The sequence below is a fragment of the Diadema antillarum genome, unplaced genomic scaffold, assembly GCF_040938485.1.
Source record: "Diadema antillarum isolate AM-2024a unplaced genomic scaffold, OU_Dant_1.0 seq00001910_RagTag, whole genome shotgun sequence".
Taxonomy (NCBI): Eukaryota; Metazoa; Echinodermata; class Echinoidea; order Diadematoida; family Diadematidae; genus Diadema; species Diadema antillarum.
Window position 1 is genome coordinate 202,957 of NW_027272575.1, and position 72,089 is coordinate 275,045.

Genomic DNA, 72,089 nt, shown 5'->3' on the forward strand with positions numbered 1-72,089 from the left:
ATAAAAATGTACAATTTAGGCCCCATTAGGACCCCTCCTCACCCCCCTCCCCTGGGTCACAAGGGGGGCACCCCTGATTCTGCAATGAACAAACTTGAAACTACAGTCATCAATGTACTAACTCATAGTATTAACTTAGCTCTATCACTTCTGGTTCTAGAGAAGAAGATTTTCACAGATTCCTTCATTTTGGGGGATTTGGGCCCCCTAGGGGCCCCCTGGGTGGGCACGGTGCCCATTTTAACAAATTGAGTTCCTAACCCCCTAGGGATGCTACCTGCCAAGTTTGGTGAAAATGGGTCATGGGGTTCTCAAGAAGAAGATGAAAATGTACAATTTAGGCCCCATTAGAACCCCTCCCCACCCCTGGGTCCCAAGGGGGGCACCCTGATTCTGCCATGAACAAACTTGAACTACAGTCATCAATGTACTAACTCATAGTATTAACTTAATAGCTCTATCACTTCTGGTTCTAGAGAAGAAGATTTTACAGATTCCTTAATTTTGGGGGGTTTGGGCCCCCCTGGGGGCCCCCTGGGTGGGGCATGGTGCCCATTTTAACAAATTGAGTTCCTAACCCCCTAGTGATGCTACCTGCCCAGTTTGATGAAAATCGGCCTTGGGGTTTTTAAGAAGAAGATGAAAATGTAAAAAGTTTACGCACGACGCACGACGGACGACGCACGACGCACGACGCACGCCGGACGAAGGGCGATCGCAATAGCTCACTTGAGCCTTTGGCTCAGGTGAGCTAAAAAGGAAAGAAAAAAAAAAAACTATTAAAAGAGTGACTCATCAGCCTAATATGCAATACATTGTAGGTCCAATAACTACAAGAAAAGTACAATAAAAATTCTCAAGGGTAGGTTCTGGCAACTATGCCAGTGGGGAGGAGGGGGACTGTTTCCAAGAATTTTTGTTTCTATCCAAGAAATTTGATTGAATAAGTTTGTGGCTAGACTGTACTGACTATTCACTGTTTGGGTATGAGAGTGATGCAGACAGGGCCAAATGAGAGGGGGGAGGAGAGAGCAGGAGAATGCAGGAGAGAATGAGGGGGGGGGGGGGGAGAGTAAAGGGGGTGGGAGAGGAAGGGGAAAGAGGTTGGTGGGGCTAGGAGCATAAGATGGGTAGGTAGGGGCGAGAGGTCCTGACCTCCACTCCACCATCAGTCATCAAGCACTCCATCCCATAGGAATGAACCAGAGCATGGTAATGGACTGCTACGTGTAGGAATGATACCACAGGAATGTTTGGTATACTGGAAGAATAGAACCTGGGGTTGTTGTTCCATGGAGCTATGTTGTACAGGTTCCATGTGATGCAGCTCCATGGTTGTTCCAGGAACAGAATTGAGTCATAAAGCAAAATAGGAAGCATAATCTCTACATACACATACATACATACACACACACACACACACACACACACACACACACACACACAATACCACCAGCATTTCCCCTTTGCAACTAGTAAGGAGTACCAGGTAATTATTACATTTCCCTAGTCCACACATAGGCCCTACATTATTGTACGTGTACCATCACATACAAGAGCATCCCTTTCTGAACATTGTAACAGTATCCCTACTACATTCCAACATCAACAAATGCAAATATTGCGTTACATGCATAGTATTTATTACCCATAGTACATGTAAAGGTATCTGGTTCCACCTCCCCTCCCAACCCCATCCCCCCCCCCCCCAACACACACACACACACACCTGTAGAGTCATGCTTACCATAGAGCTACAATACATGCTCCATGCTTTTTACCTACCTTGCAGCTGGCAGCCTTGATGAGTATGGCCACTCCCAGGCTTATCCTCCGCCCTACTACCTTGGCTCCGCTCATCTTTAATCAAAGGGAACAAAGAAAGAATTCAGATACAAGAACAATTTTTTTGCTGTCTGTTATATTTTTCCTGTCTTGTTCCTGGGAATCAAGTCACTAGGCTATATTATATCACACACAATGCTGCACATGCTTTGAGACCATGATTTCTTGCATTACACGTTGCCCACTTTCAGATTGTATTTTCATCCATGTTTCTTTTCCGACAGCCTAGAAACAAAGCATTTCATTCACTATACTGTATTCCCTCCCATTAAGTTCCACAGGCAGGAGTTCACATATGATTTGTAGTTGTCGCTAGGTAGGGTAAGCCTTCGACAAGCATTGTGGTTGTTAAAGGTAACATTTGTGAACAAAGCATGCATGAAATCTGAATATTTGTGAATACAGAATAATGGTCTACAGTATAAAGCAGTCTACTCTACATACTGCATGCACCATGCAAAGTGAGTATTATGTAAGTATACATGTATTCTACCTGTACATTTCCAAGACAAACTTGGTATCTAAGGCTGCGTTCACATAGAAGTATTCGGTATTCGCTATTCACTATTCGCTATTCGAGCACCGAATACACCATCACCCGCACCGTCAACTCACCATCCCATGTAGTGAGGATTTCTTCCTCCTACATGTACATCGCAGCAAATCTTATTAACAATTTCTAAACTGCATCAGAATGTCAGTCTACATGCTTATTTTTGCTAACGGGCAAATCCAGACCAAAATTGTAATTATTTCATAAACGAGAGACGGTATACGCTGCAAGAAAATCGAACAAGCTCGATTCCCACTTTGCTATACTTTTCGCAGGTATTCGGTACTTTCGAATAGTGCCCTCTTATGTGAACCGGTGTGAGGAAATCCTATCGTTCGATTCAAGCTATTCGCATGCCCTCGAAAAACGAGCCCGAATACCCGAATAGTATACTTCTATGCGCACGCAGCCTAAGGAAAACAGAGTACAGAAGTGATGATATCACAATCTTTTGTAAATACAATTTGTAGCTTAGGTTAGAACCAGGTGCGCACATACACACTCTGGCCAGTTGAGGTTGCTAAGAACCAGTTTCCATGGCAATGAATGGCTATGACATCATACTTTGGTATTCTATAGGATATTTTCAGACAATATATTAAAAGCACCTGGAGGTTTCACGCAACGACAGCTACAGCTTGTACCACTCACTGAAGAAAACAAGTCTAAGCCTACAATTGTATGTGTAGGCCTACACACTGTTTTTCATGGGAGTAGACAAGATGCATGTGTGCCATCCTGTATGGCAATAAATTTCATTTTGAAGAAAAAAAAAAACAGGAAAGGCTGAAAATTATATGAACCAGGCAGCTAAAAAATGCTTGTTTTAACATGATTCCTCCATACAGTGATACATGTATGTATTTAGAGGGTGGTCACAAGCATCAGAGTGATTTTTCTACAGGGGCAAGTTCTGGGTCTACAAGCTTTTGAATAATAAATGTTATTATAAACATAGAATGGACCATGCTACAGTTTGTATTCATATTCACTATAATAAATGCACATGAGGTTATTAAAGGACAAGTCCACCTTCATATACATAAGGATTGAGAGAATGCAGCAATATTAGTAGAACACATCAGTGAAAGTTTGAGGAAAATGGGACAATCCGTTCAAAAGTTACGAATATTTTAAGTATCTGTGCAGTCACTGCTGGAAGAGAAGACTACTACAGTGCATGATGTCACATGCGTACAACTATATAAGGAAAATAAAAATAGAATTTCACAAAACTTTACTTTTTGAATAAAGTGCACATTTCTTCGACTTGCTACTGACGTATGTTAAGGGTAATATTATTCCCCCTGCCTTCTGAAAGAGAGAAGTCGAGTGTTCTTTAGTTATAATGCAAGAAAAATGGAAATATGTTGAATTTTCTTTATTCTTTCTTTATATTGTTGTACTCATGTGACATCACAAGCTATAGTAGTCTTTTCATCCAGCCGCGACTTAGCAGAAACTTCAAAAATTCATAACTTTTGAACGGATTGTCCGATTTTGCTCATACTCTCACTGATGTGTTCTACTAATATTGCTGCATTCACTCAACCCACATGTCTATGAAGGTTAACTTGTCCTTTAAACAGTGCAAGGAAGGATTTTACACATAATGTATGATAATCACAACAGAGACTATAAAAGAGGTGAGCATTCCCGCGAGGAACTGTAGAATGCGTTGAGTACTGTAATAATTATTCCCTGATAAGGCCTACAAGTCGTACATGTAGGCCTATGTAGGACCTACACACAGTAACAATGGGAGAGCTCGTAGAATGTTAGAGGCAATTAGTAGCAATCACAAACACTCGGGGTGTAAATAAGATTTATCAAAGGATGCATTTTTTTTATTACAATGTACATGGACAGGGTCAGTCAGTTATCATTTTGAAGTTTATGTACTGTACATACAACTTGTAGGCTACATACATTTGTACTGTACTTTCTATTATAACTACATGATGTACATGGTACAATGTATACAGTTGTTTTTTCCTCCCTCGTGTGAAATGTTAAAAAAAATCAAGAATTCCCATAACGAATCATGTACATAAGGTGTACATTTGGTAGGCCTACAGTTTATCACTGAACTCTATATTTAAAGTGATGTAGGCCTACAATGTACACACACAGGCAAAGACTCTCCACTGGCTGTCACAGATGACTGGTGCAGTTATTTGTAGTTTTCAAATACACTACAATGGTCACTCAGGTCAGCACATGAATTGGATGAATCCCCATGCTATCGGGCCTTTACATTACATTGTACATCTTTATTTTATTTTCTTCTCTTTTTTTTTGCTTCCATTTGGTGCCCCTTGACCTTTCATCGCAGTCATTACAGGTGGCAAATTTTAGCCAACTCAATTCTATCCTTACCTACATGTACAATAATATTACAAAGATGGACATTGTACTTGCTGAGATAATGGCTGGAAGATGACATATTGGAGGTGTGTACATAAGATTGCAAGGGAAAACAGAATGATACACCTTTTTTTGATAATAATACAAACAGAAACTGGTGGGGACATCTGAGGCATCAAGTTGTGATGGTGCATTGATGGATGGCAAATAATTTACAATGCTCACATCAGTGTACTGTACCAGCTGCCAAAACCACAGTGGTAAAAGGTAACATACAGTGTACTGTACAGTGTATGCACAAAGTTATACACATAATATTCTACTCTAGCTACATGTACAATGTAGGATTGCACACACACAAATTGCTCAGGGGTAAAACTTTTGGGTGGACCATTAATTTCATATGGGGGGGGGGGGGTGTGGACGGTACTATGATAAGAGTGAGGACACATACACTTGTACGGTACAGTACGTTTCATACCACACAAAGTCAATCATATCATTTGCAATATTGCATCTTTATATCCTTCAGGGAAAAATTAATATGCTCACAGAGTCCCACCACACATCATATCGGACACCCCAAAGACTAAGGTCCTTGCAATACAAATGTCTATAAAGAAAAAAGAAAATTCAAGACAGAAGGGCCCATGCATATAAACATTGATTATTAGTCAATAGCATGCAGGTATAGAATGAGTGGCGAGAATCCTGCGATCTCATTGGTCGAGAACTGTGTGTGGATTTTCTACTGGCCACACACTGCCTCACGGTGGTATGTTATCACGCACTTGTAGCAAGTGTACACACACTTGTAACAAAGGTTCGGGCACTATAAGCAAGTGTTCGCACACCCAGTACAAAATGCCTATATTGGCCGAAAAATCATACATCCAGTACATTTTTTCATGCATCCAGTAATTATTGGATGCATGATTTTCGGGCTTTTGATCATCTATGGCTAGCCACAAGGGCATCCAGTAAATTTGCCATTGGGTAACATGATTGAAGTACAGATTTTTGGCAAAAAAAAATTGTCCCCATTCTATTAAACACAGATGACACACATGTCTTTTCATGCGTCAGTCGGAATAGTGTGCATGAGGTAACTATGGAATTATAGCGTACACCCACTCGGCTTCACCTCGTGGGTTAAGCATTCCATAGTTACCTTTAATATGCACACAATTCCGACTGATGAACTCAGACCTGGGGGGTGTTTCATCAACGTTTGTCAGCTGACCAATTTCAGCAAAATCCTTGGCTTTGATTGGCTGAGATGCTCTGGTCACTGACTGTTACTATGGTGATTCAAGTTGTCAGCGCCGACAAACGTTGCTGAAACACCCCCCAGAGTGTCATTTGTATACTGTCGATAACAGTTGATGATTCAATTTTCTACAGGAACATCATGGCTAGCATGAATTATGTACAGTGTACACACAATGGGTTGTGAATAATACATTGTACAAAGTAGCATCAAATGGAATCATGCTACAGTACGCGCAATAAGAAACGCCTCCGTCAATTTCGTTTTCCAACGAAAGTTCGTTATCGATCCAGCAGCAACGAAATCTGGACGAAATTTGGACGAAAGTTCGTTATCGATCCAGTAGCAACGATTCTGACGCTTTGTGGACGCAATTTCACGCACGACCGCCCGCTCAATTCCGTTCGGAAAAGCGTTGCTTGTTCGGAAAAGGCGTTTATTCGGAGATCGGCAATTTCGTCCAAATTTCGTTAGAAGCGTCCAAGGCGCGCGCGTACGCGCGCGCCGGCCACATCGAGTCGCCTCTTTTGCTCTCCGATCCCCACCGAGTCGCCGCTGCATGCAGAATGATCACTATACATACATGTATGTACATGCATATAACCGGAATGGAAACAGCAGACAGGCGTGGAAGTCACCAGATACACATGATGATTATTAAAATAGTAACATGTAAACATTTAAATCGATGTCAAAGCTATCTCCACTGGGTGATTAACGAGATTAACGAGGTGATACCGATCTAAATTAACAATCACCAGCTAGTTATTTGGAATCACCGCCAAGTCGTCCACTAGACTTGCACCACGGAAAAGGTGATAGCGTGTGATTACAGTCAAATATTAAAAGATGTAGCTACAACTGCTAAGTTTTGGACACATAGTAAGGAAGACGGATAAAAATGCCACAAATTTCATCTCTTCTTAAAATCACAGTTACCTTCATGTTGCTTCTAGGCGCAAATTACTACGCCATGCAGCGAGTGTTCGTGTACGTGTTACGAGGGCGACCATTGCATTACCATAGACTTTACACGTAAAACGTGCATCATTATTATGGACGTGAATATGGGTCTCGCACGGCGCGGCAACGCAACACCCATCAATGAACTTGAAATGACGAAAATAATCATCCCTAGCTATAGAGCCTGGGGGCTGTGTTTTCATTAATGGGGAAAAAAAAACACGTAAATCGCTAACACAAACGGATGAACTATATACCGTAGGTTCTGTAGACGACATTTAACACCGAGCCCAGCACCAATTACCGGAAATACGTCATAATGTTGTGGTCAACTCCCAACACCGACTAAGTTCGGTTTGATTTGCGACTTATGTGAGGTTTTACAGGTCAGTGTATTGTAAAGTAATTGAGCGGTTAGTTTCACAAATTTCATGATTTTGAATAATAATCATTCGTTTCACAGCTGAATATCTTATCCTCGTAATATCCGCACATTATGTTATGAAAATGTTTTATTCTAGTTGAAGTGTAGGAGTGCCATTGTTTGCAGTGTTTTCAAAAATGTGGGGCCCACTTCCGGGTTTCATGAGCTGGCAAGGAAAAAAAAAAAAACTCTGCCCGTCCACTTCCGGGTTTCTTCAGCTGACAAGCAAAATAATAATAATAATAATAATAATAATAATAATAATAATAATAATAATACAGAAAAAAGAGAGAAAAAACATAACCTTACCGCCGCCATACTTCAAGATATTTCTATTTCAGTGCCACTTACATTGTACGTACTTCCGGGTTAAAAAAAAAGTCTGGGGGCCCAAAGTGATGGCACCTTATGTATTCCTTTGTATGGTGCACAAAAAGTGTGGGCTATTTTCATTGATCGTCTCGGTACCAGGCAATGGAAACTCCTCGTACTACACATGTATTCGCTTGTGGTCATGAGAGGCAGATTGATAAGCCGACTTGCGAAGTATCAAATAGGCCTAATATTATCACCATGCGCAGGGTTATGTTCCGTAAAGAAACCATTGCGATTTGAGGATTATTCTTACATGATTTTTCCATAGAGCATCGATTGATTTCGATCAAACAATGAAGATCAATAGTAGCTCTACGGAAAATCATGTATATAGAAAACCTGCGATTAACCGCAATGAAACACGGCTCATTTTATGCAGAGCGTGAGTAACTCCATACCCACCTCAGTCACTTGTTAAAACAAGAGGAAATACATCGATTGTCGCAGAGAGGGATATAATTCTGTATATAATGTTACTCGAATTGTGCTTGCCTGATAATCAAGCAGAAATACAATCCTTGTTGTTCTTTGGCGTAAACGTACTGTGAGGCAATAATCATTCACTGTGCCGAATATGCGAGTCTTATTATTAATAAGTCTTGTGGTTTTGTTTTGTTTTTTTGTTTTGTTTTGTTTTTTTTTTTGGGGGGGGGGGACGACTGCGATAATAATTTAAATCTTCTTTTTTTTTTTTGGTTTGTATTATGGAAGAAAATTCTATGCCATCTGATCCTTCCGCCAAAATGCTTACAACCGATCATCTGCTTAATTTCATTAAGCATTTTGTCCAACAAAGTTGTCAGACAAACTTTTGCTCTCAGCTAATCAAATGCTAGGATTTTCATGGCTTGTAACAGTTTGTAAGAGAATACTAGTATCCGACCAAAACGCTTCATTATGCCCATGCCCCTCTGGTCTCTCGGCCCGATGCGCATGCGTTGGCCGTTGGACAAGTTTCTCAGCAGGGAGGCATGCTTGAATAAAGGGAGGCATGCTTGTGAGCATGCGCTAATTCTTACCTGTAGACCCCTCTGGCGCAAGCGGTTTTAAAAGAGCGTTTAGGGAGATGGTGCACAAAATTCTCTTAAACCGATTGTGTGTCAAAACTCAAAATACGAAGAGAAACTTACAAAAATACATACACACATTAATAATGATAATGTTATACTGATAACATAGCTTTTCACTTGTAGTTTATTATACTGAGACAGAGTATAAAATAAAATAAATAACAAGTATATATGGTGAGGAAACTCGTGTGAGTAAATTCAATGAGTTGTCGATTTCTATATTTGCCTATTGTTTTTTCTTTACAATGAGGAGATCTTCAATTTTTTCTTTTTGACCTGCCGCTGGCAAAAGTGCTTAACGTCCTTCTGCATGCTGCACGTCGCGACGTATGATGGCCCGTATTCTCGAAAGTATCTGTGATCTAAACCATGCATGGTTTACATGAAAAGACCGTCGAATGCCCAATTTTTAGATAAATACTTCTGCGTTAAAACTGATGATCAGGGGAAATCCATTCCATGTTAATTCCCTTGTATTGTGTAGTTGAGTGACCAAGAACAACATCTCCATTATCATTGTCATCTTTATGTAAAGTTTGGATCACTAGTAAGATACTTTCAATGTCGCTAGAATGACCAAGATTGATATAGTACATGTTTTTTTCTTGATCTGAAAAATTTTATGATTAACCCAGGATAAAATAATTCTGGCTGCGAGTTCTGACCTGAAAATAGAGAGGTTGTTCCAAAGTTTTTTGTAATCGTTTTTTTTTTTTTTTAACGAGAGAAGAAACGCTGCTGCCATTCCAATTCATTTTGGAGATTTTAGAGTGATCTATTTAGAATGCGTAATCATGGAAGTGTATGGACGATTTAGCAGGGTTTTTTTGTACCTAGAGGACAACCGAGGTGATCCTGTTTTGATAGTTTGATGAAGGTCAAGTGATATCAAAGCTTTGTGTACACTGAGAAAACTTCCTTGGAAAAAAATAACCAGGACGCGATGTTGCGTGGAGATCAATAGATAATGGCGTTCTTTACTCCGTTACTGGTAAAAATAAATGTGCGAAACCAATGCAATGATTTCCTGGTAATTTTTCCTGGTAAATATTACACAGAAATTTTACCAGGCATATCAACTTTCGTTGTCGGGAACATGCATGTACCAAGCGTTCCACCTTCAGGGTTTGAAATGCTATTTCGACTTCTCTGCATGGAATTAAAACCTCCCTCAATATAGCATTTCAAACCCTTCGGGTGGACCATTCGGTTATGTTCCCTCCCCCGCCAGTCATTGGATGATACATTATTACCTGCGCTTTGGTGGGCATTTTGATGAGTTATTATGTTTAATATACTCATACACATACATAAATGTACATACATAATGAGAGTGGCGGAGAAATGACTACTCGCAGACGTTGCAGTAAGACTATGTTCACTAAGAGCCTTTTATTCTCCCGAGCTTTCGACCGAGTTTCCGGCCTTTTTCAAGGGCTTGCGAAGTAAACATAAAGCAACCAATTTGCATACATTTGAAGAGAATACGGCAGAAAACAAGTCAAAAGAAAACAAAAGAGAGTATATACCTGTATATACTATATACTATATATATATATATATATATATATATATATATATATATATACATATAAGTAAAGTGGGTATGTTACTCCACCACTTTACATAAGTAGTGGAGTAACATATATCCACTTTACTTATAAGTGTAAAAACAGTCTTATAAACACCGCAGGAGCCAAAAAAAAAAAAAAAAAAAGGCTCCTGCGGTGTTTATGACTGTTTTTACACTAACTGATATCTATTTACTACACACCGACGCAGAACTTTCATATTTTGATTATTATGTATATATACATCTCTCTCTCTCTCTCTCTCTCTCTATATATATATATATATATATATAGATGTAAATTTATTACAGAAAGAGAAAAAACAGCGAAATCATTCGCTCGAGCAAACACACGAGCGCCACGATATATACGAATAGGTCCTAGTCTTGTTTCATACAAAAAAAAAAAAAAAAAATCACATTTGTCGCAAGATGGAGTGAGATTTCATGTCGTAGCGTGCGTGGGTACTCCAAAATAGCAATACCTCATTTTCAATTAAATATAAAGTTTCACCATTAAAAAAAAAACAAAAAAAAACAAAAAAAAAAAAAACAAACAAGGTAAAGTAGAACGCAATCTTAGCGTGCGTGTGTGTGTGTGTGCGTGGATGTCGATCTCTCTGTCTGGTTGTGTTATATGGATTTATAACCCTATTGCACTCGAGAGTATAGACATTGTCATAATTATGTTTAATATACACATACAGTGTGAGGCCTTTTTAAAGGCGTGCATACAAATTTTGAGTGAAAGGAAAGTGAGAATCCTAGTACAATTAACGACACTATTATGATCACTTCTGCGACCCTCCCCCCCCCCCATTCCTTTTCGCTTGTGTGGACATGCCCGCCATTCCCTTACGAGGGCTACATGCTGTCCACTCGTCAAGTACGCGGTGTATCATCCATTTCGATTTTAAGTGCGCGCTATGACGTCATGGCCCCTTCCCCTCCAACGGGCCGGCGTTTGGTTGCGCCATGTAATGATGTCATCACGGTAGGAATCCGCCGTGGCCGTGAAAACCCTCGGGCACCCGTTCGTGATTCTGGCGTTTGACGTGCTGGAGAACCTTGAGCATGCGCAGTTCCCTAAAATGACGTCATTTCCTTGAAGGCCACGTCCATGGGGTGAAATCGAGAAGACCCTATTATTACTGGGCATCCATGCGTGCATTAGATTTTCAAGCAGTTCGGTAAGCGCTCGTTTAAAAGACAACATTATTATTAGTCTCGCTACTCGTTCTTTTCACACGTATTCCGAATCATAGCTGATACTTCGAGTCGTACATATAGATCAGTCATGCCGCGTTTGTCCATGCAAGATCGTGACAGAGTTGTGGATCTGTGGAGGCATGGCAAGAGTGTGCGGGAAATCATGACGATGCTTCGTGACTTCACCGTCGAAGTCAACATCTCTACGGTGAGGCGATGTATTCGCCGTTTTCAAGAGACTGGAAGCGTAGCAGATCGACGTCGACCTGGCTATCGTCCTAAGCTTTCAGACGAGCATCTTGCCTTCATATCCGCTCTTCTCGAAGAAGATTGTGAGCTCTCTGCTGTCGAGATACAGAGGCGTCTTGAAGCGAGATACGGCGTACAAGTCTGCGTTCGAACGGTTGGCAATGCACGAAGACGGCTTCGTTGGATCCGAACTGGTACCCGTTACGGCCAGTTGATCAGACATGTCAACAAGGCTGCGCGACTTGCATTTTGTATCCGAATGGTGGAGAGCGGGGAAACGTTCCACGACGCCATCTTCACTGACGAGAGCACCATCTTCGTCGAAGGTGATCGGCCAGCCTCCGGCTTCTACTGGAGGAAGGAGGATGACCCAGCGAGGAAACGACCGAGGCCTAAACATCCGGACAAGGTACACGTGTGGGCCGGCATCAGCAGGCGAGGACGGACAAGACTGGCGATTTTTACTGGAATTATGAGGAAGGAGTTCTTCGCCGACGAGATTCTCCAGAACTACCTCGTCCCGTTCGTCCGCGACGCGTATCCACACGGCGACTGCAGGCTGCTTCAGGACAACGACCCAAAACACAACAGTCACTACGCCCGGGCACTCCTAGAGAGAGAAGGAATCACTTGGTTTCGAACGCCAGCCGAGTCGCCCGATCTTAACCCCATAGAGCATGTGTGGGCACACATGAAGTGGTACATTCGGAGAGTAAGTATAAATGATCGTTTTTTGCTTTCGCCTTTTTTTTTTTAATACTGAAGTATAAAATTATTGTATGGATCAATCAAGATATTTTTTTTATTGTATCAACTCATGTCTTTTTTCCTTCTTCTTTCTTTCAGCACGTGAAACCTCGTACCCGTGCCCAGCTTGTGGAAGGACTGAAGCGCTACTGGACGGAGAGAGTGGACCAAGCATTCATCAATCGCCAGCTTGACAACCTCCAACATGTCATCCCCGCGGTGATTGCAAGCCGAGGCGACGTGACGAAGTACTGACAAAGTCAAAACACAAACGGTCCTTTTCAGGACCACCACAATTCCAAGAAAGAATAACGAGTATACGCTCAATGATGTAATAAAGATTTCCCCCACCCACAACTCTCTCTCACCTCACACAATGTCATAAACGTAAATGTTTAACCAAGTGAATATACTGACATGACGACTGATGAATACAAATAATCGTTTTCGGAACTCTTTGGGTATTATTATCCCGGATCTATGATAATATAAGATCTCTCGAAAAAACAAAACAACAACAAAGAAACAAAAAATTAAGGTTTGACTTGAAATGAAATGTATACAACCTATACTTCCAGTTATAATACTATGACAAAAGTTATTACAATAAAGGGAGGAGTAGAAAAATATTAAATAAACCCCTTCTTTGGATTTATCTGATTTTTTAGTCATTCAAAATAATATTCTGTAAACGAGCATGTGATTTTATATATTTCTTTTCTTATTTTCGTTTCTGTGTTGGGGTTGTTTGAGAAAAATGAAAGAACGTAATATTTACTGCATACAGTCGATGAATATAAACATATAAATAACAATACGCGCTGAAGGAGACAATGAAAGAGGAGAAAAAAGAAACATACAAGATCTGTCATGAGCGCGTGCATTAAGCTTTGTGTGCCTGAATGTTTTCGTATGCGTGACTGTGTCTGCAAATTACATATAAAAATTATCTTAGCTGTGTTTAGATGATACAATTAACATTATTATGCCGACATTAAGACACAACTGACTTACGCGGCTTGAAAATTAATTCAAGTAAATCAATCTCTCCATGAAATGTCATGTTCGCGTATTATTATTCAACAGGTTACTTTTGTGCAGAAATACATGTCTAATTGATTGAGCATGACCACTTCTATTTTTGGGATGTATTAATTTTGATTATCCTCATTCGTGATTCATATATTGATATAGTTGCTATAAAGCAAACACAAGCCATGATTTGCTTAATGATAGAAGCCGCGGTATAAAAAATAAAAAAAAAAAGATCCTTATAATTGCGTGATTCGTCTGTACGATTACAGCTTGAAAAGAATTGAATCTTTCGAGCCATACACGTTTTGCATGCAAAATTTAGACAGGCCAAAGAAACTCGGCCATATTGTGAAGAAAATACATTGTGTTTTTACTGGTGTTCTTGTTTCTTAATCTTCATTATCGATTAGGGAATTAAAAAGGCACTTGGCTAAAAGAGAAACACCTGTTTTCTGCACCATCTTTTAAGTTCTTTCCCCCTTGAATAGTGCGACAGGGTACGTATTCTTTTGCTCATAATAACACCCTGGCCCTCGCATGCGATGCGGTCGCCTTTTATTCTTAACGTTCTTTCTTTTTCTTAAGCTTTGCTCTTTGAAAGCGCTGTTAGTTGCCCCGACTGTGAGCAGAACAAGCAGCAATAATGCATGGACAATAGAATAGAGTCTTTAGTTGTATGATAGAGATAAGTCGGATACCGACACGCGGCATGACACGCGCCGAAAAGACCTTCACTCGTGTATTGTACTTGAACTTCACTTACAAGTAGCTTTTACTTCATAAAATGTTTGTTTCCTGCACACATATAGTTATGTGAACTGAATCATCCCAATAAAGGTTATGGACACACAACCATGTATACAAAAAGAGTGTGCATGCGTTTCGTTTTATTGTGTGACTGTCCTCAACTCTCTCTCTCTCTCTGTTCGTGGGTGCGCGGGGCATATTATAAGTTGACTAAAATACAAAATACTGTTCGTCCACTGTGAAAATGGACAAAATATATATACAATGATTATGATTTCACTCGTATTGACAATATTACTGTCTCCTGGTATACTCCCCTTTCATAAAAGTTGATACGATGACATCTCTTGCTGGAATGGCAATTGTCATGGTAACGACAAGAATCCAGCTTCGTGATTGGCTGTTGCTATTGGAAGTTGCCATTCCAGCAAGAGTTGACATCCTACCATCTTTTTATGAAAACATTCGGGCCCGTAAGATTATAATATAATTAAAAAAAAAAAATAATGGTGATGGCTAGTAACTGATCAGTGGGAATCAGTGGGAATGCTGGGGGATGATTGTTCCAATCCATGTAGGATTCATTTAAGAGTTCATTGAATCTATTGTTGTGTGAAAATTATTTGCTTCAGAATGGTGTCCATATTCAGGTAATGTGCATTTTTGTGTGTCCAGGCGAGCATGCCTATCACTCCGTACACAGTGACGGGGCATCGAACTGCACATTTTATACTTGAATATGAGACCGTTCTGAAGCAAATAATTTTAGTAATCATATGCAACTTTTATCAAGAGTCGTAATTAATAGTGAACACATAGGGCCTACTGTACTCGCAAAATTCATTGAATAAAGCATTTAAGTAACGCCTTCCTCGTTAAAAACTTGCCGCATAACAAATACACACAATATTTGAGCCTCAAATTTCAAAAAGTGTCTTTCAAACTTTTGCGCAGTATTCAAGACAGATTCCACAGTCAGGTTTTAAGCATTTTAAACAATAGTTATTAGAGTGATAATTGTTTAAAATACTTCACACATGCGTGTTAAAATTTCATCCGCTTACATGCAGTTTTTGATGCAAAATATAGGCCTATGGTGAATACTTATTGACCAGTGGGCGGTTCCAGAGGGGGCCGCAACCGGCGCGCGCCCTCGGATCCCCTTTATTTTTCGTGAAAAGCAAAAGAAAAAAAAAAAATGAAATGAAACCCGGAAGTGCCACCAGATATATTAGTCACGCACCCCCCCCCCCCACACACACACACACTTTACAGAAATTCCTGGATCCGCCCCTGTTACAACACTTGATCACTTGTTTATGCCTCCGCCACGAAGTGTCGCCGGTGGCATTATGTTTCCGGGTTGTCCGTCCGTCCGTCCGTCCTTCCGTCCGTCCATCCGTCCGTCCTTCCTTCCTTCCTTCCGTCCGTCCGTCCGTCCGTCCGTAATCAATTTTGTGGACAGCGTATCTAAAAAAACTGTTAGAGGTATCCTAATTCATTGTTGTGTAATCTTTCAAAAAAAGATGTCACAAAACTTCAACGGTTGCAAAATTCTGCTGCCGATTGTTAACTTTTACTAATAAGTTTGATTCCATGTCACCAGTTCTCCGTTCCTTACATTGGTTACCTGTAGAAAAAAGGATTATTTTCAAGATTCTGTTATTAGTACATCATTCAGTTCATTCCTTTTTCCCCAATATACATAAGTAATTCTGTTCAAAAATACATTCCGGCACGAAGGCTACGTTTCATCATCAGATGCATTTTTACTCCAAACACCCAGAGTAAAACATGGGTATGGTGATCGTGCTTTTTCCGTTATGGGACCGAAATTGTGGAATCAGTTACCTCTTCAGTTAAGGGAACTGTCATCCACAGAGTCATTCAAATCCAAACTTAAAACTTATCTGTTCCTTTCATACTGAGGACTGTAATTGCTGTATGTCCATTAATATTAGATCAATATTGTATTTTTAATTGGTTTATGTTTTATTCTTTATTTGGTATATATTTGTTTTTGTTTACCAGTTAAGGGAACTGTCATCCACAGAGTCATTCAAATCCAAACTTAAAACTTATCTTGTTCCTTTCATACTGAGGGACTGTAATTGCTGTATGTCATTAATATTGGATCAATATTGTATTTTTAATTGGTATATGTTTTATTCTATTATTTGTTATGTATTTGTTTTTGGTTTACCATTTTCTTATTTGTTGTATATGCATGTAAATATATGATATCTTTTCATTTTGAAGCGCCATGAGCACTGAAAAGTGGACCTGTGCGCTATACAAGGTAGCCACTATTATTATTAATTATCATTATTAATGAAACTTGGCATGTATATGTATGAGTGGGTGAAGTTGTGCCTATCAACTTTTGGGTGCACATGCTCAAGGTCAAAGGTCAAATGTCAAGGTCAAATGCTCAGAATTATACTATTTCCCCTAATATCTCTGCCAATGCCTGGAGGTATTTTTCTTGAAAACTTGGTGTATACATGAACTACCAAATAAAGATTCCCGAGAGAGAGTTTTTGGGTCATGAGGTCAAAGGTCAAGTGAAAATGTTAAAATTTCACTTTTTTCCCATATCTCACAGATATTTCAAGGTATCTTCATGGCACTTAGTATATATGCATGTACTGACTGGCAGTGATCAAGGGGTCATCGGTCAAGAGTCAGGGGTCAAAGGTCGAGGTCAACTCATCAAAATGCCATTATTTCCCTCTTACCTATGCAATGCCAGCAGGATTTTTTTTCTTGAAAACTTAGTGTATGCATTACCCCAATACAGATTCTCTGGGAAGTTTTCTTGTCAAAAGTCAAGGGCCAAAAGGTCAAAGGTCAAGTGAAAGTGTTAAAATCTTATAAAAGGGTCAAAAGTTTGGGTACAAACCCCCCAAATACCTGCCACTCTTATTAGACAGTGTAGTCATTCATCCAAATAAACCTTGTTCAAGGAAAACAAACATTCAATGCATGTGTGACAAACCTGTCATTTTAATATTTTGCCAGTTATGTGAAACTGTCATCACACATTGTCAAGGCATTGCGCTATAGACCTATTCGGAGAACCATGCATTATGGCGGCGGCATACCAGTCGCCATGTAGCGACATTTCTAGTTCACAAATAAATCATGACAACGTGTTTGTTTTATATACTGCAGCCATCTTCATCTTTTGCTCTCAGCATTTTCATATCCGATGGGGGGCCGGGGGTGGAATGCATAGGCCCTATGGATTAAAAATGTGGTATCCCGGATCCCAGGCAGGGCTTGTTCTCTTCACCCGCTTACGGTATACAATTGTAATTTTCTTTTTCCTTGAAGGCTTGAATGGCGCGGTAGGAAACCCAATGCTTTTGTTTTACCCTGGCCTCGACTGCGATGCGGCCCGCCCTTTTAAGGCTTAATTCTTTAAAAGTTTTCTTTATTTTCGCTTTGCTCTTTGATGATAGCATCAAGTACAAGTGGAACAATAATGCATGAATAGTAGAGACTTTAATACGAGCGATCGATCGATAAGCCGGGGTGCGCGCGCGACATAGAAACGTGTGACACGCGCCGAAGAGACTTGATTTGTACATTTTACTTGTTGCTTGTCTCGCTTGTTCTATATAACGGTTAAATCTAGAGATCGCTGTCTGGTGTATAATTGTAGCGTCATTGTTTCCATGGTATGGCCTCTGCTTGTTTCAATTGGTACTTCTAATTCTGCATCTGTTTTGACATACTCTAAGCAGTGCGGTGCGTGAGCGCTCAGGATCAGCTCTTCGTGTCGATCAGGTCAACGTCCATCATCCTGCGCAATCATGCCGAAGCGTTCCCGACAAGTCCCAGGGTCTTGATCCGCAGAGTGGGAAATGGCTCCGCGCCAACGTGGTGTCCAGAGGAAAGCGACTCAATCACTGTGAAGTAAGTGTATAAATACGACTTAACCCGTTAAGGACGGTTTTGATTTTTGCTAGTGTTACAACACACATTTGCCGTAGACACCTACTACTAGTACCCGAGTACAGTATACTCGGGACTCGTTTTAAGTCAAATGATATTTGATGCTTGTAACGTTAACAAAAATGTTTTAGGCCTAACACTGTAACAGTAGGACCTACTTTTATTAGTCGCTTCCGGGCTAATATAATGTACCGTTAGATTTTTGTGAAATTTGTGAAATAATAACGCCGAATAACGGCAGCCGAACAGGGTTTTTTAAATTGTATTATTAGTTTTGTTTGTTTATACCGGTACGAACTTCAGTGCTTCATGCAGATGCATGCAATGTAACGCGACGCGATGCGATCACATACGCTCGCGTCGTCCTTCTATTTTCTAAAACATGAGCCATCTGAGGTCTAAACCCATAACGTTAGTTGTTGTTTTTACATGTATAAACTCTTAGTTGTGCATGATAAGGCACGGTGTCATTAATTGTAAATAAATTTTTGCATGCCATACTCATCCGTTTATTGAATTTTACGTTCCCCGGTACAAAAAAAAAAAAAAAAAAAAAAAAAAAAAAAAAAACACCGTATAGGTGGTCCGTACCTCGTCATATTCTGGTGAAAAAATTTGATTGTAATGTGCGATACACTTACAGTTTCGTAAACGCTAGAACTTCAGTTTATCATAAAGTATTCCTATTAGTGCTTCCCGATTTATCTTGCAGCTAGCACTAAACTCTAACATTAACGTTTTATAAATCATAGGTCTAGAATAAATCAGTAACTAACCTACCAAGAACAGCGTAGAATTCAACGCTGCCCTGGTGTCCAACTAACTTCACTCACTTTACGTTCATCCTGTCATTTTTGTGAAAATTTGGTAGAATGTGGAGTGTGGACGGTGAAATTCAAGATATATTTAACGTTAAGCGGATACGATACTGCATTAGCGCCTGAATTACGAGATGTTCTTTATTTTGGATATGATAAGTACAAGTAGGCCTACATGTAATGTTACTGCATTTAAAGCGAAGAATTAATAAGAAACAAAAAAATGCAAGCTACGGGCGCGGCGCGGCGCCGCGCGAGAAGCGGCGGGTCACACTTTTGAAAAGAGGCAGCGCAGGGCCGGCCGGCCGGCCTCTAGGGGCGGCGCGGGCCGCGGGGAGCGACACTGTGGTGGTAGACTAGTCGTGTTGCTTCGTGACAGCTTTACAGTATGAGTCTAGGCCAATGACGATGTGAATTCGTCTTTCCTTCCTGTTGGTTTTGTTGGTTTTTTTTCACTATTTCTACCTACATGTATACTTTAGAATAGAATAAATAGGTCTCTATTGCAAATAACCGACTGCAATATCTTTATTACACTGCAACTCTTTTAATAACATTTGGAAAACGACAATGTAGAATTAGAAATAAAAAGGTAGAGGCGTCTTTGGAAGAAATCTAAAAAAGAAAAAGAAAAAAAAAAAAAAGACCTGAGTTAGACTTTATTTGTGCCAGACCAAGCATTGCTATGCCTATTGTAACCACATAATTTTTTTTCCAAAAACTTTTTGAACGACTAATTCCACAATTTCAAGCAATTTTAATCAAATTTGGTATACTTGAGGTATTGGGGTATTTCTAGATAAATGATGTGCAAGTCAGACTCTTGGTTTCAAGGACAAAGCATCGCCATTGTAACTGCAATTTTTCTTTTTTTAAATGACAGGAGTTTGATTGCTGGAGCAGGAGTATAATTCACCTTCAGTGATAGTTTGCAGTGTTCGTGTTGACTATCTACACTGCATTGCCTTTCAGGCTTTTCAACTGAAAAAAAAAACCAAACAAACAACCTTATTCTTTAATGAACATTTTGTGTCACAATTTAGAACTGTTAACAGTACATGCAAAACTTGGAACATTTGTGTTCTTTTCATGCATTCTCAGATGGTTGGGATACACCGCAGCGACAACTCTGTCGAAGGATGAAGTACGTGAAACAGTCCTGAAGCGGTCTCTGCGTCGAGGCTTAAAAACCTCAGACTGGCCTAATTTGGGACATCCCTGGAAACTGCAACGTGGGGACCGAGTAGCCTGGCTGAATCTTGATGGCAGTCGAGGAGACACCTTTGTTGTTGACATCAATGATGAATTCAATTGTTATGTGAGTATACCACTCCCGCTATCAAATGTATTTTTCTTTGAAGTGGAGTAATCTGTAACTAATCATCTGAGATGTTGCCTTGCAGCTATGTCAAGCAGTCTACACGTCATGTCTACTGAACATATTTTTCTATACATAATCATCTACTCATAAAGAGTGGCCCAAGAAGGAACTTAACATCTCTCCTATAAATTTCACCGAGAGCAATCATGTGATATTTGCATGTATTCTTTACTTCATCAAATTAGATTCTCTTTCCATTTTACAATAAGGTTATAATAAACTCTTATAAGTTATAGGGCATTACAGTATGATACTCTGGGATATTTGGGCCCATTTTGTGATTTATAAAATATTCCTAATTTGTTTCTTTTGCACCAGCAATTTATACTGTCTGTGGTTTATGTGGTGATGAATTTCCAACAAATAGAATCACCATCTATTTATAACTTAAAGGTAAAGCAACTTAAGTAATTTCAGCTATTGCTAATTGCTATACTGCCACACCTGTTATACATTGCACCTGTTTGCATTTGGTTTCTTTGACCAAATGAAGCCCGATAATTTACTTTTCCACAACTTTGGACGGTTACAATTGTGCTGCACAGTATCGCTTCAGTTGTGAACCCGTTTTTGTCATTCACTGTGTACATCCAGGGCTACCAAACACTGACCTAACCCTAATCCTACACCTGCTATGTACAGTATATCTCAACTTCTTCTTCTTTTTTTCACCCGGCAGGAGAGAGGCAACAGTTTCAGAACTCAATTTTCAATTAAATACCAGAATCTTTGATAATACTCTAATATTTCAATCTTTAAAAAAAAATATAAAAAAAATCATAATTTCTGCTGAGATTCAAATTTGCCACATCTCAAACGTGGCTGCCCACTGTGTAAAGCACACAGGTAATCTGATTGCACACAGACCTGGCACGTGGAGGTGTTGCTCACATGTTTCGCCAATTTTATGATATCCTGACAGTGGACTCTTTCATGAATATAATCTATGCCTAGAGTCGTCTTGAAATTTAAATTAGGGTTAGGATTAGGTTTTGGAAGAGTAACATGTAGGGTTTGTATTCAGTACCACCTGTGTATAGAATGAATGGTAAAACAGATGGGTGTATATTAGTGTTGTTGTGTTGTAATCATAAAGGCCGCTAAGTCGGTCTCGAGTAGAAAATTACTTATCCTCAGCCTTGGAATCAATCCTGAAAAAAAAAAAAAACAATGTCAGGTCGCGGCGAGGTAAAAGAAATTAAATTTTGTGAGTTTCTCGGGAACAGAATTTTTTGGAAATCATTTCTCAGTGTCGACATGTTCTCCCACCTCTCTGCAAACAAGTATAGTAGAGGCGAAATTTAAGTAGGCCTACAGCATATTCCATACCCAAATGATTTTATGTAATGGCTTTTCGGTTGGGAATTCCTCTTTGCTTGGAACACAACTTTAAACACATTGTTGATATTCCTGCTCCATTCCAATCTACAAATTTGTAGGTACTTAGTGATGATGGCAGAAAACTGGACTATGAACTGATTGCAGAAGAAACCAGGGAGCATAGACTGCTGCAAGAGGCTTTCCAGGTACAACATGGCAACAACTCAACAGAGTCTGAGTCCGAATCTTCTAGCGATGAGGAGACTGAAGAGGTAAGATACATGTACATGTATTTCCAATCCAGCTTTAAGTTAACCCACCGACTCCTGAATCTCATGATATGTGGCTTGATCACATTTATGTCAACTCACGATAGTAGAAAAGTAAAATAAGAAAGTAAAAATAATAGCTTTAAAGGACAAGTTCACCTTTATAAACATAAGGATGGAGAGAATGTAGCAATATTAGTAGAACACATCATTGAAAGTTTGAGGAAAATCAGACAATCCGTTCAAAAGTTATGAATTTTTAAAATTTTTGTGCAGCAACCGCTGGATGAGAAGACTACTGCAGTGTATGAATAACTTGCGTACAACAATATAAGGAAAATATAAAGAGAATTTCACAAAATTCCATCTTTTGAAAAAAGTACACATTCCCCTGACTCGTTACCGACAAATGTTATGGGCAATATTATTCCCCCTGCCTTTAGAAAGAGGCAAGTCAAGAGCTCTTTTATTATGCGAAAAAAGTGAAAATATGTTGAATTTTCTTTTGCATTTTCTTTATACTGTTGTACGCATATGACTCACAAGCTGTAGTAGTCTCCTCATCCAGCGGTTCCAACACAAAAATTTTAAAAATTCATAACTTTTGCATCGATTTTCCTCAAACTTTCACTGATGTGTACTACTAATATTGTTGCATTCTCTCAATCCTTATGTTTATGAAGGTGAACATGTCCTTTAAGGACAAGTTCAGCTTCATATACAATGTACATGTGGATTGAGTGAAGACAACAATGTTAGGAGAACACATCAGTGAAAGTTTAGGGGAAATCCATTCAAAAGTTACGAATTTTTAAAATATCTGTGCAATTACTGCTGGAGGAGAAGACTACTATTGTACAGTGTATGTCACATGCGTACAATGATAATAAGAAAATAAAAAGAGAATTTCACAAAACTTGACTTTTTGAATAAAGTGCACATTTCCTCAACTTGTTACTTATGTTAGGGGTAATATTATTCCTCCTGACTTCTGAAAGAGAGAAGTTTAGTGTTTGTTTATTATGTTATTATACTTCATAAATTCATAAATTTTGAACAGATTGTCAGATTTTCCTCGAAACTCTCATTGATGTGTTCAACTAATATTGCTGCATTCACTCAAGTCAACCCACATGTATATGAAGGTGAGTCTGTCAAGATTTAAAAAGAGAGAGAAAGGAAAAAAAAAAACCTCCTTCAATGTGAGCCTCTATCTTATGTTTATCATGATTCAATGAACAAGTCGATATTATGACTGTGAAAATTACCAAAAAATTCTCAAATTGATGATTCATGTGATTGAATATTTAGTATTTCTAAAGCAAAATGGACATTTTTCCCAATCCTCCTAAAAAAAATAAAAATAAAAATAAGTATTTATGTTCTTGATGTCATTTTATTTGAAATGCATTACACCTCTTTGGAAGTTTCATAAAAAACAAAAACAGAAAAGAAGAGAAATAATGTTGCCAGTTTTGATTCGGAAAATGGACACAATTCTCTATGTAATAAGCCCTTGGAGGTGATGGGTTAATTTCAACAATTCACAGACGCAGGTATGCATATGTGGGAATTTGCATAATTTTGCCAAGGGGCAAACACCAATATTTGATGACATTCTGCCAGTCAGCAGAATGGTTCTGTGATAACACTGCACTTTAGATGGAGAGCAATAAAGGCCGTGGAAAGGTGGACACCATACTTGTTGAGCAAACGCCTAAACAGTGTAGTTTCTCACGGGTAGGTGATGAAGACGCATACAGTAGAGAAAAAAAATGACAAAACTTGGAAAAGGGGGTGCTCTTTTAATGGCAAAATACTTGTTTAGGGTGGAAATAATGTTATATATTTACTTAGGGAGGGAAAATCTAGGGATCATTACTTGTTTAGGATCCATTTTGAAAGTCTATTAATGAGTATAATGGCTTCCACTTTTAAATGTCTGTTGTCACACACATTTTTAGACCAAACTGGCAATGTTCAGACATGTAGTTACAAACATACATACATGTGCACATACAGTACCACTTGTGGAAATCAAGCTATATGTTTTGAATTCATTTGATTATACTTAATAAAGAACATTGTCAGGTAATTAATATTTTCTCTTTGTTTGTTTTTTATTTTCTCTTTTCATTCAGCCTCCAGTGAAAAGACCCAGACCCACGAAGTCCCTGCAAGTGCAAAAGAAGGTAAACCTGAAGTTATGTCCCCTTTACCTCTCCTGAGCCGAGGGCTCAAGTGAGCTATTGCCTTTGTTTTTGTCCGCTTTGAGTCTTGCATACCGCGGTATTTTGTTTTTACAATGTATTTTGTTTTTCTTTTCGCATATTGATCATCTTTTCCACAACCGATGGGCACCAAAAAATATATATATTCTAAATATTTTTTGTTGTATGGTACCGCATTCCTGTTATGTAAGTGTTTACTGTAGGAATCAAAAGGCAAGGTTTCAATATTAGCTGAGTAAGCCGATATCCCACTTCTGCTTTTAATTTTAGGCTTTACTTTACAGTGTGTACATTAGGCCCCCCCCCCCCCAAAAAAAAAAAAAAAAATTGTTGTATTGGCGTAACCCGCCCGACCCTAAAAATTCCGCCGACCCTATGTTTTTTTTATTATTATTATCATTAGTATCATTATTATCATTATTATTATTATTTTTTTTTTTTGCTATCGATATCAAGTATCTTGTTGACTGCGAGCGCAATCGCAAAAAACCCGGAAGTGGAAACGGCTCTGGGGATATCGGATGTACGAGAGAGAGAGAGAGAGATCTCGCTAGCGCCTCACATAGCCTCGCTTGTCAGTACGTCTCTGTTTCCAACACGGAAGCGTACTCTTTATCTTTTAGCATTCAGACTGAAATGTATTGTGCACAGTTTTGCCATAGGTTTCTTATGTGGAGAACTTACACGAATCTGTATATGTGGGACTGTTATAGAGATCGCCGTGTGCGATGAAAAGATCGTACATATGGGTCAATTTGCATCCATCTTAAGTCAAAATAGTAAAATATGAAGTGAAAACATTCAGGATAGGGATTTCAACATCTTTAAATTCTGTGAAGGGGTATAATTCGAGTAATATCGGCCTCATAAATGATTTGTAGAATAGATGAATCGACAGGGTAATCATGTAGAAATGCACACCATGCACACCTACCATTTTCTTCCTTAATTTGTTAATGAAAACTTATTGTAGCCATCAGAAATGTCAAGATGGACCATATCTGACGGTTTCATGAAATTTCATAGTCAATTACAGAAGAAAAGTATCTAATTTTGACTCAAAAGTACGCCGATCGACGGCTGTGTCAGCGTAGCATGATGGATGATCGATTATGTGGAAGAGCGATATAACGGTGATAATCGATCGTTGTAGTCTGTGATACAGCCGCTTGTTTGGTATTTAACCACAATAATTACGTCGGCTCGAGAGTAAAATGTGGAAGAAAGAAAGTGATCTTGATGCGTCTGGTTTTTTTTTTTTTTTGATCGTTTTAGTTAAATTTCTCCTGCGTGTGACTGTATATCTGTCAACATTTTTTGCTGACTAAATGATGGACAGATAATATGTGTACAAAAATTTCAGTAAACGTAACAGATATATGAAAAAATGGGAATTATCCATCATGAATATTGCACAATCAAATGGATTTTTACTACAAAACAAAAGCAAATACTGGGGTTGCAGTTTTTGTATACATAATTTAAAAAATGAAATGGAAAAAGTAAATACTATCATAAAGACAATTACTTTCTAGTATAAGTTGAACCTATCAATTAAAAACAAATTACTATTTCAATTTCAATATTCTGTTTCTTTTTAGGTAAAATGAGCACTTTATGAGAAGTCCACAATATTAACGTTAATACATGATTGTATAACATAACAATTCACTTTTCGTAATACTATTCTCCTTAATTTATTATTTAAATTAGGCCTATAAAGTATGTAGATTACTAGAAACAAATCCCCTTTGAATTCAATTTCCTTCTCATCTTCTTTTCTCTCTCTTTCTCTCTCCTTTCTAATACCGTAATAAATAGCCTAACCTTTTTCTTCCACTTTTCCTTCAACTTCATTCTATTCCCTTCAACACTATTCAAATTAAGTTATTATCATCAACTTTTGTCATGATAAAATTAATACTTGCCACAATATTTAAAGAAAGGATCGATGTCTAAATCCTGGTATGAATGATATGTACCTTATCAATAATTTGAATAGTGATAATCATGATAGTGGCAATGAAAACAAAGAACTATCACAATACTAGCTCACTTGAGCCTTCGACTAAGGTGAGCTAACAGTAAAAAAAAAAACGAAAAAGAAAGTAGGGGCTACACGTATTGCACAAGTCAAGTTCGATATTGTTATTAAGCGGCTAATTAGAGACTACCAGAATCATTATAATCGTTGACATCGTTCTCGCGAAATCGGTGCACTACTTATCGGAGACTATGTTCGCGACCCACATACTTTTCAACTCTGATTTCTCATTTTTCTTACCTTTTCGGCTTTCTAATTCCATGAAAACTCTCTGATATGGTTCAATTTAGCATCTCCAATAGCTGCATAAAATTTTATTGACAAACGGCGAAGCGAACGGTAGGTGTGCATTTCTACATGATTACCGAACACACCACATACAGTGCTGCAGTTGTAACTGTTTACTGAGCACGAGTTTACGCGTGAAATGCAGGTAGCGAAAAAAATAAATAAATAAAAAAAATAAAATAAAATAAAAATCCGCCCGACCGACCCTATTTGAAAATCTCATGTTACGCCAGTACAACCTTCTTCTTTTTTTCTTTTTTTTTGGCCTTACTGTATATTGTTCTTGAATTCTTTGTGTCTTTATTAAATCAGGCAATGGTAGTAAATTATAATAATATAAAGGTTTTTTTCTGTGTCTATTTTTTTTTTCTTTGATTTGGATAGGCAGCAGCAATCATCGACTCGGGATTAGCAATGAGATCTCTACCAGAAGAGCGCGTTGACCCAGCCCCAGTTCAAGTGTCTGATGAAGACATATCCTTGGCCACAGCTGCACTTCGTGAACGACTTGCCCAGTCAGACAAACCATGTACATTCCCTTTGCCAGAGTGCATACATCATCCAACCGTTGAAAACGTCAACCCAACCCAAGCGCATGATGCCACTCAAGAAAGCCTGGACAGCGACCTTGCGATGGACATTTTGGAAGAATTGTCAACAGGTGTTCACGCAGACGACTCTTCCATGATTACACGCATCCAACGCCTTGAAGAAGAGAATAAGGACTTGCTCGCCAGAAACGTTGCAATGGAGGTAAAGGTGAATGAGCTAGAATCGCAGATTGAGACTCAGGAGAGAACCATGTTCAATCAGGAGGAAAGGATTAAATCTCTGGAAGATATCGTGCTCTCACTTCCCCAAAGAGACACTCGACAATCAAATCCCCCTTGCACTCCAAGGAACTGCAATCCACTAGCTCCTCGCAACGCTGACTTATCTTCAGACCACAGACGAATGGAGAAAAGAAGCACACCTCATCCAAATCGCCAGGTTGCCAGTAAGGAGAACACTCCAGACTTCATACCAGATCCAGCATACGTCCCATACCTAACCCGGGAAGTGAGGCAAAGATACATCTCCGACAGTCTGTTCATAAGTCTGATGAACTCCTCCAAGAGCCTCAACTACATAGCACGTAGGGTCTCCTCAGCTCTGTTCACCGAAGAAGAACGTCTAAATGCAAAAATCGAACCATGGGGGGACTCACCTGTCCTGGACCAAGAGAGAGTGGCAATCATGAAGGAGTTAATCATGGACATTTGTAAAGTACGTAAGGAGGACCAGCCAGCAGCCTGGAAATATGCTAAAAACACAATATACAAGCAGACGAGGGTTATGCGCCATGAGATGAAAGCAAAAAAGGTGCTTGCTTTCTGAGGAGCAAAGAAACAACTCTATGACATGCCCTTGACTGCTACATGTGTGATGGTGCAGCTCAGATTTGAAAGGTGTTCAGTTCTGATTCACGAACAAAGTAGAGCATGTACTCGTGGCTCAGTGGATAAGTGCATTACATGTACTTAAACATTCAATACAGTAGTACCATATATTTTGTCATGTCAGCAGACAAAGAGGTGGCTTGACAAGAAAATCAATTACAATATTACAATGTACATACCAATGTACTGTATTTGCCATATATTTGGGTGTGTACTTTTGTGAATTTTGGGAGTTGCTTGCTATTCACAAAATTACCAACATGCTGCAATATTTACTCCAATCCCTCTCTGATACCATCATTCCTGTCGCACCATGTGATAGTCATAGTACATGTGACTGCTACAGTATCGTTTTGACACAAGTTCAAAATCTTTACTCTGTAATTTCACTTTTTTTCCCCTGGTTCCAGATCAGGAATATAACCACTAGCAAAAATGTTTGACAGCAGCCATTCACAAAAGAAAGAAATAAATCATGCATGCGGAAATATAGCATACACAGTACCATGTTAAACCATGTCAAGTGACTATTTTTTTCTACCTTGCTTTATAGCTTCACTGCATTGATAACTTCTACAGAGACTTTCCTTACAAGCTGGAAATTTACAAAACCAAATTTTCATGTAAATTAGTAATTAATCTGTATCTCGGATGCGATCATGATTATGTGCACACACGTATATTTAGTTAGTTATTGCCAAAATCACAGTGAAGAGAGGAAGTTTTGTAATTTTTGCCCTTCACTGGCATTGGTTACACCAAATGCTCAGTGCATGTTGAGTCACTTCTATGAAAAACAAACATGTATACATCACAGGCAGACTTGGGAAAAATTGTACTGACAATCCCTGGTTTACTAGTCAGGCATCATGTCCACTCGGCCAATGAGATTGCCTGATAGCCGTTGTTGGTTCTAATTTACATTTCCATTTCTATTTCAAGACTTTGCTGGTTTCTGAGTACGTTTTGTATTTTTAATCTTGACTTGATATTATTATTGATGTATATTGGAATGCTGGTTCTTTCTGAAAATTTTCCGGAATATGTTTTCGCTTTGTATTCAATTTAAAAGTACTACATGTATTTAAAGCCTACAACACGAGATGTGATGCCAAGTGCCCAATATGAGAGAAATCCCATTTTCATATACATGTAGTAGTACAGTATATACTTTCTAATGTTGCCCAACCTCAAAAAGAAACCTTAGTTCAGTAACTAATGTGTTAAATGTGAAGTAGAGTTGTGTGAAAAACCTGCCTACACTGTTCAATAACTTCTGTGTAAGTAAAAAAAAAATACCTTACATATTACTCATGGACCCTCGAAGGATGTAGCATAATCTGAATACAGGTATTTCAACTACAGCCCTCTCATGATATTGGTTATAATTTTCAATCAAAACATGCTCTAAATTGTGATTGTAAAAATTTGATGATAACATGCAATTTCCTTCTCTAGTAGTAAAAACAGGGAGGTCACAGGTGGGACCAGTTTCCACCTCCCTGGTAAAAAGAAGCATCTCATTTCATTTAAACAAAGTGTACAGAAATAGCTGGTTAGCCCTGCATGCTGCAGACATTATGTCAGGTTTCTGCCTCGTATCCAGTGGCAGTGCTGTCAGTGGATGGATCGATCAATAGTTAATATTTAATATGTATTTAATGACAAATTATGTGAAGCAAATTATGAATTTATACAGGTTTCCAAGTTAAGCACAGAATTAAAAGGACCCTTCTTTGTGTTTGAAATGTATATAAGTTGTAGCTGTCATTTCACTTTTCAAACTACCCTCATACAAAAGTGTGGGGGGTGGGTGGAGAAAAGGGGGCAACTGCCATTGAAAGGTTAATACTTTTATTGTACCATGATACTCAATGATAGGTCTTTGACCCTTAACAAGTTGTGATCGTTTGGATTTCCCACCTAAAAGAAGTATGTTGTGATGTGTATTTCATGGTTAGTGAAATACCCTGAAAGTGTATCGAGCTGCTGAAAAGTATGGTATATCTCTTTTTTAAAACAATTTTGGCAATGTTGGTTTTGGGTTGTTGTTTTTTCTGAGCATGGTGCCCACCTTTCAATGACAGTTCCCCCCCCCCACAAGTTTTTGGAAGACTTTTTGTTTTTCTTCTTGCTTTTTGTCTGCTGATTAGTGAGGGGGACCATGTACAGATGGGTGGGGGAAAAAGAAACCCAAACATGAATGCAACAATTGTGCATTCGTTACACTCGTAGTCCTAAGAATGGTTGTACACCAATAGGCGTACAATTATTCCAGTGCATACCGGTACCTTGATAGCAGAGACGTCCTTGAGACGCTGGACATTAAAAAACATACAGACGCAATCAACTTCTTATCATTGTACAGTGTATTAGATTTGGACATAGATTTTACTGGTACGTACATCGTGAATGTGTGAGTGATGATGTTTGTGTCCGATGTAGTATACACCCTGTATGTACTGTATTTATTAAGCGTGTGTGTGTGTATTGGTGAAGGAGTGTATGTGGGCCGTGGGTTTGGGTTGTGTGCGGATGGTTGTGTGTGGGAGAGTTGTACATTAAAACACAAGAATGTCATAGCAAGTGCATAAATGTTTAAAGTGCAAACATACATACACACGTACACTACACCCACAGAGCTACCAAGTCTCACGCATTCTGCGTGAGACTCAAGCATTTAGGGTCTGTCTCACGATCTCGCGCATGGCACCCATTTTTCGCACACATCTGAAGTCTGCAATTTGGGCCAAAAATAAGGAGCATAGCTCAAAGGATTAAAGTGATAGTTGCAATTGAAGGTATATTTCCCTTTTGCCTCTCAAAATTAGTAAAAAATAGTCACTTAAGTATGCACCAGATCGCATCATTAAGAGCTAATAATTTTAAAAAGCTCCCTACCATGGGAGGGGGACACCCTCCTCGTTCTCGTGCGCATGTGCGCGAACGCCGAGACGCCGAGTCATAAAAATCTCACTCATAAAAGTTTTTTGAACTTGGCATCTCTGCACCCACCACAATTCACAACACAATCCAGCCTCCCTTCACGTATACACACACAGCCATATCGGTGATATCTGACCGACAAGTATGTTTAATTCTGCGAAAAAATTCTCACTCATAGTATTTAGTAATGACATTTGCTGGGTCAGTTTTTTCGCTTCTTCAGCAAAATCGTGAAATAGGCCGCACTGCAGTGCGTGTGCATCCATGCGTTAACAAGCAAGGATAGGTCCTAGCTAGGGTTAGGGTTTTTGTAGGGTTAAGTAGGGTTGTACAACATTGGCCGTCAAATTAGTTGAGGGACATTAGGGAGTCCTTCCTACAGGCCCGGCCTACATACCCCGGACCCTTTAATACTGTATTTGCCGGCATATACTGCCTATACTTTATAGGCTCAAAACACATCATACCGTATTTTCCGGCATATAGGCTGCAGTATTTTTCAAAAAATTAAAATGAACAGTCGGGGTGCGGCCTTTCCGGCGGCAAAACCAAAATTAGTCTCTGCATGAGCGCGACTGAGCTGCGCAATCAACCCGGCAAATCGGGAGTAAAAACTAACACATTTATGCATGTATGGGACTACACAATAGGCAACTAAGGATGCATCCTCCTCCGAGATGAATACGAGTATAGTATACCGGTATTTGTATACTATAAACCTGCATACAACAAGCAAAGCTGCATTCCGCGTTTGTTTCACAACTTGACTTTCCTCATCAATCAGTATGTACCCTTTGTCGTTTCTATGAAATTTTAATGAGGCCAAAATAAACCTTACCGTTTCCCAATACGCTCAAGTAAAAGCGTTGTCATGCCGTAGCGCTATTATATGAGTGTGTGTTTGTCTCTCACACCTCCCCTGGTTTGCAATTGCAATGCAACGCAACGAGGAAGACCTGTAGCTAGCTGTCACGAACCTGTATGTCTAGCACTAATACCGTGCATTGTACTAGTATGACTCGACTCGCACAACACAATCAACATGATCAAAGATCGTTGTACATAATCTTCGGCACAATGAACTCAAGGAACACATAATCGTGCTACTAGAGTATTCAATGACGGCACAACGCGACAAGCGTGTGTGCAGAAACGAAGAATGCCCTGCATGCTCGTGTTCACAATGTATTTTAATGTACAGCGCGCATGTTTCTTTGCTGCCCCAACTATAATGTGCAGTGATGATCTTATATATCACAAATGTGGTGTGTACGTGTGCCACCCCGTGCGTGACATGTTTACGTACCACCGGCAGAACCGAACCTGTGTCGAATTATACTCACTGGAGCTGTGTCACCCTGCACCATAAAACCGTGGAGCTTCAGCTCCTTGACAAAACGAACAAAAAGTCGCCTGGAGCCGGCCTGTCTTATGAAAGACTTGTGATAAAAATCAATCACAAGTTTTTTGAGAGGTGCAATGCAAGTTGCGATTGATTTGGGGACTTGTGATTGATTTGAAGGCTTTATAAGACGGGTCCCATATGGATGTACAGTACTGGTTGAGGTGGGGATTATTGTATTGCACGTTCCTAAGTGAGATAATGAGAAACCTCTTATGAAATATGAAAGAGCATGTACCGTAATTTTAAGAAGGGTTCAACGTTTATTTGATGAAAATTGGTTTTCAAATGGCTGAGATATCCCAAAAAAAGTGATAATAATAAAAGGCGACAAGCCATAACTTTATTAGGATCTCTTTGTTTCACCCCCCCCCCTTTTTTTTTTGATATCTCAGCCATTTCAAAACCGATTTTCATCTAATAAACTTTTGATACCCCATGGAATTGCATACTCTTTGACATCTCATAGAGTACGTGGTTTCTGAATATCTTGCAAAAAGTTAAAAGCTAAATCCTCATCTCAACCAGAACTGTACACACAACAATATCTCATGCAGAATGTAATTATTTTAATGATTGCGTATCCCCACTCCCAACACAACACACACACACACACACACAGCAAACTATACTAGTACTCGTGGTATAGATTTACGTCGATGATGTTTGAAAGATATCGAGTGACTTTTTGATCCCCGAATGTCAAAGGCCAATTAGTTCTTTCTTTTCCAGCAGTGCCGTGTTGTTTATATCTTTAATTCGCCATGATTATCTAGATAACACTGTCTGTCAAGAATAATGTCACGTGTATATCGTTTTACTCGTGATATGATCATTTAGATTATTCCATGATTGAACTTGAAGAGAAATGAAGTGCGTGTTTCCAAAATCCAAAGTATGGTAATACCTCTTGAAACTTCCTTCTGGACTGTACAAGTTTGATTTTCGTTTTTCTTTTTATTTGGCATTTCAAAGTTGTAATTCAAGTATTCGATGGATGTTCATACAAACGATAATTCAAAAAATGAGAACTAAATATCATTCTTTTCTTTATTCCACTCCCGATTATTACTACTATTATTATCGTCATCATTATCATCATCATCTCACGCACACTTGACATTGTACTATGTGCACTGTATAGACCGTTTGACTATAGATTATTTTACTAGATCATTTGGATATTGTAAATTCGGGACTCTGAAGAACAGTCGTATATACAATATATGTATTTTGTAGATATGATTGAACGGGCCATTCGATCCCCGTTTCTTAAAACTGTTCTACGTAATGAATGTAATGTATATTATACACAACTTGTGTGTACATGTATTTTTCTTTTAATCTGAAGACGAAAATAAAAACAATCAAACTATTCCGAGGCAAAAAGGGGGGGGGGGGTGGCAGAACGTTACTCGCTTGTAAAAACTTACAATCAAAAACTCACCTGAGCTCTGTTTTTCTTGATAACCCAGCTGTTTCACGATGTGTCTTATTTTCAATGTTACACCATGTACTTTCGTGCGAACATCCGATGCCCGATACGCCACAACTGCCGTTGATCCCTACCCCCTCAAAGAAAGATAATTATCGTGTATGTAAACATATTTTTACACTTATAGGCCCGAATTCACGAAGGTGGTACAAATTAAACCACGGTTTAAACCATGGACAAAAACTAGGGAACGCCAAGTGTCGCAGGGAATATTGCGTCACGAAATGGGTCATTTCGTCGACAAAATGGTAGTTTCGTCAACGAAATTTTCAATTAGTTACAAAATTTTGTTATTTCGTTACAAAATAATCATTTCATCGACGAAATGACTGATTTCGTCACGAATATTCCATGCGACACTTATCGCTCCATGGCTTTTGTCCATGGTTTAAACCATGGTTTCATTTGTACCACCTTCGTGAATTCGGGCCTAAAGTTGTCCGTCTTGGTTGACAAAAAAAAAAAGATTTGTTTGACCAAAAACAAAACAAAACAAAACAAAAAAACAAAACAAAACAAAACAAAACAAAACACGTCATACCGGAAGTCAATATACGGTATTGTATTTCATATAATAATGTATATATATATATATATATATATATATATATATATAATATATAGTTGAATTTAATGACGGGGATCCCGATATAAACACAAAACTGAATTTTTTTCGGGACCGACCAGGAATTTGATCTGTGATAATAACACTATAGTAGTAAGCTTTCATACAATGTATTTCTTTTTTTTTTAAATTCCAATACAATCTTTACAACGATCTCGAAAATACTGGCGCATCTTTTCGTAATATTTACCAGAATATAGGCGCTGTGAAAACAGTAATAAATGTTCGAATTGCTATGCCAAATTACTCTTCAATTCCTGCACGATGCTTTTGTTGGGAACACATAGCTTAAGGTGAAAAAAAAATATATGAAGTAAACTATAGAACATCAACGAATTATACATGTATTTTGCTCACAAGACTGACTCTCACTGCACATGAATCGTTTATAAACATGCATAATTATACTCTTTGAGGATAATTTTGGCTTCAGAAGATCCGAGATTAGTTCAGATACTGAGTACGTGCGTTAGTGTTACGCCCGCTAAGTTACGGGAAAAAAACAAAAAACAAAACAAAACAAAACAAAACAAAACCAGCAACCGGGCGCTGGCTGCCATTTAGTTTAGATTTTGAACTTTTTTTTTTCTTCAAACCAGTTTACGAGTTTTGCAGCAAGTCCGCGACGCTCCCGTCCAGTGCGCGGATCGTCTGAGATGGGACGGCTGATTCATGGGGCCAGGGCCCTGTTTCATAAAGCTGTTCGCAAAGTTACGAACAACTTACGAATGACTGGTGATCAGTTCTGATAATTCAGCACAAGAACTGATCAACAGTTGCTCGTAAGTCGTTCGTAACTTTACGAACAGCTTTATGAAACACCCCCCAGTGCTTTAACAATTGCGCTAAATACGTAAACATTGTCCTAAATCTAGACTGCCGGTACTTATGCTGGCGATCCGTGATGGAGTAAACTACTACAGATTCTTGTAAAATTCGTCAAATTCGCCTAATTCGTTGTCCTGTGCAATGTGGGAAGCGACCAAAATCAAAGGGTCGGGTCGGCTTACAATGCTGTACATATCCGCCGTAGACGCGCGCAACGCACGCATGACAAAAGCGTTGAAAGCGTTGAAAGCGTTGAAAGCGTTGAAAGCGTCCACATGATCGGAAAAGCGTTCGGGGATTTCGTTGAATTCGTCCAAATTCCGTCCATGAAGTCTGGACGCAAAAAGCGTTGAAAACGTCCCGGGCAATTTCAACAACGCTAAAAGCGTTGGGACGAAATTTGGACGCACTTTCGTCGGGCGTTTTCTATTGCGCGTACTGTATACGTGTACACGTAGGTTCTATGCAATGCCAGGCAATATATGATGTTAACATACACTTGTACGGCCTATGTGCTGTACAAGTCCAGAATACAAATATTCTGCATCTTCTTCTTTTTTTTCTGGAAGAAAGGGCCATTCACACTCTCGGTTTCACTGAAATACCGCGAGTTGTCAAACTTCCACTGGTGTTACTTGCTACAAACGTGTAGTCTGAATATTCCAAATGTGGACACAAAATCAGTGAAAATCTACCACAAGTGTAGTGTAAAATCTCACAAATTTTGCCAATATATACGTAATGTAAAGTTTCATCATAAACTAATCTGTGCATTGTACCCTCCTGCACAAGTTTCTGCAGGGTTGTAAAACTGTAGGCCTACACATGTACAACCTGTACACCAAGCTGGGGACTGGCAAAGAGTCAACACTGAGTTCAGCACAGAGGCAGTACATACCAAATACTGTAAAATTTGGGGCTTCTCAGCAGTTTGATCAAGTGTGAACAGGGCAGTAAAAACTTGGAAAGTTTGATTTTGAGATATCTGCGAGTGAGAATGGCTCTGTTGTGATCTGTACACTGTGTACACAATGCATGTTAAATCCCAGGCAGTGGGTAATCTATGTAGTAATGGTGCATGCTCTACAGACAGGGCAAAGGTGAGGGAGTTGGACATCAGTTGCTTTATTCATCTCCAGTGCAATGGATGTGGGGCAGTTTTATAAAAAACAATTTTTTTTTTTTTTTTTTTTTTTTTTTTTGGGGGGGGGGGGTTTTGGTTGTTTTTTGTGCATTTCAATGCCGTTCTACAGTCTGGCAGGAGTAAACTGCTGGCACAAGGCACAGAGAATATCTCGTTATGTTTCATGATTCAACCTTGACCCAATCAATACCCCCCCACACACATACACACATACACACACACACACACACACACACACAAATACAAAATAAAAAAATACCTCCTTTCCTTTCAGGGGAGGGGCTGACAAATGAAGCTGAACAATTTTTTTATACTGACTATGACCTGCAAGGTCTCCAAAAAGGACACTAAATAAAAAGAAAAAAAAAAGCTACAGGTACTTTAACAAAATGGTTTTGTTGAACATCCTCAATAAGATTCAAGTGAGATAATAAAGTCATAACATTGAAGGAACATTCCTTTCTTATCATTCTGCTGATTCCCCTCAAATTTCTGCCACCCTGTTGCAGTGATGTCTCCCACCTTTTTGATATCAAAGCAACTTTCTCTACTCTGGAGGACAAACCCTCCTCAAAATGGTATGACCCTGGCAGCCCAGCTGAAATAGTCTCCTCTCACCAGACTGTAAGTTTAATAGTCGTATAAAGTGTACGTAGGCTTTAATACGTTTTTGTACACTGTAAATGATACAATTGTATGTAATTTTGGCCTTGAAGTAAAGCACATGACTGCCAAACACCACTCCCTGGGCTTTCCTTACCTGATTCCCCCTGTGCCTCTGGCTGAGGTTCAGGTGGTGTTTGTGGCTCAATCTCAGATTCAGCTGCTTCTGGTTGGGTATTAAGAAATCACCCACACATTTTGGAGGCAAATGGTGTTAATTTCACCCCATATGTTTCTGTCACACTCCAGGTACATCTCAGATTATTTCTCACATCATGGTACATAGGGCCTACATCACACACTGTATACAGTGTGTACCAGGCTTTCATTCAAGTGTACATAAATGATAATTCTCTCCTCATGCTTCAAGCCTACAGACTGCTCTATCTTTACTGCATACAAAGGCTGTTCAGTTTTAACTACATGTACATACAATCCCATCCAATAAAAATGTTGAATTCCAATACTATCATCACAAAATGAAACCTTTACTATTAGCCAAATTCTACCCTGTTTTACTAAATTCAAATCCCAAGATAGAACACATACAATGTACTACACTCTCCAGTCTCCTAAAATGTATGGATTCTTTGTTTCTGTAGACTAGTTACGATTCAGAACACTTGACCACCACATTCCATTGTGCTGACACACTCAAGTGAAGTTGCCTCGTGGTCCTGCATAAGATCTCACGATCACACACATAAATTATGACGCTCAGCAAAATTAATTCTCCTACACAAATTTAGCAATTCCTCCCGATACATGTATAATGTACATGTACAATAGTACCCTTTACATGGACAAGCTGGTATCATGGAACTACTTTCCGTAGCTCCATGCTGGTATACATGTTGTACTCTTCTCCCTTCGCTTCACGAAAAGTAACCAAAGTAACATACAATGTATGATTCACAAGTTTTGTTAGAACAAATTTATGTACCCATGCCGATATGAGCTCTTAGTTCATGAAACTACAGATTTCCAGGCAGTGAAATCTTACAAGCACAAAGGTAAAAATTTGATCAAAATTGGAGAAAACTCTAGGGAAATTTGACTTGTGACGATTCGCTAATTCCTGCAAAATAGTTCCTATATTCAGTTGACATAAGATGATACACATGTAGGCCAATGCAAATGAGTGAGCTGATGATGTCTTTAGATCACCTTTACACTTTTCCATTCACATTTTTATCAACGAAAAATTGACCAAAATTAAAATATTCTGTAACATGTATACAGCATGTATACCCTTTAGAATCATGAAACATTAAATGCCATTTCTGGCTGACTACAACTGTACATTGTACCTTTAATATAATTATCAGTCAGATATCAGGATTCAAGACAAGGGCATAATTGCATTTAATAAAAAAGAGGAAATCTCATGACTTTATGTACAGTGCAGCAAATTGTTAGGGGGTGACATCATCAATTCACTATACATTCATGCACACATTGCATATAATTTTATATTGACCATTCAAGAAAATTTCTGCTGGTTGCCCGAATTAGCAAAACTTCAAAATTTCAATTTCATAACTTCCTTAATTTTCATCCGATTTTGATCATACTTTCACTATTGTGCTTGTGGGATGTCACTCTTTCCTTTTAGCTTAACTTTTGTTTGTTCTGACTACATCCTCTTTAAAGGACAAGTTCACCTTCATAGACATGTGGGTTGAGTGAATGCAGGAATTTGTAGTAGAACACATTAGTGAGAATTTGAGGAAAATCGGACAATCCATTCAAAAGTTATGAATTTTTGAAGTTTCTGCCCAGTCACGGCTGGATGAGAAGACTACACTGTGTACTATAGCATGTGATGTCATATGAGTACAACTATATAAAGAAAGTATAAAGAAAATTCAAGATATTCTCACTTTTCTCACATAATAAAAGAACACTCGACTTCTCTCTTTCAGAAGGCAGGGGGAATAATATTACCCTTAACATACACGTACGTCAGTAGCAAGTCGAAGAAATGTGCACTTTATTCAAAAAGTAAAGTTTGTGAAATCCTTTTATTTTCCTTATATAGTTGTACGCATGTGACATCATACACTGTAGTCTTCTCTTCCAGCAGTGACTGCGCAGATACTTGAAATATTCGTAACTTTTGAACGGATCGTCCAATTTTCCTTAAACTTTCACTGATGTGTTCTACTAATATTGCTGCATTCTCTTAATCCTTATGTATACATGAAGGTGGACTTGTCCTTTAATTAAAGACTTAGAGCAGTCTTTCTCCACTACTTGCATAAACTACACAAATCTGGTAGTACTAGTAAATGTACCATTGCATACACATTTTGTATGATCATGAAGAAAAAGAAACAAAAAGTTCAAAAAGAGTTTTTCAAAAATTACTGATAGAAACAAAAAAGACAAAATACCCCCCAAAAAATAAAAATAAAAAAAATAAAAATAAAAAAATCATACTCTAAAATGTAAGGGTCACCCAAGATTACTGGACAGCCTGAGCTTTACATACATTGTAATCTACTGCAGCTACAGTGTGTACATGTATATGTAAGATCTACAGAGAACTAGTCAACATATTGTAACATGCAACTGTATAAAAACATAATGCAACATTTGGGTATGGACATAAAACTTGCCCAAGCTGGTCAGAGTACTGTACTACAACCTGGTATTACCTCGAATGTAATATCTTGATGTGACACGCTTCCATCTTCACACTAATGGATTGTAAAGTGTACCAGGGTTCAGAGGGTTTTGTAGCCCATTAGTAGCCTGTATCTCGAACAGTTTCATCAGATGACTGTGGTAAAATCATTGGACTCACCTAGCAGATCTACCCAGTCGGAGAGGTCCAATAGGCTCTCGCAAATCACCGGACGGACATCAGGACTGGCGCAGTCTGACGTCGACGAGTCTTCCATCCCGACACCATGCAGTCATCGTAGTCGGCTTCAGAGCTGCGCTTGCCGCATACCTTGGATCTAGTGGGTTGTCACTGGAGTGGAAGAGAGAACTAGACCATTTTTAATGATGTCGAAATATGTTGAATATAAAGACCTACAGCATGGCAGAACTGTAGTGTACTTCCAATTTGCACAGGTGTCCCGAACAAACTGTCCATTATGATAAAGTTGTGATAATGCTTTCTTGTTATTACGTACAGCAGGTGCGGTATACTACCTTGTGCTATAGTATTAGTATAGGGAGTAAAGACACTTGAACAGCATTGCATTTGGTGGCGGTTCGGAGAATGGGTGTTCTTTCAAAGTGGAATCTTTGTCGGTTTACTCAGTTTCAGTCAGTGAGTGACAGATGTTTTGATTATGTGTCTGGGTTTTGTTAGCTGTTTTGACTTTGGATGGTTGTCAGATGGGAATGGAAGTCTAGAGAATGGCTAAACGATGGAATGAGAGTTCAGCAGAAATGCAGTATCTTGTTTATCAGCAGGTAGGGTGGGGATGAAAATATGTTGGTCAGAAAGATACTAAGGCTCACACTTGTCTGGTGGCCTGTTCGGGCCACTAAAATCTGTAAATCAAGAATCGTAGTGCCCTGAAAAAGAAGAATTATGGCCCAAACTGAAAGTAAAAGTTACAATCCATTTTGAATTAATCTTTCTTTCTTTTTTTCACTTTCACTGAAAGGTACACAAAGACTTGCTGACTTTAGACTCTGCAATACTGCATACTACTCAGTAATCAGTATTCAGTATGGTTACATCATCACTTCTTTGTCATTTCATATGTACAGTACCTACCAGCATATTCCCATCTTTTCTTATTTACACTAGGTTAGAGTACAGTCCACCATGTGGTGTACATTTTGTATTTTTGTACTGATTGACTGGTCTGCTCCACTGTGCATACAGTGCATACATACTGTACACATGTAAAAGATACTAAAATACTTTCTACCTCAAAAACAATGTGTAGCTTATTAAAGACCTGTACTGTTTATCATAGGGAGCATTGAAATGTTAGAGATATCATACGTGATGAATGTGTAAGCCAGTTGTATCGCAAAACATCCTACAAGTGTACCATATTAAACATTTTCAATAAATCTGTTTGGTGGAGTTTTTATGAAATTTAGAATCTACCCATTTGTCTTTTTTTTACACTGACACGGGACAGCTCTCCAAGCCAAACATAATATTAGCCTAAGAAGACTATGGGGAGGGATTACATGAAGCCAGACTTTGTACCCTGGGACATCGATGTCCGTCCTATTGTTGCATTTTGCCTGAGCTTTTTTGAGTAAATGTGCTCGTGGTTTAACGTTTAATGATCAGATGTTGGGTGCTAGTGTATTTTCGCACAGCCTGTTTGTCAAATGACTTCCAAACATGCACAAACTCACTCTAAATATATCCAACAGCCTCGAATATTAGCATCTGAGTGAGATTCAAGTCCAAAGGAAAAGGAATTTTCACCATTTTGACACTTTTACACTTGTCAGGATACACGTGTATGTCGATCGCAGCTAGTTTGCTCTGCGATAGCTGTATTGCGCAGGAGCAGACAGCGCTGCGCAGGAGCAGACAGTGCGGCGCAGCATGGCACGGTGTACAAAAAACATGTTCATGGCAGCGAGTGCCGCAACTGATCTGAATGTAGCTACTGTAAAACATGATATATTCGCGGCATGAATTTTTCGCGAATTGGAGCCGACGGCCTATTTTGCAGCATGAAATTTTCGCGAACTGCCACTGGCATTCAATGCGTATAGTGTAGTCAAGAACTTTCGCGTACATTTTAATTTTGCGAATCTTGGCGCTCGCGAAATTCGAAAAATTAAAATGCACGCGAAAATTCCTTGTTTTACAGTATCTCACAGCAATCAGAGCAAGCTCTTCTATGGTATCCTTAAAAAGATAATAATTTTTCTGCCTTTCTCTCAGCTAGTACCAAATCACGGTAGCGATTAAAGGGGTTGTTCGTGTTGTGTGCATATGTGTGTGTGTGTGTGTGTGTGTGTGTGTGTGTGCAGGTGTGTGTGTGTGTGCACGTGCCTGCGTACATGTGTGAGGTTGTGTGTGTGTGCATGAAAGAAAATTCTGAAAAACGTGGTTATGTATAACTTAGGCAAAGGTGAAAGAATATAATGGGCTAGGAAAAGGCAGAAAAGGAAATGAAAGAAAACCTGGCAAAAATGAAACAAAAGGTTTACAAAATAGAGAGTTCACTAAAAGATAATGGAAGGAAGGAAAGAAGAAAAAACTTGCATTTAAAGGAAAGCAAGGGAGAGATGGATATGTTTGAAAAGAAAAGAGGAAAGTAAAGAAAAATATATTGAAAACAGAAAAGCACTAGGTAGAATATCATATAGAATGAGAGATGAATCAAAGCTGGATAAAAGCAATGATTAGAAAGGAAAGAATCATACAGGTTGAAAAGGAAATGAAGAAAACGATTCATTAGAACGACACAAGAAAGAGATTATTGGAGATGATGGAAAGGAAAGTCCCTTGAACACATGTAGATCTAGTTTGAGGGAAAAACCCATGAAGGAAACAAAAGACAATTAGACAAAAAGTAGTTAAATAGGAAATTGAGAAAGTTAGATAAGATAAAAACTACAAAACAAACAAATGATTGATAGGAAGGAAAGGCAAATTAAGGTATCGATTCTACTTTAAAATAAAAGAAGAAAAACTATAGAAAAAGATGTAACATGTCAGGTAGTGGCTGCACACTTGTGCACGCACTTAGCCGCTTTGAAGCTACATGTACAACCACTATAAACGCAAGACTTGGCCTAGGCCAGGAAAAGAGAAAAACAAATTTCAGCTTTTCAATGACACCACAGAAAAAGCAGCTGTGTCGCTACACTAGTGCGCTGAACGTCTGATTAGTACTTTGACCGAAAGATCGGTCTGTATCTGTCCGTCGGGGAATGTTCCGCGGAGACTGCGTCTGGCTTCACGGATCCCCTCCGTATACAGACCGAAGTCAATGATTGCGGCTCCTGTGTGGAGCAGTCGCGCACAGATCAAACGTTACGATAAACCAAATTTCAGACAGCTTTTTTTACATTCAAACAAGTTTGACATGACATGACACATTATGCAGCAATATTTGGGATAAATTTCTCAATTTTGCAATCGAAATACTCACATAAACTCGGTTATAACGCAGACATTTTATCGATATCGCAACATCGCCGTTCGCAAGCTGTAAGTCGCCATTTTGAATCTGTAAGCCAATCACATGCGAGGTACGTGTTTTAGTAAAACAAACACGAAGAAACTACCTCGCATGTGATTGGCTAATAGATTCATAGTGTATGTTTCTGCAGTTTGAACGTGACGACGCGACAGGCTGTGTTTTACGTTGAAAATTCTACTGAAAGTTTGGATTATTCATTAATCTGGTGAGTTCAATGTATTCTTAAAAAGCTAATTTCACTATACAAGCTTAAATTTGCCGACCTAGGGCCGTGAATTAGACGTAATCGAGAAGGGTGAGGTACCTCACCCAATTTTCCATAGAGACAGTGGTTAAGAACATCCACACAGCAATGGGTACTGCAACCTTCCGTCTGTCTACGGAGGACAGCGTTAATGGCAAAATATAAAAAGAGTCCTCCGGACAGACGGATCTTTCTGTCTAATTAGTACTGTGCTTGTGTAACCGTTACATAATATTAGACCAGCTAGAGATCAAAATTTTCAAACCCTTTTCCGACAGATCTAGGCCTAGACCTACTGGAAAAGTTGTATAAATACTACAAGTGTTGAAACTAACATCTAACGTTAGATCTAACAACATGTATTCGACTTTGGAGACGTCAGATGCAAGTATTTAAGTTTACCGAATAACGAAAGGGTGACTTTGCGCATGTTTGGAGGTCAATTGACAAACAGGTGTGAAAGTACACTACAGACAACAGTCACTAGCACCGGATGTTGTTTTTCCTCCTTAAATCATGCACGTTCATGATAGCAAAACTGCCAAAAGTTACATTTTGTACATAACCGTCACAACATAGACTGATTGGCAGTAATATACGATTCCACCAAGACCAGGCTAAAGGTTGAAACTTACTGTCTGTCACATGGCAGTTGGCTCGGGTGTTATTATTAACGTTAATTCAATAATACTAACGTTTATACACAGTGTAGATCTTGAATACAGCACATGCACACTGTCTCACCAATTTCTTTCGCGAGCTCGAATTCAGTCGCCACCGACCGTCGAACGTTTCCACATCAGGAGAGAAGGGTCTTGCGCTGGCTTTTCACACCTTCACAAACTCTAATTTCTACAAGCTTTCTCGTACTAGAAAACGAACAAGTAGAATATCCCCTCTACCCCCGAAATACTCGATTATATTATTCCGGTGTGTAATGAAAAGATGCCTCTGAATTAATTCAAGGCGAGAGTTGAATGTTCGAGGGCTCGCTGCGACGCTTTGTTGTTACAATGTACATCTGTAAGGGACAAGCAGCACACACAGTATGTGATGCATATTGTGCTACATCGTTATCACGTTGGTTTCAGCTAATGCAGCGCCAGCTTATGAGCGTGCCACCCGCACCTCATTTAGCTCGCTCTCGTAATCTCGCCACAGCAAGCTCATTTCTGCATCTCTGAGCGCAGCTCTCGCAGCAGTTCACGGGATCGCGCCATCACTCGGCTTGACGCGTATAGTCGGCGAAAAAAAGAATACTGTACTAGTACGTCATGTACTAGGACGGTGTTACAAAAAACATTTCCCACTTTTGATCCTTAATATTTCCAAAACCGTTTATCAGATAAGACTGACATTGAACTGAGCAATAGCTGAATAGTGTAAAATTTTGTTGGTGGCAATTCTAAAATGACAGCATTATTCAGTTTCATTGAATTAAACATAAATTTTTCAGTTAGGTTTCAGATTTTGCTCTATTTTCAACCCTTTGTACTTTGTACAAAACTTTAACTTTGCACAGCTAAGTCAATAGATGTGTATATGGGAGTGTGTAGTTGACACCTAGACAATGGTCCTGGACAATGACCAGGATTTGAATGCTCCATTATTTATTAATGAGGAATTCCACTATCATAGCTAGTCTTTATTCATTCTGAAATGTGGTATATGCAAACACATGGAAACTTGTGCTTACTTTTTTAATGTGCATGCATTTCACCCTTTGCTAGGAATTCAGACTTTATAGCAGTGCCCATGCATGTAATCCATCATGAATAATTAATTAGTAGAGCATTCACGTGCCTTGGAGCAGAGCTCTGAACAGGACACTGGTGGTATCCATGTCCCCAGGGTCATTGTAAGCAGGTACACACTCAAATACCATCATTGGTTCCTGTCTAAAGTTCAGGTTTCAGTTGTACAGAGGGTTAAATTTGACCAAAATCTGGAACCAAAAATAAAAGTTAGTGTGGAGCCCTGTATTAAGCATCAAAAGTGGGAAATGGTTTTTTTTTTTTTTTGGTAACATCTAGTACATATTGTATAAAAAGGGTTCAGGGACCTGTTTCGTAAAGAGTTGTGATTGATCTTACCCTCGGATTTCTTGAGCATAAAACTAAATAGGTGCAATGGAGCTGCGTGCAATTTTGAGTGTAAGCCTTGTTTCATAAAGAGACTCACGCCTGATTTCAAGAAAACTCATGCGTAACTTTCAGTAGATTGATAGTAACTTGCGATCAATAGCAAAGTTGTTTATGAAACGCGATTTGCGATTGATCGCAACTTACGCTCAATCTTTATGAAACAGGCTCCTGAACCATATAGATAGACTAGCTCACTTCGAGCATCCTTTCGTATAATAAATTAGCGCGAGAGATTTGCCGATAGTAAACACACTGTTATTTCACTGTTCACTCCTATTTTTAAAAATGTGAACTTGAGTTAACTATCTTATAGCGCCTCGTTTTCACGATTCATGATTGAAACTGACGACTGGTCTTTTTTTATGTGTAAAGCAACCACACACAATTCTGCTGAACAATAGAAGGTGTTAAGTACAAACAGAGAAACAACAATATTGGGGGCTATTACAAAAACTGCGAATTAAGAGGTAGGGCCCTATTTTCTGTGTTTTAATTATCATGTATATACTGAAAAGCAAATTGGGAAGAAACATGGGCACAATAAGATAGGGCCTTAATAGCCAGACACAGTGTAGCTGTGAGCACCTGGATGCCATGGTACCATGCATCTCAGGTGAGATGGGGCCGCAGAGGCGGGGGAGGGGGCAGAGAGGGGCTGTCCGAGGAAGCGAGAGGGGGGGGGGGGTGGGCTGCGCTTGTGCCTTGTGGGTTCCTCGCTCCTCCTCCCTTACCCCACCCCGTCGAAGGAAAGAATCCTGTGGCGGAACCCTCGAGAATCTTTTTTTTTTTTTTTTGGGGGGGGGGCGATTTTTTCCAAGTTGTTAATGTTGTTGTTTTTTTTAATCAAAAAGCTTGTGATGGGGAGTCCCCCACCCCCAGTGTTTGCAGAATGTATAGCCTACTGTATAATGTGCATGGACATCTATTATCAAATCAGGGGCGTCACCAGCTTTTTTTTTTTTTCAAGGGAGGGGCCGGGGGTGCGTTTATATTTCTGGTTCCACTTCTGGGTTTCATCAGCTAACAACATAAAAAAAGAAGAAAGCCTTCAGCGCAACTTTCTTATTCCACTTCCGGGTTTCTTCAGCAGATAGGCAAAAGAGGTTCTTTATACCCGCGCTCATCAGCGAGAGAGCGAAGTGAGGTTCCCGAGCCCGTATGAGCGAGCGGGGGAGGATCTGCTGAATGGCGGGTGTCCCACCTCCGACTGACCATGCCTTGGAGTTTTAAAATGTGCGTGCATGTTTCGTATACATGATAAGTAAAACTTTTTTTTGGGGGGGGGGGGTCTTGAAGGGGGTGCGTTCGCACCAACGCACCCAATTGGTGACGCTCATGTCGGGAAACTGCCTGTAGAAACCAGGTTGCTGAACACGCTATTGTTTCTGCTTCTGTTCAGAAGGCATCGATTTCTTTCAAGTATGCCTTCTGAACAGAAGCAGAAACAGACAACAAGGTACGTCAAGAGAGGGTGGGGCTAAAGAGATTACATTGTGCATTTACTATATAGATATGGGAAAAAACAAATCGACACATACAAAATACACACACGCAAATTGTAATAGATAAAGCGATATGGTTGGGTGTTAGTGGGAAGACCCTGAAAGTGACGCTTATAATTATGATAGTGTTCCTCGAAAAAGATTGGGCCCTGATTAATGCTGAGTGTATAGCCAAACATAGGCCAATGGATAATAAGGAAATATCCTTGAATCTTGTCAGAATAATTATTGTAATGCTGCGGGAATAGTCCATATTAACTTCAAATATCAGAAGATTAGATGAGCTAGTCCAATTAAGGCTTATTATTGCACACGAAAATTTAAGTCAGATTATATAGAAAGCGATGGGGCCGTAATACCTAGAAAATGACCTTGAAAATAGGTCTAGTACTGTTAAACGATTGGTACAATAAGTCGAGATGGAGAAAAATCTCAGTTCAAAATATAGAAACTGATGGAAGAGCCTTCCAAAACACACACACACACACACACACACACACATACACACACACACAAACCACAGAATGGTGGCGATAACGTATAATTATTATAATGACAAGATTCTAGAGTGCAGCTATAATAGATAGGTTCATCTGCAGTCATAATTGGGGCTATAGTTTATCAAATGAAGAGTTTTATTGCAAAATGAGCTAAAGCGCCATTAAAACATTTAAAAGTAAGTCCATCAAATATAGCAAAATTAAACCATTCAAATTATTAATATACCTCACCTGTGACATAACAAGGAATATTCGAGAAGAGTATAGTTATGATTATAATAATAATAATAAGGTCTTATTTATCCAGGGTAGCCTCTTCAGTGTTGCCACTGCTCTACCAGAGGGCCCTGCTATTATTATTACCCTAGCGTTGCCAGGTACCCATTTATACACCTGGGTCGAGAGGGACATTGTGGGTAAAAACATCTTGTCCAAGGACGTAAGCACTGGGCGGGATTCGATCTCGCGGTCCTCCGTTCGGGAGTCGTGAGTCTTATCCACTATGCCACAGCGCCCCCATGATTAAAAATATCCTGTATTTAATATCATTTTCTTTTTTTCAGCAGCTTTAATCACAAATATCTCAACTTAACAAGAATGAAGTTTCCTCGTTTTGCGATAAAACTCTTCAAAATTTATCAATTTTCCATGCTCTCACAAAGCCACTGGCAAGGGTATCATGAGGCCTACACTGCAAAAACATCGGTGTTAGATTTAACACCATGGGTGTTAAATCTAACACCGATCAAGTATCAATAGAGGACCAACCCACAGGTGTAGAAAGTGTGTTGTGATGGTGTTGAAAAGTGCTCACCTGGCACTTCATGGTGTTAATTTGACACTGTGAGGGCTGCATGGTGATACTTTTGACACTGTGCTGGTGTTAATTCAACAATGACACCGCATGGTGTTGATTTGATATTGCTGGTGTTAATATCAATGGTACCCTCCCAGCTTCAATAGGAGACCACACCAACTGGTGTTATTGTAGTGTAAATGTGTTCACACCTTTCTCTTTTTTCAAAAATCAAGTGCTTTATCGGAAAATTCTTGATCGTCTTGTTGAAGTTCAAAATCAACAAGAAAAACAGTAACTAAGAAACGATTCAAAAAACAATTTTATATTTTGAAGTGACACCCGGAGGTGTGGATCTGACACCACAAAATTAATGAGCACCGAAAATTTAACACCAGCTCGATGTTTCATAATAATAACACCGGACTTTTTGCAGTGTACCGACGTTTTTCTAACAAAGACACAGGCGGTAGTGCTCTCAGTCTTCATCGTCTTCCCAGCTTTGCCAGTATCACAGCGATGAGCTGCATTATAGTTCTCTTTTTTAAGCAATAATTATATGACTGGCCCAGAAGAGGAAAGAAGAACAAGAAAAAGAACACAACAACAGGAACGGGTGAACATGATTATGATGATGACGTCGGAGATGGTATATAGCGTGTCATCATTTCCTTCCTTTCCCTTCCTCATTCTTAAAAGAAAAACAGGAGGGAAAAACACTGACACTGATTGAACCAACTTACTGATAGGTCCTTAATTCCATTGGTCCACCCTATGGGAGTCATTTTTTTTTTTCATTTATTTCCAAATTCTCATTAAAATACATGTGACAAAGAACAAGTTGAAGATAATAACATTACATTCGGTAACAGTATACATGTACAAGAAAAACAAGCACAATGGAGAGAAAAAAAAAGATTTAGAAAAAGAAAAAGGAAATTCTAAGAGAGAAAATGGAGGAGCCAGCAGAGGCCATTGGCCTTTACGGCTGGACTCCCACTTGAGATTTTATGTACATTATAAGATACTGTTGTAAGCCGGGTTAATGATGACGCTGACAGTCTCCAGTTGACGTTGCATAGATTTTATTGAACAAATCAAACAGTCTCAGTCTGCTGATACATGTATAAACTCCGTATCATCCGCATTATCCTCAGCTACATGTCGAATACAGAGTGAATAACAGATATACAGGCCTATCAACTATTCAACATAGCAGAGCTCATAGAGAATACATTTGTATGTCCATTCTCTCTCAAGTGAAAGTGAAGAATCCAGAATCAATCAAATCTGCGTCATTATATTCACATGAAAAATAAAAGTTGCGTTGTGCCCATGCCAACCACACGCACACTGCGCCATTGGCATGGACACAACGCGCCTCAACGCATTGACGCAACAATAACATACCGCATATTTCCATTTACCACAAACTTCCCCGCGATTATATAACACAACCATGGGTTATATAATCCCAATTACATCATATCATTTTTTTATAACATTATACATAATGATACATAACAAAAAATTCCCCGCTCTTCATGTCAAATCATTACACTTTACAGCAATTTCATATAAGAGCGGATTAACAGCACATAATGCTATACAAAAATATACTTCAGGAAAGCGTGTGTTCCCCGCTTTTCCAGTCAAATATACAAACGTCGAAATATTACAAAATTGAACTTTACACATGAAATCTGCCAAGAGCTGAAACTCTTGAATCTTCCAAATTTACAGTAAATCATACAAACTCATATTTGATACATGGCATAAATGTTCCGCGCCAAGAGAATAACACATCAATATGTTTCAATTTTCTTCAGTTCCGTTTCGATGTAAAGCACAGTCGTCCCATGACACATTCAGTTATGTACAGATTCTTCGAGACAACGATGCATAAAAGAACAGAAAAATCATGTCAACCGTGCCGTAACACAACATTTACTGCGTCGCATACGACCATACATTAATGCCTGTAGTAAGTACATACAACAACACAACTTCCCCGCGATTATAATAATCATACGACCCGTATGATAATAATCGATTTTCTAAAAGTAATGCATTTCTCAATGAATCAATATAACACATATCACGAAATTCACAGTTGAAACAAGGAGAAGTCACAGAATGTTAGAATTCACTACTAACAAAAATAAAGCTTCTCCGCTTTGACATACGGTAACTTCCCCGCTTTATGTATCATCTTCGTCACAGTCAGCGATTTGCTCATTTACAAAACTTCACACAAATTAAGGGATCATTCAAAGCATGAATTCTCGACCAACTATATCTCATTATCAAACGTTCCTGAATCACTGAACAACTACTAAATATTGTCAGAATGCCATGTTGTTCAGCTTCCAACAAAACAATGAAAACAATAGTTTAGTTCCTTCATTTTTCCACGTAGTAGTGATTTCAAATACTTTCGTATCACTATTCCAATATCTCATTAAAAACTTCTTATCAATCACATATCAATTAAAACAACCATGTTATATTGATAATCATTTCTCGCATTGATATTGCATCTCTAAATGCGCATAGTTCCTAATTCCATTGCTACTTGAGATGGTACACAAGTTTCAGCAGTCATGAACGTACACTGAAAGCGAATCAACTCACAACAAATCCATGAACGGACAACGAATTTCTAACCTGCAGCAACCAAGCTTTCATGAAAATTCGGTCTCCAGTTGGACTCCCAGGGCCCCCATACCGTTCCCTGAACATGACATCCATGTTTCCACACGTTACAGATAGGTATGCATGCCTCTCTTGCTATTATATTATTGACAACAATGTCATCATGAATATCATTCTCCCCTTCTGGAATTGACCACTCCTTTGGCGCTACGTTAGTTCTTAGTGGCTGCACTTTTGCATGCTTTTGGACATCATGACCTTCATGTGATAATTCGGGACCCCTCTTGGTACCCTCTCCCACAGGTTTTGCAATTAGAAGCACCCCAGCATCTAAATCCTTTGCATCAACCTGTTCATCACACGACTCATGTCCATGTCCCCCAGCATCAATTTCTGCACCACCCTCATCTACATCAACGCAACCCAGAATCTGCGATCCCCCATCCAAAAGAGTAGATATGGCATCCTCCTTCTCCTGTCCAGCTGTAATATCTGACATGTCCGAGGAAAGATCTAGCTGCTGAGCAACCGGGTCAGTGAACACTCCTTGTGTTCCAGTATCAGCACTCCCATTTTTTAGCCCATCTCCCTCAAGCATACAGTCTTCACGGAGAACTAACAATGCTTCTCTCCTAAGCACTTCAAATCGGCCTCCCCTATTTCTCGTGTGCAAACGCCTTAACAAAATTCGTTCTCTCTCATCCCGTGTTCCACTGACAAACTGATTTGACAGAGCTTCATCCCTAAGCTGCCTCAGAGCCGCAGCTTCCTTCTCATCGTCTGCAGCATCTACCAATTTGGCATAAAGACGCATGAGAGCCCTACTGAAGTCTGCCAAGTCTTCATTATCACGTTGAACACGTTTATAGAACAAACACCGCAAATAGTGAGAATTCTCTCGACTAAAACACAGACGGAGAGCTTTTACAATCTCTGTGAAACTCCTCCGCTTCGCGTCAGACAGACAATAAAGAATCTCCTCTCTTGCTGGCCCCGTAAGGTTGCTCACCAAAACCCAAGCCTTCTCCTCATCACTGAAATGGAAAGGTTCAATAATAAAATTGAATCCTTCCATCCAGTTAGAAAAAGGTGTTTCAGTACCATCTTCACAATACCCACTAAACTTTTCAATCTGAGCATGGCCTAGAGCGAGATTTACACACAAATCTATTGCCTGTCGATATGATGACGAAGAGCAATTATCACTTTGCACATCCTTATAAACAAACTGTTCACACATGACTAATTACGCAGTTAAACTGACCAATTAAGATACGTCATTTTCAAACATGAAACGTAATGCCCAAATGGCATCATAGGTCAAAATCTGCCTGAAGTCCAATCGGTTTAAACGAAAGTTATCAAATACCGTCTTATTCAGTGCGTGAGATGCCATCAGCTCCAACTGTCACATCCTGATCGATGTCCTGCTGCTCGACTGTGATATACACTCTGCTGCTCCTGTGGTACACTCGCGCTGATAGACATCTACGGCAAACTCTCGATGCACCGTTTGCTCCAGTCTTCAATCTGCTACCGACGAGCCTGATCATCTTGAAGTTGCCTCACAGAGTAGCGTTGCTCTACCAGGGCTGATCAACGTACACCATCAAGATCACTCCTGCATACTCCTGTCCGCTACCAAAGTGTCGTCAAAACAGCAGGTCTCCTCAGAGCGAAACGTGGATCGTTCTTCCGTCATACTCGAGGCTGTTATTCGGTGATCACGGTTCCTCAACTCGATGAACCGTCAGAACGTCTCAATCCGCCAGGCTGTCATCATCCCACTCCTGACACCATTTGTTGTAAGCCGGGTTAATGATGACGCTGACAGTCTCCAGTTGACGTTGCATAGATTTTATTGAACAAATCAAACAGTCTCAGTCTGCTGATACATGTATAAACTCCGTATCATCCGCATTATCCTCAGCTACATGTCGAATACAGAGTGAATAACAGATATACAGGCCTATCAACTATTCAACATAGCAGAGCTCATAGAGAATACATTTGTATGTCCATTCTCTCTCAAGTGAAAGTGAAGAATCCAGAATCAATCAAATCTGCGTCATTATATTCACATGAAAAATAAAAGTTGCGTTGTGCCCATGCCAACCACACGCACACTGCGCCATTGGCATGGACACAACGCGCCTCAACGCATTGACGCAACAATAACATACCGCATATTTCCATTTACCACAATACGCTTAAAGGAGGGAAAGAAAGACGATTTAAAAAAAAGTAAAAACAATCAAACTATACGAGTGAAAAATATGTTTAAAAAATACACATTGCAGACATCATATGAACGTTTTAAGATTAAATTTCTGCAGAAACTTCAATTATAATTATTCAACAAATATATTTTATATCTATGTTTAAAAGAGGCAAGGGAAGGACATAACTTCATTTCATCAGGCCCAGAATTCCAAACATGTACTCCTTGATATTTAACAGATCTTTGCGATGTAACATAATTATATCTGAGAAGAGGTAAATATAGGTTACTTAGCAGTTTGTCTAGCGTTATATAAATGAATATCTCTCGTATATTAATTTGAACACATCATCAAAGACAGAGGGTAATAACTTATGAGTATACATAATTATACACAAATGACGCTGTTTGTAATTTACACCCTATCAAATATAAGAAGCAGGAGCTTTTTAAACAGAGGTTGGGAAGGTGTTAAAGGGTGAAAATTTGTTATTGCACGTAATGACCTTTTCTGAAGTGTGAACACACGATTTAAAAGAGATTTTGCACATTGGCCCCAGATCATTGAACAATATGTTAAATGTGGCAATACAGTGGCGTTATAAATATACAATAAAATCCTTAACGATAACAGATTTCTTATCTTATAAATCACACCAGTTGCACAGGATATCTTATGCAAAACATCATCTATATGAGGCGCCCAATAAAAGATGTTCATGTAACATAACACCAAGATAATGATGTACAAGACACTCGCAATACCTTTTGATTGTTTATAACAACATCAGCTATAATTATCATCTGCTACTCTCTCATTTTTCTGTTTAAATACTATACAATTTGTTTTCTTCATATTAACCAACAATTTATTTAATAAAAACCATTGTTCAAGTTTGGGTATTTCAGTTGTTATGATAAATGTTATTTGGGTGGCGTTTAACTACCAGATATAAATACATTTGTATCATCTGCAAAAATAACTGAACTCAAATTACTACTAACATTTTGTATATCATTTATGTACGATGAAAATAATAAAGGGCCTATAGATCCCTGGGGAACGCCTGAGGTAATTCTTAGAAACGTGTAGCTATTGCCATCAATACAAACAAATTGTTGTCTATTACCTAAATAACTCTTAATCCATTCCAAAGAAATTCCACATATGCCATAAAAATACGATTTTTGTAACAAAACAGAATGATCCAGGGTGTCAAAGGCTTTCGACAGATCTAAAAAGATCCCAACACCTACATAACCAGCTTCAAAAGCTGTGCTAAGATTGTTGATGAATTCAAGTAAAGCCATATATGTTGAGTGTCCAGATCGAAACCCGAATTGTTTATTATAAAGTATATCGTATTTATCAATAAAAGACATGAACTTAGCATACACAAGTTTCTCAAATATCTTTCCAAAAATTGACTACAAAGAAATTGGCCTGTATAGTTTTCACACTGAGACTTATCGCCTTTCTTGTAGGCAAAACTTTAGCTATCTTCAGTTTTTCGGGGAAAACAACCAGTTTGCAAAGATATAATATTAAAAATATGGGCCAATACTGGAGCAATAATATGTATACACTTTTTCAAAACCATGGTACTGATGTCATCATGACCTGGACTTTTGCCATCTTTCAGACTTAATGATGCATTAATTACATCAGAGTAGGTTATGGCTGTGAAGAAAAATGAATTTGGGAAATTACAAATAAGAAAATCAGATGGACTTTTCACTGAGGATGGAACACGTTTTGCAATATTCTTACCAACAGAGACAAAATATTCATTAAATAACTCTGACACTTCCACAGAATTTGAAACAGACTTGTTGTCTTTTACCAATAATGTGGAATCAATCTTACTCTTATATTTCAAAATACCATTAATAACATTCCATGTACCTTTCAAGTCATTTTTTACTCCCAAGAATTTCTTACCATAAAAATCACGCTTAGCTTTTCTTATTGCATCATTAACAATATTTCTCTGTTTCTTATAAGCATGCAGCCTCTCTATATAATGTAGGATTTTTAAACAAATTTACGATAGTAAACATTTTTCTTTCGACAAAGTTTCCTTAAATTCTTATCGAACCATGGATTCATTTTTGTCCTAATTACCCTTGGTCAATACCGTTGGAAAACATGTATTGTGCAAAGAACAGAATTTTGTAGAAAATATATCATTATCATATAACACGACTGATATAACTGCACCATAATCAAAAGGGCAAAAGTATATTGCGTGAAGCAGCACAGAGTACAACTCACATCGTTTTCTCAAATTACATAAATGAATGGTTTACAGAACTATTACGTTTCGGGTGATAGATTTTGTTAAAATATGTTTGATTAAAACTTCCAAAACTTGCAAATTTCATAACTGAAGAGTTTCGTTGCAAAATGATCTGAGCGCCATGTTTTAAAAACATTGAATATCTAAAGTATGTCCATCGTCAGATAGAGCAAAATTAAACCTTTCCGGTGATACCTCATACTTGTAACATAACAAGAAATATATTCTAGAAGTTATGATTAAAAATATCCCCTATTTTCATATTATTTTCCTTGCACTTTAGCAGCTTTAAAGGGATGGTACAGTATTGGTGGAGATGAAAACTGGGCTTTAAATTCTTTTGCGAGATACCAAGAAAACACTTATGAAATAGTACAGAGCATACCATTTTAAGAGGAATTCAAAGTTTATTTGATGAAAATCGGGTTTGGAATAGCTGAAACATCCAAACATATAAAACAAAACGATCGTAATAAAATGTGGGTCCCATGCTGTCTTTATTAGGATCGCTCTGTTTTGTATATCTCAGCCATTTCAAAATCAATTTTCATCAAAATAACATTGAAATCCTCGTGGATATGCTCTTTCATATTTCATAAGATGTTTCTTGCTATCACACACACACACACACACACACACACACACATACACACACACACACACACACACAAATGATAAAAACCTGAAGTTAAGTCTCAACCAAAACTATACGATCCCTTTAATCACAAATATCTCAACTAAACAAGAGTAGAGTTAGCTTGTTTTGCGATAGATAAAACTCTTTTTCTTTGACACAACCATGCATACACATTTCGCTTGGCGTAATCTTAGTAAAGAAACGACTGTCTTGATGATAGTGAACATACGAGATTATTATACTAAGTAGCATTCACAACAACAGCACTCTTCAAAATATACCAGTCGTTTCTTCAAGTTTTCAGATTTAACGTTGGTGGTAGGATCCATTGTCAACATAAAATAATTGCTCTGGTGAAGGAATGTTTTCTTCTTTCATGAAAATAAAATATATAAAAAACAGCAAGAAAGAACAGCTGAAATCGGCCAACAATGCAATTGTGTCATTGTTATAAATAAGCGACTTCTGTCAAGTCTAGATATGTAATTGATGTCAAAGGTCAAATATTTCCCTGACGATCGTTGACGCTCTCTTGACTGTTGGTTCTTCGTGACGAAATTTCAGGTAAAGTAGTGAACAAAATTTGATGTTTCGTACGTTAAGGAATAATCACGTAATTAACCTGTAGTTATATGTGGTATACTCAAGATGGAAAAGTATTGCGGTATGTGATGGCGAATTTGTGGGAATTCTGGCGTGATTTATGCGATGATCGCGGTAACAACAGAAATTGTCTGTGTCGTGCCGGTACAGAAGTTGCAATGCATGGGACTGAGGTTACAACGAACCTAGACAGAAAGATCCGTCTGTCCGGAGGACTCTTTTATATTTTGCCATTAACGCCATTAACGCCATTAACGCCATTAACGCCATTAACGCACCTCTGAACGGACGTGTCATGCCTGCTCCTGCTCTGATTTGATACGGACACACGCCAAGTTCAAAGATTTGGCGGGAAACTTACAATCGGCTGCGGACCATCGGAACCCTCCTTCAATGCCCGGCCGACCCGAGCCCTGAGGATTTGTGCCATCAAACCCAACAAACTTGGGAGCCCAGGCCACTGCCAGCTGAAGCAATATAAAGACTTTAAAGTGGATTCTTCTTGCTGATTCTGCTGAGGCACTTGTGGAGAGAGTTATTGGTGGACGGACTTATACAGTTAAGATTCGGTTACTTAACCTCATTAGTTGAAGGCCAAGGTAAGCTTGTTATTGTTGGCAAACTCCTTCTGCACAATTCTACTAATAAAAGCCGTCACTAACAAAGTAAGCGACCTTTTTAGGCGGGAAAAAAATGAATCAAAAGTACATCTGAATATGTTTGCAGATGAAACCTCATCCAGCGGCGAAGAGGCCTACCATCAGGCCGCTATGGATGTGCGTAGTTCAATATCACCTAGACCTAGCAAGCAATAACAAGCATATTGAAATAGGAAAGGGAACAGAAGACAGCGAAGATGAAGACAATGGCTGGAGAGTAGAAAGGAGGAAGAGAAAAGTTAGACCTAGATCTAAATCCACAGTTGAGACTCAGGAGGAAAAAAGAATTAGAAAAGAAAGTGTGTGTAATGAGACAGATAGATCTACTTCTAAAATGGCAACTACAGAAACGGGACAAAATCAAAGATCAAATATGGCGGTAACCATAGTGGGATTAGGTGAGCAAAATGTTTGTCAGATCAGCCCCGTCAAACTAGTACAGCACCTACATAAACAAATCGGGGAAGTTGAAAAAATGTACAAAGTGAAAGAAAAGCGGGTACTGAAAATCGTATGTAAAGACGAAAAACAGATGAAGAAAGCCTTAGAAATGAGTGAGTTGGCAGGGGTATCTGTGAAAGTTGAAAGAATACAATCAAAAGTGGTGGGTAGCAAAGGAGTCATCCATAGAGTTGATGAGCAGATTACTGAAGAAGAGCTGCAAGAATTGTTGAAGGACCAAGGAGTCATGCAAGTAAAGCGTTTCAAAAAAAGGGTCGAAGGAGTACTAGGCCCCACACCTTCTGTGCTACTGTTTTTTGACACGCAACAAATGCCCGCATCTATCACCTTTTTGTATCAAACATACAGAGTGCATGAATACGTAGCTCCCCTCACACGATGTTTCCAATGCCAACAATTCGGACACGTAAAAAGCCAGTGTAGGGGGAAAATAAGATGTGTGAGATGTGGTGATAACCACCACTTTGAGGAATGTCAAACAAAGGACAACCCAAAGTGCTTTAGATGTAAAGAAAACCATTCAGCGGCTTACCAGGGCTGCATCTACTACAAAGAAGCTAAAGAGATACAGACGCTCAAACTTGAGAACAAGGTGTCGTACGCACAAGCTGCAAAACAATATAAGTCGCAGCAGTCTACTGAAATGAATCGACAGAGTGTGTCGAATACCCAACCCTCACAACAAGTAGAGACGACACAACAGGCCAGTGAAAAAAAGCGACAGAATTTACCCCAAGAGAATGAAAAAAATAGGACCCCCTAAAGCACACAATCAAATACAGTTGAAAGTCCGCCTCTGAAACAGAAAATAATTATGGTACATCAAGGAACCCAAACGGAAAAAAGAGAACCTGCTGAGGAAAAAAAAGAGCAAACAGGGGAACCAGAACAACCAGCCACGTCATCTTTCAATGTCAATGTTGATTTTTTGTCATTTGTCACTTTCATCATCAATAATCTGGAGAAAGAAACAACTCATTCGAACAGAATTAGACTTGTGGTTGAAGCAGCCAAACGATGCTTAGATATACAAGATGTGTCACCCGAACTCATCCATGAACGTCTTCAATGAGTCAAAATACTCAAAGCGAACAGGATACTTCCCGTCGCACATATCATGTATTTAATATCCTTCAATGGAATGCCCAGAGCATGAATGCTCATGGAACAGAATTTTACAAAAAGTTGATAGAAGGTAAAGAACGGACAAATTTACCAGATATTATATGTATACAAGAGAGTTGGTTTACAGATTATAATGTTTTCAATATACCTGATTACAACTCTGTTATTAAGAACAGAGGTTCAGGACGTAGAGGCGGTTTGGTGATTTATATTCATAAATCTATCATTTTTCAAGAGATACAAACCCCATCTTCTGAAGAGTATCAACGAATAGATGTATTTTCTTTTAATAGACCAGTATCAATTATAAATTATTATAATCCATGTAAAAAATTAGATATACAGTAAACCTCGGATAAGTCGACGTCGAGTGAGTCGAAAATCACTTAACTCGAAGCAAAATAAGAAGTCCCGATTTTTCCCTATGTATTTTCTCTAAGAAATATTTGGATAAGCCGAAGTACGAGAGTCGAATTTCGGCTGTGTCGAAGTAAAACATTCAGTCCATTTTGTACAAAATACACGTAGTTTACATCACTTGAGCCGAAGAAGATTTGTCTGGGCATTCTCATACATTTCGAGGAGAACAAAAAAAATCGGCATGTCGCAGAACCCCGTCCCTGACCTGCTGCAGGTAAGCAACGTACCGCTCCGCACCACAGAACTCTTACTAGTTCTGTGCTCCGCACGCATGTCGAATACATACACATGTATACATGTATACACACAGCACATCGATCCATACTTTATCCATACACACAGCACATCCATACTTTATCCATGTCAAGCCAGAACTCCTTGGTCAACCAATCGCTGCTTTAATATTTTAGTGACAGGCCAAGTGGGCGGAGCTTGTTTGTGCGTGCCCGGCTGGCTGTATAGTTTTGTTCAATGGAGGTGGGATGGGCCTGGGAGAGTGTTTGTCTCAGGGTGGGTAGGTTGACAGAGATGGCTACCTATGTTGCATCATAGACATAGCACATGCACATTGCCACATTAGCGCAGACATTCTCAGAACTACGTTTAACTTAAGTATTGATACAAATTCCATGTTCAATTTAGAACAAAATAAGAACATTATCTTCGAGAACAGAAAAATTTGAATGCAAACACACACACGCGCGCACGCACACACACACACACACACACACATGCATGTAAATGTACTATAATACATGTACTGTACATAACTGAGTCGAAAAAAAAATCGACTCTCGCGAGAGTCGAAGTTCACTTAAGTCGACGCATTTTTGCCAGTCCCGAGAGCTTCGACTCATGCGAGGTTTACTGTATGTAAATTGGAAGATATGATTCAAAATTGTTTTACCGATTTCATATTGTTCGGTGATTTCAATGCCCACAGCGTAGTGTGGGGTGGAAGAAAAGAGGACAGTAATGGAAAAGTGGTGGTTAAATTTTTAGAAAAGTATAATTTGGTTTTATTAAATGATGGATCAGCAACTAGACTGGACCCGCATACGGGTCTTTGGTCATGTTTAGATCTGACCATTGCTTCGCAAAAGTTTGCGCATGAATTAAATTGGAAAGTATTGGAAAGTAATTTTGGTAGTGATCATTTGGTTTTAAAATGCTCATTGATTCGAAAATATTCTAATGTAAAAGGAACAGGAATTAACGAAAAGGTATGGTCATTTAAAAATGTTGATTGGAATTTATATAAGAAAAGAATTGCTGATAAATGTTTGCATTTGGATATATTACAAGTGATAGAAGATATGAATATTCAAGAAAAATATACTTTGATTGTAAGTTTGATTAATGAGGTAGCAGAAGAAAATATTAAAAAGGTATATATAGGTGGAAGAAAAGGAAAGGATCCAGCGCCATGGTGGACAGAGAAATGTGAACAGGTGATCAGAGAGAGAAATCGGTATAGAAATAGAGTAGGAAGGCATTATAAGACAGAAGATTTGGTAAAGTATAAAGAAAAGAAAGCGTATGCTCAGAAAGTTATAAGAGAAGAAAAGTATAAATACTGGCTCAAATACTGCCAGTCGTTTAATCGAATGACGGATGTGGGTAAAGTTTGGAAAAAAGTGAAAGGATTACAGAAAAGTAAGGAGAATACTTATGTTAGCAGTAATTTATTTGAGATGGATAAGATGGCACCGGTAATAGATATATTACAAAAAGCAAATCTTATTGCTAAGGCGTTTCAGTTGATCGAAACAAATGATACATGTAATTCAAAAGAAGAAGAAAAAAGGAAACATATTGAGAATGAAGTAATCAAAGTAAATTCATATGAGCAAGTTGATAGTCCTTTCAATGAGGAATTCACAATGAGAGAGTTAAAGAATGCGTTGAAAGAAATGAAAAATACAGCGGCAGGAAAAGATGGTATTAATGCTATCATGGTACAATCGCTACCTGAAATTATGTATAAATGTTTATTACAATTGTATAATGATGTATGGATTAAAGCAATTTTTCCAGTTGAATGGTATCAATGTATACAAATTCCTGTGTTGAAACCGGGAAAAGACCCCACGAATCCTACGTCATATCGCCCGATTACTTTAATCTCAGTGATGTGTAAGATCATGGAAAGAATGGTGAAAAACAGATTAGTATGGTATTTGGAGAGGAAGGATATATTAAATCCGTTTCAAGCGGGTTTTAGAAAAAATAGGAGTACTATGGACCAGTTGGTGAGATTAGAATCTGATGTACAAAAAGGAATGGCGAATAAAGAATATGTGGTTGTTGTGTTCTTAGATTTAACTAAGGCTTTCGATAAGATCTGGAGAAAATGTTTACTTCAAAAGATTGAAGCGATTGGAATTAAAGATAGAATGTTAAGGTGGAGTGATGCATTTTTGGGAAATAGACAATGTGTAGTAAAGTTAGATGGTGTATATTCTGAAGAATATGTGCTGAAAAGGGGGACTCCCCAAGGAAGTGTTATGAGTCCAGTTTTGTTTAATGTTATGCTGAGTGATTTAAAATTGAAAGAAAATTGTGTTAAATTATCAGTATATGCTGATGATATAGCGTTGTGGGGTATGAGTAGAAATTTATATTATTTGCAGAAGAAATTACAAAGAGCAATTGACGAAATTATGTCATGGTGTAGAGACTGGAAGATAGATGTTTCAGCCGATAAATCAGCTGTGATGGTATTTACTAATAAACAGAAAAATAGTGTTAAATTATTTATTGAAGGATATGAAATTAAACAATATGTGGAATATAAGTTTTTAGGAATGTGGTTTGATCAGAAGTTAAACTGGAAAAAACATATTGATGTTATTAAAGACAAGGCTGTAAAGCGATTGAATTTGATGAGATGTGTTGCTGGTACACCATGGGGCAGTAACGGACAAATATTACTGACGGTATATAAAGGATTGATAAGATCAATTTTAGATTATGGATGTGAATTGTATGATGCTGCAAGTAGTAGCACAAAACGTAAACTTGATTGTATTCAATATCAGGCTTTGAGAATAGTTACTGGTGCAGTGCGTAAGACATCTCTTGAAGCTTTACAAGTAGAGTGTGGAGAGATGCCCTTAAAATTTCGCAGAAGTATATTTGTTGATAAGTATAGATTTTATTTAATGTCTTTTGAAAGGAAACGGCATTCTACAGTTGAAATATTACAGCCATGTTGGTATTACGATCGATTTCATTGGAAAACCGGTCAAGGCCCGCTTGTTATGAGGGCATGTACTTTGAATACAAAAGTTGAACAAATTTATGATTGTATATTAAAAGAACCGTACTGGTATTATGTACCTCCGAGAATATCATATTTTATTTTTGATAACATTAGGAAAAGAAGTGATACTGAGATAGAGGTAGCAAATTATGTAGAAGAAAGATTATTAATAAGATGGAAAGGGTATTTGAAAATATACACAGATGGATCAAGGCAAGACAATAACAATACTGGTGCTGCTTTTTATGTTGATCAGTATGACATAGGTAAAGTTTTTAGATTACCTTCAATATGTATTATGAGAGCAGAATTAACTGCAATTATAATGGCATTAGAATGGTTAGAGAGTTTTCGTAGTATTTCAGTTGTTATTTTAACTGATTCTCTAGCTGCGTTACAGGCGCTAGAAAATTTGTTCTCTATTACTAATGTTTTAGTTGTAGAAATTTTAGAGAAATTGAAATGTTTACAATTACAGGATATAGATGTACATTTTGAATGGATACCCTCTCATAGAGGAGTGAAAGGTAATGAAATAGCTGATAATTTAGCAAAAAGGGGGTCTTTTAAAGAAAATATAAATGTAGATATTGCTCATACGAGACAAGAACTTACCAAATATATGGTGTCGTATTATAGAAATATTTGGCAAACAGAATGGGAAACATCAGAGAGAGGAAGAGATTTCTTCGGAATACAGTCACAGATATCTAAGGGAATACAGTTACAAGGAATGAGTAGAAAGGAAGAAGTGTTAGTACACCAAATTCGTCTGGGGAAATGTAGGTTGAATTATTATCTTTATGATATTAATTGTCACGAAAATGGATTATGTGATTTATGTCAAGTATCAGAAACAATAGAACATTATTTATTGGAATGTAAACGGTATAAAAATGAAAGAAAATTGATGCAAAAAATGTTGAAAATAAATGTATTGAATATTAGAAATATAATGAAGGTTAGTATAGAAGATAATTTTAGGGCTTTGTGTGTGTATTTGAATAATACAAAGCGTTTATAAAGATTGATTATTGTTATTGATATTGTTAGTATTTACTAGCAATACGCACACCTTGTGTGCTCGTATGTTTTGTTAAAAAATATACACACACAAAAGAGTATATTTATATGTATATGTATATAGATGCACTGCACAAACTGCACTATTAACGGTGGAGGGAAATTGATCTCACACACTGCCACTTGACAGGTGAGCCGAAACCTAAAACAGAGTGAGTGTGACGTGGATCAACCGAACTGAGCTCATAGACTCTTTCATGGACTCCTACTATAGCATGGAGAAGACGTGGCGCAGATAATCAGATTGATTGAAAAGCGCCAATAAACACCACCACCAACCAACCACCGTAGACAGGAGGGGATCCGTGAAGCCAGACGCAGTCTCCGCGGAACATTCCCCGACAGATAGATACAGACCGATCTTTCGGTCAACAACGAACCTTGCCATCCAGAACCACTTCTGGTTCTGGTTCTGGTTGTATACTGCACACGACGCCACTTCTACAACTACAAGCAGTTTAACCAGTGCTAACCTACATTATGTTACAGTCTGTTCACTCAGAATTATTGCAGAATTATCAGCACCGTAAAATGACATAAACATGCACTTGACATTAAAGCAGCACAGCATTGTATTTTGTAAACCGTCGATCTTCACACTATTTAATTTTTAGTATTTTTTCTTTGTGTTTGTTTACAATAAAAGTGAATTGACTTTCTCTGACTCTTGAACCTGTTTGACGCCACGCCACCCATGGTTTAACTTTTATTATTGTTAGGGCTTAGGGGGAATGTTAAAAATTGTTATTGAAGATTGATGATGTTCATTGGACATTGATGATGAATGATGATGCAATGAATGTTGATCTTGATGTTGGCATTTCGTGCTTTCATTTGGCATTGCATCCCACAGTGAGAAATTTGGTTGAAGATCGACAAGATACATTTGTTGTCATGAATGGCAATGCCATGGTGATACAGCGTGTTGTCTGTTGTCAAAATTTGCATCATTCTTTCTCATCTCAGCCAATTCTCGAAAGGGCAGATGGTTATGACTGATGTGCAGTTACTGTAAATGTAGATCTAGATCTAGAAAACCTTGTCACTCTTTCATCCTTTTTACTGAGCCTTGACATGTAGGTCCTACGTCTGTCTGCAGAGAATTTTGAAAAGTTATTGTTAATACAGACTCATGAGTCATAAACTCCTCAACAAAGTGGCATCCACGGAGAGACCTCCAAGTCCTCAGCTCAGCAATAGCAAATCCTAACAAAAAAAGGGGGTGGGGGCTAATGTGTTTGTGTGTGATGTATGTTTTAGAATACACATTTAGCGTACTATGAGGCCCAATGACCGCAATGTCAAAGATCATCTTTCATTCATTGATACTTGAATCAAGAGCACTGGGAGAGCCTAGACCTCCACCAAGCAGCAGACACAGCCTGCTGAAAATCACCCTATTTTCCAAAACAAAGGAGCCTTTCTCCCTGCTTTGGGCTTCCTGCATGATGCTGCTTGAGTGCACATTCAGTGCATGTAGCACACCTCAAATGGCCTGTACGCTCAGCTAGAACTCCCTTGTTTGCTGGCTCTGATCCTTCAAATAAATTTTTAAAAAATACATTCCTTGATCTATACAGTGGTCCAAATCACTACCAAAATATAATCTTCTGTTTCAGGTGTCATCATCAACTTTTTTTTTGTTGTAAATATGCATCTAGAACTATCTGTTCACAATTTTTTAGCTATTTTGCAAATAGACATTGAACAAGCAAACACTGGCAAGAACATAACCTCCTTGATGGGGATGACTATAGACTTGTTTAGTGTCTAATCATCTTGAAATGAGAATATGTTAATAAATTTCTTTATATAGAAACTCCTATTGTGTATGTGCGTGTGTGTGTGTGCATGCGTGTGTTTGTGTGTGTTGGCCTAAACTACTTTATGGAATGAGGTTACTGGATAGTAAGAATAAAGATATTGCCTGGAGTTTGTATAACCTTCAGTACTTCATTCAGGTTGTCACACAACTTTGTCATTTTTTTTCCTCCAAACTTGCAACGCCACATGTTTTCAAAAATAATTTTTAAATGTTCTTCTCTCAAATTCTGTTGTGAAAGGATATTAATTGCAACCCCACATTTCTTTACTTGAACTCTACACTTTTCAGGAGCAGTTGATGCAAACTTGTACATCACGCTGCAGTGCCATGAAGCAAACGAGTGGACTTTCTGTATGACAAGAATTGTTCCAGGGCCAGGGTCTGCCAAAGGATCATTTGTCTTGTTGGCATAGTCTCAAGAATAAGCTGTATTTGATGCCAATAGCCATGTCTGCATGACATTGTGGATTCAATTTCCCCAACAACTGCTTGCATGTAAGATAATATGTGACAACATTTTTGTAGTGAGAATATTGGTGATTAACTTAAAGCTCGACATTGATTACTACTTTTCAACGGACAAACACACACACACACACAGACACAAGGTACAAATCTTTGATTTTGTGGAGAGCCTTGGAGTGAGGATAAATCAGACAAGATGGGAGACGACAAAGGAAGAGAGGAAGGAACAGAAATAGGCCCCGGTCAGACGTACCAGTACTTCATTGTCATGGAGGACCTTCTGGATAAACTGAAGGTGAGTGATTAACCTGTGTCTTTTTTGTCACCTTTTCCTTGTGTGGTCATACCCTGTACACCATGTATGTTTCTATGGGAAGAGTAAAAATGCAGGTTCTTTTAATTGTGTTGATTGAAGGTCAAATGTCAGTTTTGTGTAAATGTTCATCTCACCTCAGTGGTGTAGATTTTAGGAACTGTTTTTCAGATGAATTTTCTGTCTTATTTACCAATTCGTATGGTTTGAACAGTCACAGGACATTTTGCACACGAAGCATATTGAGACAAACAATGTATGCATATTGTATTGCGAGCATTTGCAGTTCACGTAAACATCGTAAACTACATGGCTGTATCAAGGAATGCGAACCATCTACAGGCTATTAATAAGTCATGCTCATTTTAGCACAAACAACAATGGTGTTATTAGTATTATTATCGATATTATTATTATTATTATTATTATTATTATTATCATCATCATCATCATCATCATCAACATCATGATTATGATTAGTTTTGTTGCGTATGACATGATATTACTGATTGATACATATTTTGTTTGAGTATAACTTGTCACCTTTGGTGAACCACGAGGTGCCCAGTGTTTTTCCCTCATTCTCATTCTATCTCTGTAATCAACAAAACATGGATTCAGTCAGGCCTCCTGATCTCAATTTTCCTCACCGCCATTCTCTTCTCACAGCTCCTGAATTACGAGGAGGAGTTCCTGAAGGAGCTCGGCTTCAAGCCGCTCTCCAGGCACTACTTTGCCATCGCCACCAACCCAGGGGAGCAGTTCTACATGTTCACCTCCCTCTCCGCCTGGCTGATAAGTCAAAGTGGGAGGCAGTTTGACCGACCACAAGAAGTAATCTTTCCCCTCATTCTTAACTCATTGAAGACTGTCCTGAGAACACTCAGGCAGGTGTCTATGTGAAATGCATGTTGTAGCAATATCAACCTGTCCTCAAGGGGTTAACAAACTCAGTCAGTTCTGCCACAGTTGGCTTGACCAAAACAGACTTTGGATATAATGCTTTAGCTCAATTTTTAAAGGGACTGATACAGTACTGGTTGAGGTGGGGATTCATGTTTTGAACATTCCTAAGTGATATAATGAGAAATCTCTGATGAAATATGAAAGAGCATGTAATTTTAAGAAGAATTAAATGATTATTTGATGAAAATCGGTTTTCAAATGGCTGAGATATCCAAAAAAGTGATAATAATGAAAGGCGACAGGCCACGCCTTTTATTAGGATCTCTTTGTTTCACCTCGTTTTTGGATATCTCAGTCATTTCAAAACCGATTTTCATCAAATAAACTTTTGATACCCCTTAGAATTGCATGCTCTTTGACATCTCATAGAGTAGTTTCTGAATATCTCACAAAATGTTAAAAGCTAAATCCTCACCTCAACCAGAACTGTACACACCCTTTAAATGATATTTCTCCTTTGTGTCACTTAAATGAAGTAACAGACCACAGTCAAAAATTTGATCGAACTGTTGATGCACTACAATTTTTACTTGTATGACCTCAACCATGTATCAGTCATATTCTTACTTTCATGATACAGTGGACTCCCGTTATACTTATAAGGAAGTCCTCAGGACCGGCAGTTTTTCTTTTGTTATATCGAAATTTCATTATAACCAAACAAATAAACAGTAAAAAAAAATCAGAGAGTGGATAATTTTGCGACGTGGATTTTTATTTTGTTGTAACCGGAATTTCATTATAACCATGTTCATTATAATGGGAGTGCACTGTATAGATCATAAAGTCAAAAGTCAAATGTTTGCACAGAGTCAAGCTAAGAATTCTATGAAGCTTCCACTTTACTCCAATATGCAATTGACTTTCTCAATTTTGATGTGGAAAAAGGGTGACTGACCTCACTCTGGGAGATATTTGTTCATGAAGACACCCACCCTGCAAACAATGAGGGCTCTCTTTCAAACCAGAAATATGTCAGAAAGTAACTAAAATTTCATCAGTCTTGTTTCTTCTAGCAGAAAATCTATTGTGTTGCAAAACCCCAATGACACTGTGGCCATGATTTTCTTTTGTCTTACTGTTCTAAAAACCTGTATCAATATAAATGCATTCTTTAAGAGGTGGCTTTATCTTTCACCACATTGCAATAGAAGCTTGCATCATTAGGTCTTCTTAGAATTTTCCACAAATTAGCCATAGATTTGCCTTGAGTACTTCAGAAGCATTACATTCAAATAGTGATGCTAAGCAAAAGCAGCACAAGTACAATGCTGCAGGGCCCAGTTTCAAGTGGTCAAGATGAAAAGATTGTTCCACTGGTTAGATACTGTATACGCCGTATATTTCGTGAATCGGGAATTCTCGACGATTTCGCGAGTGGTTAAATTCGCGATCGTGGAGTCCTGTACTGAACGGAGAAATGTACATGCGTATGTCACACGCTCATCGGGTTCAGAGTCAATATTTTCATGTGTCTGTAATTCCGCAAATAGCACTTGACTCACGAAATTCGCGAAAATAAAAACCTCGAAAAATATTTGGCGTATACAGTAACATATTTCTCTGCAAGTACAACACTGATTTTAAGTTTGAACTGTTACATTATTCGCATATCGTGTTTGATTGGAGCCCATACACAATGTGGTACAGCAGTGTCATTTAGAAAAAAAAGTGGATCTAACTGTGTGACAAACTACTGAAAGCCAATGTTTTATTACATCGCACTTGTTTTTTCCCTTGTCCACATAGTATGATGACCCCAATGCCACCATCGCCAACATCCTGACCGAGGTTCGCCACTTGGGGGCAGCAACTGACTTCCCGCCAAATAAACTCAAGACTGGGCATGGGGAGTACTGCATCTATGTCCTAGACAAGTTGGCTGATGAGGCTCTGAAGAAGTCAAGCTTTAAGTGGGGAAAGTAAGATGCCCTCTCTTGTCTGAAAAGAACCTACATTAAAACTGGAAAAAAAAAATGAGATATCCAATTTAGAAGAATTCAAAAAGTGAATACTGTTCAACCCCTAACGCGTTATGTTCACTGATTGGCACATCCACTGGAGTGTTACACCAATCAGCACAGATGTTTTGAAACTGAATGCCAATGAGGAGAGAAATTATCTAAGCCCCAAGTCCCATTGTAACGCTCTGGTCTTTTTGTTGAACTGCAGCATGTTGCTACACCTGAATAGACTTGCTAATTCATCGTTTGGCCAAGTGTAGAGGGATTAATTGAATACTGATGAAATAAACATTGGGCTTCTACCCATCACACTGCATCTGAACTCGTAGAAACAGACTGGAAATTCACTGTTGATACCGGTAATGCTTTGACAAGGGAATCTCAATTTAATGAGGACCAATATAGTAACAACCGTAGCAATGTACCTTGTTATATCAGGTTTCTCACTATACCACGATGCAATAAAAAAAGAAATATAAAGAGTCAGGACCTGCAGTTATGAACCAATAAGAATAGAGTGTTGTAGTCAGTCAGTGCCTAAGTTTAGTCTTGCCTCTTTCCAGACCCATGTATCCAGAGGAAGAGACGGAGGAGGAGTCCACCATGGATGATGATGTAGAGCTCACCCTGGACAAAGTGGAGGATGGAATTGCTGTAAGTCTTGAACAGAGACTAGTCAGGCTTGTGGAGATTGGGAGGCCAATCCCAAATAGGAGTCCAATCCAAATCAAAACAGATGTACAATGAATTGATAACAATATTTCTGGCGTACATATTCACTCTTTTACAGAAAATTATATAAAATGATTTATCAACAACCATCATGAGGCAAACATAATAATGCTCTTGCCAATGCTTTTTTTTATTATTAATGTTTGTGAGCTTTCGGTCATACGTGACTGGGAAAAAAAAAAGTTCTTTTTTTTTCTTCTTTCCTTCTTTTTATCACCGTTGTCTCGAGAGAGAAGAAAGAGAGAGAGAGATCTAAGTGAGAGATTCTCTTGCAGCATGAACGATGCTAGCAAATTTACTGTGTATTACATAGATGTTTATCATTTTGTTTTTGGTTTTTTGTGTGTTTGATTGGTTTTTTTAATGTAGGAGGAAGATATTGAGGAGGAGGAAGAGAGTTTCCTGGATCTAGAAGGACTGAGGAATTTACAGTCAAATAAGGTAAGAGGGTCCTGAGGCCTGTTTCATTAAGATTGAGCGTAAGTTGCTATAGATCGCAACTTGAGTTTCATACACAACTTTGCATTTGATCACAAGTAACACTCAATCTACTGAAAGTTAAACCTGATTTTTCTTGAAATCACTTGTGTCTTTATGGAACAGCGTTTACGCTCAATGTAGAACTTACGCTCGATTCAACGAGTTACGCTCCATAAATTAAATGTAAGATCTGATAAACAGTGTTTTTCTTTCAAACTTTCCAAACTTCAAACCATTTAAGGTTGGAGAGGTGGACATCTGCTTTGAATAGGTAATGCAATATTGAAACCATTTTTTCCCCAAATTTTATCTCTTTATGGCTAACCAGCAAAGATCCTATGATTAGAGTGTTCCATACTTATCATGGCAGCCACTAAGTCTTGTGAAAGTTTGAGAAAGGCACTTCAGAAACCTGACCTGAGCATCTACTTTAAATGAAACACCCACATGCAAACTCTCCCATAGGTGCAAACAATTCACCTGTTTATTGCAAATACTGTTTTGGCAAGTCACAGCGTTTTTGGAAGGGAAACTAAAAATATATGTGCTTTTATTGACAAAAGTGTGAAATGTTTAAACACAGGAGAAAATGGTCATATAATGCTACCACAAGATTTTTAAAGTGTCTGAGCAAGTACGTTCTTCATAGGAATTAGGTATTCTTACTGTTTAATGATTATTGTTTATAGTCTCCCATCTCCATCAGTGCCACCTCAACTTCCAGCTCACTGCTGCCCTTTGACTCTCTACTTGCCATCCTTACACTTCCCCCATGTCGCTTCCCTCCTCCACTCTCCTCTTTCTAGGGTCTTCTTTCGCAAAACAGGATTATATACACCCGGTGGTACTACAAACATCTCTTTCTTTTATTCCTGGTGATGTTTGTTATTCCAGAGGTTCGTTAGTCTGAAATTCTAAAGATGGTTTGTTTGAGTGAACCTTATTTCATTTTCTGAATAATAAACCTTGAGAGTAACAAACTTTTGGAATAAAGAATCTTATTTCATTTTTAGATTGACAAACTTTTGAAGTAATGAACCTTATTTCACTTTTGGATTTTAATGAACCTTCGGAATAGCACACTTTTGGGGATAGCAAACTTTGAGAATAACGAACCTTATTTCAAAAATTTTTGGATTAAAGAGCTTTCTGAATAACAAACAATAACCTTTTTTTATGTGTGTTTGCCGTTTGTGTCCAGGAGGCGGCCGAGAGCTCACGGCCAGAGGAGATCATGGAGGCTACGGTGGACGCCAGCGAGTGGAAACTGGAAGTGGAGCGGGTCACACCATCGCTCAA

The 72,089-nt window shown here is 38.6% G+C and overlaps 2 protein-coding genes and 1 long non-coding RNA gene across 3 annotated transcripts in view; 2 read left to right on the plus strand and 1 right to left on the minus strand.

The window, feature by feature from the left end:
• Window positions 1-1,819: 1,819 nt before the first annotated feature.
• LOC139713133 (uncharacterized) lies at window positions 1,820-44,651 on the minus strand. The gene is made up of 4 exons (XR_011709623.1): window positions 44,418-44,651; window positions 40,087-40,257; window positions 37,375-37,443; window positions 1,820-1,860 (listed from the first exon to the last, which is right to left on the minus strand). It is a non-coding gene; the product is annotated as an uncharacterized lncRNA (long non-coding RNA).
• On the plus strand, window positions 19,474-28,996 carry LOC139713132 (uncharacterized). Its single transcript, XM_071624885.1, has 4 exons — window positions 19,474-20,520; window positions 22,023-22,175; window positions 24,314-24,364; window positions 27,120-28,996. Exons 1-4 carry the CDS (start codon window positions 20,221-20,223, stop codon window positions 28,110-28,112), a joined length of 1,497 nt encoding a protein of 498 aa, XP_071480986.1. The 5' UTR covers window positions 19,474-20,220; the 3' UTR covers window positions 28,113-28,996.
• A 21,880-nt stretch (window positions 44,652-66,531) lies between the features above and the next one.
• LOC139713130 (intraflagellar transport protein 57 homolog) overlaps window positions 66,532-72,089 on the plus strand; it is a 10,368-nt gene continuing 4,810 nt past the window's right edge. Inside the window, exons 1-6 of the mRNA XM_071624883.1 lie at window positions 66,532-66,630; window positions 67,318-67,482; window positions 69,364-69,536; window positions 70,142-70,232; window positions 70,680-70,751; window positions 71,992-72,089. The exon at window positions 71,992-72,089 is cut by the window's right edge and continues 97 nt beyond it. Of these exons, the coding sequence (XP_071480984.1) occupies window positions 66,532-66,630; window positions 67,318-67,482; window positions 69,364-69,536; window positions 70,142-70,232; window positions 70,680-70,751; window positions 71,992-72,089 (698 nt within the window). The remainder of the gene's footprint in view (window positions 66,631-67,317; window positions 67,483-69,363; window positions 69,537-70,141; window positions 70,233-70,679; window positions 70,752-71,991) is intronic.

Coding starts and splice junctions, on each gene's coding strand:
- LOC139713132 (XM_071624885.1), top strand. CDS start 20,221: ATGAACATTTTGTGTCACAATTTAGAACTGTTAACAGTACATGCAAAA. Junction 22,176..24,313: donor GCGATGAGGAGACTGAAGAG/GTAAGATACATG, acceptor CTTTTCATTCAG/CCTCCAGTGAAAAGACCCAG. Junction 24,365..27,119: donor CCCTGCAAGTGCAAAAGAAG/GTAAACCTGAAG, acceptor TGATTTGGATAG/GCAGCAGCAATCATCGACTC.